General features: G+C 39.4%; 2 protein-coding genes across 7 annotated transcripts; one reads left to right on the top strand and one right to left on the bottom strand.

Annotated features, from left to right (window-relative positions):
- The first annotated feature begins 14,112 nt into the window (after positions 1 to 14,112).
- Positions 14,113 to 33,960, top strand: CCDC66 (coiled-coil domain containing 66). 4 transcript variants are annotated; one of them, XR_008841444.1, is made up of 20 exons: positions 14,113 to 14,187; positions 15,122 to 15,186; positions 16,716 to 16,738; positions 17,558 to 17,972; positions 18,790 to 18,925; positions 19,069 to 19,172; positions 20,120 to 20,238; positions 20,967 to 21,143; positions 21,910 to 22,041; positions 22,632 to 22,882; positions 23,256 to 23,340; positions 24,131 to 24,292; positions 24,753 to 24,906; positions 25,301 to 25,423; positions 25,955 to 26,433; positions 27,355 to 27,392; positions 27,634 to 27,860; positions 28,284 to 28,411; positions 31,013 to 31,154; positions 32,398 to 32,470. XR_008841444.1 is itself a non-coding variant. In XM_056501288.1 (20 exons), exons 1-19 carry the CDS (start codon positions 14,177 to 14,179, stop codon positions 32,476 to 32,478), a joined length of 2,910 nt encoding a protein of 969 aa, XP_056357263.1. In that variant the 5' UTR covers positions 14,113 to 14,176; the 3' UTR covers positions 32,479 to 32,481; positions 33,217 to 33,960. The 4 variants fall into 4 exon arrangements, 3 of the variants coding, with proteins under 3 accessions (XP_056357263.1, XP_056357262.1, XP_056357264.1); XM_056501288.1 differs by lacking the exon at positions 31,013 to 31,154 and adding an exon at positions 33,217 to 33,960 and having other exon boundaries at positions 32,398 to 32,481; XM_056501287.1 differs by lacking the exon at positions 31,013 to 31,154 and having other exon boundaries at positions 32,398 to 32,792.
- A 181-nt stretch (positions 33,961 to 34,141) lies between these two features.
- On the bottom strand, positions 34,142 to 58,535 carry TASOR (transcription activation suppressor). Of its 3 annotated transcripts, none has more exons than XM_056501286.1 (23): positions 58,001 to 58,535; positions 51,683 to 51,828; positions 50,556 to 50,648; positions 49,809 to 49,881; positions 48,813 to 48,904; positions 48,309 to 48,467; positions 47,368 to 47,495; positions 46,668 to 46,699; positions 45,900 to 46,005; positions 45,376 to 45,479; positions 45,163 to 45,266; positions 44,866 to 44,938; positions 44,684 to 44,758; positions 43,599 to 44,306; positions 41,585 to 42,000; positions 40,571 to 40,709; positions 38,326 to 39,254; positions 37,541 to 37,663; positions 36,824 to 36,983; positions 36,128 to 36,236; positions 35,795 to 35,973; positions 35,550 to 35,708; positions 34,142 to 35,190 (listed from the first exon to the last, which is right to left on the bottom strand). In XM_056501286.1, the coding sequence occupies exons 1-23, from the start codon at positions 58,389 to 58,391 to the stop codon at positions 35,135 to 35,137; spliced, it is 4,554 nt and encodes a 1,517-aa protein (XP_056357261.1). In that variant the 5' UTR covers positions 58,392 to 58,535; the 3' UTR covers positions 34,142 to 35,134. The 3 variants fall into 3 exon arrangements, with proteins under 3 accessions (XP_056357261.1, XP_056357258.1, XP_056357259.1); XM_056501283.1 differs by having other exon boundaries at positions 34,142 to 34,912; positions 58,001 to 58,528; XM_056501284.1 differs by having other exon boundaries at positions 34,142 to 34,912; positions 41,585 to 41,976; positions 58,001 to 58,528.
- Between the last annotated feature and the right edge of the window lie 1,763 nt (positions 58,536 to 60,298).

Here is a 60,298-nt window from a genome sequence, read left to right as displayed (position 1 = left end):
GGCTCTCATAATAAAGTTCTTGCAAATTCAAGGATTTTTTTTTTTTTTTTTACCACTTGATAAAGTATTGCTTAGAGGAAAAAAATATCCATGTGTGATAATTATTAATTTCCTTTGTCCATTTTTTTTAACTTTCTCACAGTTTAGTTGACTTTATTGGGAGAGTCAAATTTAAAAATGACAAACAAACAAAAATACAACAGGAAAATATCAAACTTTAAGCTTGGTAGAAATAAATAATAATTTGGGGTGTTTGTTTCCAACCAGTTCTGGTTATGGATTAAATATACCATAACAACTTTAATTTCCCTATAATTTTTTGTTCCATTTAGACATAATCTTGGGAAGAAAACTTACTTGAATTAGCTGAAAAATTATCTACCTGAAAAATCAGGAAGAAAAATGAAGCCTATTGGTACACTACCCTTCACTCACCTTACAGGGTGAAGAAATATGTATGCTCCTGCCAATGTATTGGTATCGAGGATTCTTTTGGCAGATGTGAAAAAAAAGCAGAATAAAACCATCATCTATGCTGAAGCAATATAGAAATGATGAGAAGCAGATTTAGAACTGCCAGAAAAACCTGGGCAATAGAAACAAATAGAAGTATTGGTAAAACTCTTTTGTTAAATTACAAGCTAGAGGAAGCAATGCAATGCAATGCAAAATGTTACTACATTTATCAGCCACAGAGAAGGTAAGAGAAAAGCAATGAAAAACCTCACAAATATAGCTTATTTCCATTTTTTGCTCCTTCAGGATGTCAGATACCTATATACAAGCGAACTACTGACTCCAGAGAAAAATATTTTTCATGTTGGGTAAAGTAGTATTTTGCTATGCAGTACTGAATTTATTCTGAAATCTTCAGGGCAATCAGAAAGCAAATACGTATAGCACAAGAAAGACAGGCAAACCATATGTTACAGCAGCAGCCACTGTGAAGGGAAGAATAATGCATTAATCACTTGAATACAGCTCAGTTAAAAAGATTTTCATAAACCATGAAAGATCAGACTACAATACAGACCATGATTTCTTGATCCCTGAGCAGACTGTGCAGCTACTGCTGTGTGAGTGTTACATATGACCATCTTTAACATGAATTAAGAACCAGAGAGACCTTGGGATAAAACAGAAGGCAGAAGTAAGAGCAGCAGTATTTTAAATAACATTTCTCTGCATCTTATTTACATTCACTTAAATTTCTCTGTTCCTTATTTAAATGTATTTTCAATTTTCAAATATATATTTTTATTTCCTTCATTATTTTTTTTTTAATTCCTTGACCAGGTAGCCATAAAGAGGAGTACATTTTAAAATTAGTAAAAAACATTTTGCAGCTACAGCAATTGGTCTAAGAAAACATATTACCTCAGTGCACATACCTTATCTCACTGGAAATATTTTGTCTGCTTCTTTCATGCATCTAATTGGATTCACAGTTTTGGTCTTAAGGTTCAGTTGCAATTTTAGGATCCTAAAAATTTCCATGGCCTGTGCTTGAGAGACAGAAGGGTTAATTTAGAAATAAAAGGTAATCTAAACTACTTAGTGGTTTTTAATGATAAAATATGGGAACATGGGAGCATAACTGGAGAAAATAAAGTATTTTGGAATTTGACAGTTATTTAATTTATAATAGTTTACAATGATATTGATTGAGTGAAATAGCACTTCTGTGGTATCGTTGCAGAGCAGAGATTATGGTGATTCACAATGTATTATAAGGAACACAGGTGAAGAAAGAAGATCAGGCTTAGGAAGGATTTAGTTTGGTAGAGCAGCAAGTACTCAGGAATGTAAGGTGAGTTCAGGTTGTGAGCACATAAACCCCCCAGATCTCCAAGACCTCTTATAGTGCCTGTCAAGCACACCCATTACTGAACCTTCCTGTCATACCTGCTAACACAAAAGGCTGGTAGGCAAGGAAAAATGCCTGGCAGAAATATTCTGGTTGCACTTTCTTGCAGGGCTCCTATCTGCATTCAATTTTCACGAGCTCTCTGTAAAGCAGATTAGGGTGCCTCAAGGCTCTGAATCTTGGTTTCAGGCCCTTCTCAGACTCTGGTTGCACTATAGCACAGGTCTTCTTCTCAGTCTACTTTCTTTGCTTCTTAAGAAGCTGCAGGTTGTTTTTTTAGTTGTCCTCTTCTTCCTCCCAATTTTTTTGATAAACACAATGCAGCAGCAAAGGCAGCTGTGGAACTGAAGGATGATATTTGACAGGTAGCTCCTGATGAGATGAAGCCAGCAGGGGTATAAAAGCCCAAAAGCATGCCTTTGAAAGGAGAGTCATGTTCTTAAATATTGAGAAGTGATTATCTTAAGATAATACTTGCAATCAGCACCCAGCATGTGCAGCAGCCACATTCTGGAAGACAAAATTGGCTGCTTCAGAGAGTTCAGCATAAAGCAGACGGTTGGGGTACTGCAGTTCTCCTACACTAAGTTATTAAAAGACAAATCCTGTATGCTACTGAAGCTCAAATTGAGGTATTCCAAAATCATGCAGTTCTGATATAGAACAGAAAATACTCAAGATCTGCATATTGCCATTTGAAATTTAAGCTGTGGTCACCAAACCCACCCATACAATTAGCGTGGATCTTAGAAATGCTCTTGGCAGATCAGCTTGGAATGCAGAGCACTTTCAGAAGTGTAGAAATGACTAAGACTCATACAAGTAGAGGGAAAAAAACTAAGGAAGATACGAATAAGAGAGGTGACAGAAAGATCAGAATAAACTACTGCAGTCGTTAGAATTTTTATTTGTAGGAAAAAAAATCCATGTTGCAATGGAATTATGCCTGTGGTTATGAACTAGATACAGGAAGAATGAGTGAAAGCTACTGAGTTACTGATGAAGCAATTTTCATTAGCCCAGGTCCAGCAATGGTCAGCACCTCATGTACAGGGATGATGGTGCCTACACCAATCACCCCTGGTAGTCAAGTTTTGATGGAATTAGGATACAGTATTATCCCTGAGATTGCTGTTTTCTTCTCACAGCAGAACCCAAGGTGGACCAGTATCCCTAAGGCTGCACAATTCCTGTACTCAAAAACCAGCCTACCTGTTTTCTAGCACTATTCTAAAACTATCAGTGCTACTTTTTATTGCAGAAACATAAACTAAGGATTCATTCCTTTTACTGAATTCTCAACATTATATCCCCCCTTTTCATACAAAATGGTTTTTTTCATGGTCTGATTTTGAAAGGACACTATCAAAAAAACCACAAATTGTAAAATTATTTTCATGTTTATATGCTGTTCCCTCTGTTGCTCTCCTGATTCAATCATATTTTATAGAAATACAGTAAGAATACTTCTGAGCTATTTTTACATTTCCCAAGTCATTTATTTACAGTTTTAACTTGTTTGTTGGTCATAATTTGGGTAAGCATATATCTGAATTATTGTTTATATTAAATACATATCTCTCTAGGAAAAAGGAACAATTCTTATCTATAAAGTGCTGACATACAATTGACTGTATAAATTTACAATAAATCAAATAGCATTTTTAAATCTAAAATAAATGCTTGTGTAATTTTAGTTAAAAATTCCATTTGTGTCAAATTAAAGACTCATCAAAGACTACAGAGTATCTATATGCTATATACAATAACAGACATTTGGTTATGTCATCAGATGAAAATACATCTATTTATTGATAAGCCTGAGTTATATTTCAGGAAGTATTACCATTCTGGTCACTCAGTTGTTTCCAGACATCCTTTGGACAATCTGTTATTATCAGAGGTGGTGTGTCCTAAGGACAGTAGAGTGCAATTGTGCTTTTTCTTAGTTATTTTGTGATAAGAACTAGAGACCAGAATTTTACAACTCCAAGAGCAAAAATGGCCTCTTGTAACAGGGTCCCTCCTGCCAAGGGCTGTCATCCATGGCTCCCACAGCTTCTGTCACATGCAGCCTGTTGGTTGTTTAGTTTGTAAATACAAACACTGCACAAAACAGGAACATTTTCAATCTAAACAGGGATAAAATATGACAGATGGGTGTAGAACACAGATGGAAGGAGGGAATAGAAAGTCTTCATTGCCATATCGTACTTATTAGGAAGACAGAAATAGCTCTGTTTCTGAAGCACCTGCAGAATGTATTTTGAGCTTGGAACTCTCACAAATCAGTTCCTCACAAATTGCTCAGCAGCTTCAGCCCTTTAGGCTGTCAACAGTCCCACTGCCCCTATTTTTCTCCCTTTTTAAAATTTTGCACCCATGACTAAAAGTTCCAATTGTCACAGACAATCTTCATCTTCTTTTCATTCACCAAACCAAGAGTTAAATGTGTAAGCATTTCATGAACTCCCAAGTGGCCTTAAAATTTAGTTTAATCCTATAGTGGTGTTATTTGGGTTATTCAAAATTCACAGGTATACAAAGGTCATTCAAAAAGATCTCAAGTGTTCTATGTTGTTGATTTCCTTAGCAGGAGAGAAGGAAACACAGTAACTCCTTTTTTTCAAGGAAAGAGACAGAAGTGAAAAAAGATACACAGCCAATGAGCCCGTTCTATCTATTATCTCTCTCTATATATATTTATACAGAAAGAGAGAGATCATTCAGACAACTATCCCTTCAACACTGCAGCTATCAGAGGTGATGTGTATACAGCAAGGCCGGGGTAAGGAATCCCTTTCAGAGAAGCTTTTATGCAAAGCTTCACTCCTTCAATTTGCCACTTATTTAAATCATTTATGAATTATTATATATCATACACCTGAAGAACCATGTAGCCTTTCTCATACTATTATTTTCAGTATTTTACTTCTCCCTGAGACTGAACAAAAGGATTTATTTACCTTGAAAATATCAAACTACAATTTTTCAAAAGTCGCATTGCATAACACCACGTAGCCATAGAGATGAGATGAAACTGCATTTTTCTGTGTTACTGGAAACAAGAGCAGTGTACATGCTATGAAAGGGAGATGCCACTTAGAGCATAATCTAACATATTTGAAGAAAAACCTTATAAAAGTGTTGATTAATACTGGTCTTTTCTGCAAATTGAAAAGTGGAGAAGGGAGGGAAGAGGTTACACCCAGGAATAGCAATCAATATGTTGGAGCTCCTGGCCATAGGGCAGTCTCACAGGCTATCTTTGGAAATTCCATTTGGGCATTTCTGACAGGATAGAAGTAGCACACAGTATATCTAGCTCTGTAATTTAATTCCTAAAGTATAAGTCAAAAAGCATTCACAAACATACAATTGGCTAAGAATAATCATCCAGAATTTCAGGGAAAATATTTGTAATCACTGTTAGAAACATAAATGGTCATTACTGTGTCAGTGTGCATCCTCTACACTTGCAGCTTTCCTGATACAGATTCCTTTTCTGAAACATTCATTGGTCTGGCAATAATCCTTTTAAACCGCAGTTATTTTCAACATAATGTACATAAAAGTGACAGAACTCAGCTCATTCTTATGCTTATGAACCAATAATGTATGCTTCTGAATTACCCATGCTGTGAAAGCATACTCAATTAAAAACCTATGTGTGACACAACATTATAGAACTCCCTTTCAGAAACTGGTAACTTTTTATAACCCATAAGGATTTGTGCAAGTATGAAGCAATTACTTGTAGATACTGGAATAATGGCTGGCAGATTTCATTTGTTCCAGAATATAATACAGCAGCACTATCAGATGTGCACTTGCATTACAGCAAGACAGAAAAGCCCCTGCAGAATGAACTCCAGCCTGACCTGAGCTCCAGTAAGAACGTGATGGTTCCATGTCACACTTGTCATCCCCACATTCAGACTCGTCCTGTAGTAGCCAGATAAGTGTTTTTTCTTTGAAGAGAATGTTAATTATATCTGGCAATAATTGTTTTGCAGAAGCACAGAAAAATTTTGAAAGCCATGGCACAACAGTTTTATCTCCTTTTCTTAATAAAGCTCCTTTGCCTATTCAAAAAGAATATCCTGAATTACTGGTGTCCCAATCTGTTTCTATTCAAGCTTATCTAATTCAACAGTGTGAAGCTTTCAGAATGAGCAGAAAAGAAATAAAGTAAACACTTACATTTTTGGGTAAGTATGCTTATAAGAACTCCATATATTTATATATATTTAATATATGTATGCGTGTGTACACACACCCCCACATATATAAAGCTTTCATTGTAAAAACAAAACAGTTGGCAAAGCTTACTCATGAAGTGGGACTGAATCATAAACCCTTCAAGAGATTCAGGCTGATTTCCCAATTTTCTGCAAAACTATTATTGCCAGATATAATTAACACTCTCTTCAAAGACTGATAAGGACTACAACTAAATTAATTTACATGCTTGGAAATTCTAAAGCAGTAATGAAAATGATAATACTCAGCAAGTAGCATTTGTTGAGATTTATTAAAATTATTTTGAAATATATCCAAGATCAAGCCTAACTTGGTTTAAGAAGCAAGTTACAGTTAAAGAGCTTTGCTTAGAAAACTTGACAAAATGGGACACTCATAGAAAAGATGACAGAAAGCATTACATTAGTGTAGGTCCTTTTTTTCTGTTTTGTTAAATCTCCATTATGCTGCATTTTCTCTTTCAGCTGTACCTAAGGTTTGGACAGGTTAAAAATAAAGCATATGCATAAAAGCGAAATATTTCCAATTCTAAAAGCCATTTTTTATATTTAAATTTAACAGGCAAGGGGATTCAATGTATTTGAATGTTTTTAACCAAATAAATTTCTGCAATTATTTCTTCTACTCAGACCTGAATCTGGAGTTGTTTTGGTTATCTTTTTCATGCATGATTTAGCAGTCAAAGATGTCCAAAGCATTGCATTTCTGTAGTTGCCTGCCCCCCAGTAAGAATTTTGGTGAAAAATATGCAAAATACTCAGTTTTGAAGTAAAAAAAGAATTGTTCCTATATCCTGTCAGGACTCCGTTTATTTCCAGCACAAAAACAAACACCTTTATGCCTGCTCTCACTTCCCAAGTTGAGGGAGCTCTGCAACTCAGTGCTGAGTTCACCCTAAAATACCTGGGAAATTTGGCTTTAAAAATTAAACACAAGAAGCCCCAGGAGCTCAGAACATACCTTTCACTTTTCAGATATGATCCATTACAGTGTGAACACATAGTTTTGCTTTCCCTCAGGGGCTCTTCTGAGCAGTCCCTTAGTCCAAGTTCTAACAATCAGAATGGTTCAGGCTGAATAAGTTAAATCTTATCCCAAGAAGACAAACAATATAATGCAAAGTGATGGGAATATAATTACTACCATTAATTTGCCAAAGCTGTAATTTTCTTTTTTTACTTCTGCAGCTGGTTTAAGTTTGATTGCTTCAGTGCTTTCTCCTAGAATATCCTCTGCATAATGATCTGTCCAAGCTCTGATGAGCTTGTGAATGGATATTGTTGTTTTTATATTAGGAGTTTTTAATTTATGGACATTTTAAGGTAAGTTGCACTTTAAAAGTGTATATATATAGAAGCAGAATAAAGAAGAGAGGGAAGACCTGATCTGCTTGCTCAGAAAAATTCAGTGGTTTGACCCATTTTTTTGTATGCAGAGGACTTAACTTTCTCCCCCTTTTCTCCACTCCTTTGGTCTCTTTAAGACGACATTCTTAATTTTTAAACTATAATATAGTTTTACTTTATTAGTATTTGATTTACCACAGTTTTTCCTGGTTTTATGAAAATCATTAATATTTGATAACAATAACAAAGAAATATCATTACTAGTTCAATTATTTAGTTATTTTCTGATGTTCTTGCTAAGGTTCTCATTTTTCCCTTAGCTTCCATTTTTGTATGTTCCAATCCATACTGATTAATTTCTTGTGAGGACAGTTTCTTCAGTCCTCATTTTGGACATTCATTTTATACCTGCTGTCAGATATTAATTTTATAACATTAAAAGCTTCTGCTATGTAAGGAAATCTCATCAGTTCACATGGGCCAGTTACTATGCATGAAGCTGAAGAACTCACCAGTTCCAATTTGATGTCTCTATCCAAAAGAAGGTTCCTGTAAGGAAAGTAGTAGAAGATTTGACAGCCTATTGGAATTTTATGAAGAGGAAAAATGGGAGAGGAAAAAAAATCAGGCTTATTAATCTGGAGCAAAAACTCTGAGCTGTCAAAAGCTAATCCTGAGATGCTTGCCATGTCTTAATTAAACACAACATGGGCTGATAAAATGCAAAGAACTGACCTAAACTCCCTGCTGTACAGTGAATTTCTGCCTAGACATCAAAGACTATTTTGAATTCTCTGCAGCTTGCAAATTGTACTGAGCAGTTGTCAGATTTCTGCATAATGCATTTCAGTCAAGACTGCAGAAGTGACTAATTTGTAACTATTTTGCAGGAGATGCTTTCCTGACAAAAATGAAATATTAAGTGGTAATCCTTGTTTTTATAGTGTTTAATTATAAACTACATCAAAAAATATTTTTAGGGGAACAAAGAAATTATACATTTTTCAAAGGAACACTCATCCACCCCCACTTAATAAGCTGATAATTTGTAATTTAATTTTTTTTAAATCCAAAGTTGACACTACATATTAGCATGATATAAATAGCACTCTAATCTCTCATTACCAGAAAATACTGCTATTTTGATGCAAAATTTATTATTTCCCAACACTTATTGAGAAATATATTTGTAAGGAATATGCCAAATTCCTGTTTCGACAGTCACTCTGTATTACAGCAAAGGACCATGAGTTTTTGTTTCTTTGCTAGTAAGAACGCAGAAAGAAAACTTGGTAAAAATCTGCAGCCCCTCAGGTTCTTAACTTAGACCATAATCCATTATTTTCTTTATAAACTTTTGCCTTACCATACATATGTTCTACTTCTACACTCTATGCCACTTCTCTCATAACTCTACACAGAAATTCTCTTTAGTCACAGAAATATTGAAATAATTTTTGTGATGGATTTGAGATTTTTTTTTCCAGTTAAAATTTCTGTGAGAAGAAACAGTACAGGAATTAATTGTGAGGAGAATTATGGCTATGTGGAATTTGAAAGTGCTGTGCACAAACAGATATGCAGCAACCATACCTGTCCTTTTGAAGCAGGCTTGCTTTAAAAAGTGAGTAGCCTTTTTGGGAAAGATCCAGTTATGTAATCTCTGAATAATTCCTACAAACAAAGGTGAGAACAAAGGTTACCATTCCTAGGTGTGCATGAGATACCCAAATACACCAAATCTTTTACAAATATTTATGGCAAATGCTATAGATCCCAAGCAGCCAATTGAAGGGTTTATCTCAAGAGGAAATTAAGATTTCTTGTTCTGATATGGTGCAACTCCATTGGAGCAACAGCCATTTTTACCACCCATCAATCTGACTGCAGCCCTATCAAACCCATGGACTTGCAGGCTACAAAAGACTGCAGCAGGTTTCAATTTACATAAATTTGGGTTGTTTACTCCTGAGTTTCTCCTCCCAGTTTAATTTGTTAAGTAACATATACAGTAAGAACATATTTATTTACATTCCATATGTACCTCTTGGGGGACTAAACTATGCATATTTGAGAATATAAAAGTATTAATACTCCACAGTACAGGTTATGCAAACACACTGCCCATGTACACAGTCTCAAGAACAGATATCATTTAAATACTTCTGTATGAAGGAAGGAAATGTGCAAAACCCCACACTGAGAACAAAAGTATGGTATGGGTGACCTGCACATTTCTTGGCCACAAAGGCAGGTTTCAGAAACTGAATTCCTCTGCTAGAGAGGAATATATTTTAGAAATATTCTAGTGTTTATAAACTCCTCAGTATGTAGTAATCTACATCATCAGATATAAAGACTAATTTATGAAAATCACATAAGCCCCTGTTTGGAATTATAGTTTAGAATCAGAATGTGCAGTCCTGTATCAAGTGGAGTATCAAAAAGCAAATTATTTTCTTTAAAGAACAATTTTTTTAAAAAATTTCAACACTCAGTTTATTTGTCACACAGATCACATGTTCGTTCCATTAATCATCAAGTGTGTGCTGGCTAAAGATTAACACCATCTCATGCTGGCATTTGATTGCATTCAGTTGATAGTTACTATTCATCATGTTGCTTTTGCAGGAAGCAATCAAGGAAATAAGTCTAAAAACTTCCATTTGCATTATCTAAAATGTATTGGAAGCAAGGCCAAAACTGTTTAGATTTCCCATTTAACTCCAGAAGCTCTGAAAGCTACGTATGAATTTGAAACTTTAAGGACACTCCTGATTTACTTTACTGCAATGTCTGGGTAGGAAACTACATAAAAGTATTAAGAGGAAGGATAATAATTTCTGTCCACCACTGTAGGATATAAAGATACACTTTCTGTGAAGGTCACATTATTCTGAAAAGATTTGGGAATCCCTTCCTCCAAAAGTAAATTGAAAACAAAAAATTAATGGACTCAAACCATACTAGCAGCATATTCAACAATTTTAAAACACTTGCCCATGCAGCAGCAATGCCAAACACAAATCTGGCTACATTCCAAATGCAAGCCCCATAAGAAATGTATTCTTGGGGGACTCTCTTAGCTTCATTTGCATTGTAAATACATTTGCAAACTGAATTCCAAGCCAAAGCCCCATTGTTCCAGCTTCCACAAGGCATCACTAACTGTGTTGCATTTAATCATTGCGCCAATCCATTTATCCACCTGGAAAACAAATCCAACCATTTTGAGTGGGGTTCTCATGAGTAAGTGACTGAAAAATCAATGTGACTCATTCTCTTAAGTTAATTATGACCAGATATTAATGGTATTTATGTGCCTGGAAATCAAGACAGACACCTGATGGGGCTTTCATAACACCTGCCTCCCACTGAAATCTTATCCTCTTACCTTGGTTACATGAGCTACTAAAAAGTTTAATTAATGAGTGATTAAAGTGCTTGTATAGCGTTTCATGATCCTTAGGAGAGATGCATGTAGCCTGAAAGCATTTTTATTCAGTCCTCTAGAATGATAAATCAAGGACTTAGGAATGCTGGTGATTACCAGGAAATGAAAGAGAGCCTGGTAATACTTTTCCTGCAAGCACTGCAACAGTCCCTGCATTATAGAAACAAGTATTATCTCCTCTGCTCTCCTTTCTAAAGGCATAAGCACTGTAAATATTTTTGGACAAGCAGTAAAGGAAACAGTCTTTAAATTTCTTCAGATATTTCATTTCAACTCCTATGCTGTCGATTATGTTGGATTCTAATAGCTACATAAAATTCTGCAGAGAATCAGTAACTATCAGTAATTACAACATGGAAGCGTGGCAAGTTAGAATGTAGTCCATGCAGTCAGACTTACTGTCATGAATATATTATCCATAGTTTGGAATGTGTGGTTGAAGAATCTAGTCCAAAATACCAAAATGCCCACATAAAAAATGTGTCAGTTTATAGACTGCCTTCAAATTTGTACTGTCTGCATCTGTGCACAATGTCCCCTCAGTGCAAGACAGGTAACTGGCCTGCTGAGGGACAGAGTATTCTCCTTTCCATCTTTGATAAGTACATACTTTGATGCAGTCCTTCTCCAATATGTAAACATTCCATAGGGACTCATTGTGAAACTGCAGCTCTGTGAAGGGACTTTGGATATTTTTATACTTCTGCCTCTTAATGTGGGAATGACACATGACATTCCCAAGGCAGTTTGAAAGCAAAAGTTATCTGGCCTTCATATTAACATAAAGATAAGTGTGCAGTAATGGAATCAGTTTTTTTTTTACCATGTGGAAAATCCTTTTACACAATTTACAATCTGCTTATTTGCCCAAATAATTTTATTTTGTGTAGTATTTTTTATCAAATGCCTGGAAGACTTGCCAGTTTTGAAAGGTCCAGTTCCATATATGTAGGACAGGTTTTGTAGATAGTCTTGATTTGTCTACAAGGAACACAACTAGTTTTTACCCAAGTTCTGAAACCACCAATTAGCTACTATCAGCTTTTTGAAAGAACACATCATTTGCCTAACAAAACACTAATAATTTACAATATAGTCCTTATAAGATGATTTTCTCTATGACAAAGTTTTGAAAGATGCTTGAAGGTTGCCACCTGCTGTTTCTGACAAAAAGCAGGAGCCAGGTCTACTTGGCTATATTATTTAAAATTCTGCAAGTATAATGGAAATCTATTAATTTAGAGAATCCATTGTGAAGCAGGGGATGAAATCTCACTGCTTTTATCACCCATCTTGTATGTTCTGTGCTTCACTGGACTTCATAAGTAGTGCACTGTTAGAAAAACTCCAGGCTTTCTTTTCTCTCCTTCCCTTGTTCTAGTCCCTAAATGGAAATTTCAATGGAAATTTCTTAGCTGATATATAGATAAGCACCGAACAATATGCTGCAAAGCAGTATTTGGAGGGGAAAAAAAAGTCATAATTTTGTCTGCTGAGTGATAATTTTATAGAAATACAAGCAAAGCAGTTCAGAGATTTTGTGCACACAATAAACTGCACCTCAACTATCTGTCTATTATTGCTTAGTTTCCTGTGCAAGCTCACAAGGGCAGCACTTCTGTTACCATCAGAGGATCTGCCCCTTTATCTGTGGTACCTTTGGCAAGACAAAATTAATCACATCTAGAAGCAACACTATTCCAGACAGATCTTGAGGTCTTAACTCCTTTGAAATAATGGAATTCAGTAAGTATTTGGCCTTAAGCATAAGCCTAAATGCCATCTTGAATAGTAAAATAACTCAACGGGCTCTGAAACATTTTATTGAATCTGACTATGTTTTTTAACACAACCATATCCTCCTTTGGAAAACGTAGATTCATTTAATTTGCATTTTATGGGTCCCATTATTCCAGAAGGTGTACCCACACAACAGCAGTGTTCAAACTACAGCTCCCAAAACGCTTCTCGAGCATCACAAACGAGCCAGGAACACGCACCAGCAGCTGGAAACCACCAAGCCAGTGGCGATCGCCCAGCTCAGCAGGAGCGCGGTGCAGAAAGCGCCGCCGAGGCGCAGGGCGGCGTGTCCCGCCGGGACACGGCACGGGACACGGCACGGCACAGCACGGCACGGCACGGCACGGCACGGGACACGGCACGGGACACGGCACGGCACAGCACGGCACGGGACGGGACACGGCACGGGACACGGCACGGGACACGGCACAGCACGGGACACGGCACGGCACGGCACGGACGGGACACGGCACGGCACGGGACACGGCACGGCACGGCACGGCACGGGACACGGCACGGCACGGCACGGACGGGACACGGCACAGCACGGGACACGGCACGGCACGGGACACGGCACGGCACAGCGCGGGACACGGCACGGGACACGGCACGGGACGGGACACGGCACGGCACAGCACGGGACACGGCACGGCACGGCACGGGACGGGACACGGCACGGCACAGCGCGGGACACGGCACGGGACACGGCAGCAGGGGGGACGGGACCGGACGGCTCCTGCTGCGCTGGCTCTCTGGGGAACTCCGCGCCCTCCTCTCTCGGCTGTCCCCGCTCAGTGTCCCACAGCTCTGTCCCACAGATCGCGGCTTCATTGCCGCTCTCTGCCTCCCCAGACGGAGCTGTAAGTAAGTAAATAAATAGAAAATGCGAGAGAGCAGCTGCCGCCCGCAGCGGCTGGCTCAGACCCTCCCCACACGCATCTTCTCTCCCTCCCCGCTCGTCCCTTGTTCCCCTGCTTTCCCTCCTTCCTCCGCAGGTACTTGAAGCTGGGGATAATCGCTTGGCTATTGCCTCGCACCCTCAGCGGGCCTGCGAGACCCCATCCCCCGGGACGAGGGTGTGCGGGACCGCATCCCCAGTGCTTTGGACCCGGGGTACGAGCGGGACTCCATCCCTCGGGACTCCATCCATCCCTCGGGATCCCATCCCTCAGGACTCCATCCATCCATCGGGATTCCAACCCTCGGGACTCCATCCATCCCTCGGGATCCCATCCCTCAGGACTCCATCCATCCATCGGGACTCCAACCCTCGGGACTCCATCCCCCGGCGCTCCCGGCCGCCCCGCCCCGCAGTGCTGCGGGTGCTCATTGGTGGAGGTTCCCCCGCGGTCAGCCAATCGGCGCGCGGCTCCTTCAGCGGGGCGCGGCGCTGAGGGCGGGCGATGCGCGGGGCTCCGCGGGGCTCGGTGGCCGCCGGGCAGCGCCATGAACCTGGGGTACGGAGCGAACGGGGCCGCGCCGCGCCGCGCCGGGCGGGCAGCTGGACGCGCTCCCTGCGGGATGCAGCTGTTCGGGGAGGGTCGGTCTGTGGGACAGAGCTGGGGGCTAGCGCCCCTTGCCGTGGGAGGCCTCGGTGCGGGCTGTGGGGCGCGGCGGGGGCGGCGGGGTGCCGGGCAGCGCGGGCCGGCGGCGTGAGGGCAGCGCGCACCCTCCGCGTCCCGCGGGCCCCGCCGGCTGCGGCTCTGAGCGGGACGGGCCGGGCCGGGCGGCGGCTCAGTGAAGTGATCCTTTCTAAGGTGCCCCTTAGAAAGTTGCGTGCGAGCTCGAACTGCGGTGGATTATTTCGTTAACATTTTATAATGAAATATGAAGATAAAGTATTACTTGGAGCTCATATCCTCATGTTGGATTGTCCCAGCGCACGGAAGAAAAGCGGTTGGGTACTTCACAGTGCCACGTTTTTATCTTCTTGTAAACGCTTACAAACAGCGCTTGTTGCGCTTGCAAAGGGGAATTGTGCGTGGAAGCACAACCAAAGGATGTTCCCAAAATACAGCCCTGCTTCGTGATCAGCGCTGGCGTTCGGGAGACTTGCTTAGCGATTTGTGTAGCACCCGGTTTATATTGTCGGGTTGTTAAATTCTTGAGGCGTATTGCTCTGTGTAACGGTATTGAGTGGCACCTTTGTGTTAAAGATCTGCTTTGCAACATAGCAATCCAGTTTTTTCAGTACCAGTAAAACTGTACCCTCTTCAAGACGTTGATTTCTTTGTTTTAAGTAACTTCTCAAAACATAGCTTGGGATGTGAAGGGCCGTCTGAAACAACAGTAAATACTGTGTTATAATTAAGTACAATTGTTCTTAATGTAAAAATCTTACCGTTATCAGATTACTTAATATATCAGATTCCTCTCTCTCTCCTTTTGCAGTGATGGACTGAAGCTTGAAACTGAAGTGCTGGATGGAAAGCCTAGGCTAATTTTAGCTTCTTCTGGTATTTTTAAAATTATTTATCTCAAGTAATCTTTAAAGCTTCTTGAAGTTAAACCTAACATCCAAGAGACATAAAGCCCAGCTTTCCTGAAATATTTTTCAGATTAGGAAGAGTGTGCATTGTTATTTACAAGTCCTCTCTCTCACCAGCTCGATTCTGAATAGTAGGTTGATAATAAACTCTGAATAGTGTATGCACCAGGGAACAGCTGGCAAATAGTCTCCACTGCTTAGTTGGTCATTAAAATAAAAAGTTAAGTGCTGTTGTGTATCAACTGGCATAACTTGATAAGTTCTGTAACTTTATAGCACGTTCCTTGCCAGGATGGAAGAGGCCTAATAACTGCTTCAGTTACAAAGCATGATAGTACAATCACATTTTTAAAGCCACTTCAGTATTTGCAATTAACATTTTTGACTTTTAATAAGCAGTTTATTCATACTGGAAAAACCTATGTTTGTAATTAAGTGTTAAATTCTATTTCTGTGATTTGTCAGACATATGTCTCTGCAATAAATTCCATTTTTGTGATTTGTCAGATATAAGTCTACTTTCCCAACTGTTCTACATAGTCAGGATAGAGAAATTCTCTATTAAATGCTGTTTAAATTATATTTCATTTTACTAGACAGCTGCCTCATGAGACATTATGTGGTGTTTTGAGCCAGGAAGGAATTCCAGTGCTCTTTAGCATCTTTGGCTGCATAGGGGCAGTCGGTGTTCCAGAGTGCTCCAAGATAAAGCCTTGTTGTGGACTGTGAACTAACCTTGAACAAGTACTCTTCCAGAATTATCTTCTTTATACATTGATATCAAGCATTTCCTTAAATTAAATGCTATCAAAAATTGCCTCAAATGGTATTTGTTCTGAATTTTGGTTTCTGCACTGAAAAACACTGCTCACATTCTCAGGGGCTAAAGTAGGATTCTGCAGTAGCTTAAGCTGCTACTGGAAAGTTTTTCTCTCTTGCACAGAAAAAAACCAAAGAAAATAGCTATATGTACAGGGTTGCTTGAGTACCACATTCCCTCTATTAATATTAGAACAGACTGTATTCTTAAGTATTATATTGAACATGGTACTTACTATTTTTGAGACTACTACACCTCTATGCATCCTCCAAGATGGGAGTTAAAAGACTGAACAGGTGTGGGAGTAATGGAGACAAACAGCATCACGGAACCAAAGAAGGCACAGGGTTCTCTGAGAAACAATGAATAGCAGGGGAAGGTCAGACTGGCACAATAATTTGATTAGTTGTGTTTTAAACTATACAGGGTTTTTTAATAGGAAATAGTTACTGAAATATATCTAAATTTTTTTCCAACATACTTTTGAAGTATGTATACTGAAATAAGTAAAAAAAAAAAAAGTAAAATAATCAGGACAGGTGGTATGGGAAAAGTACTTTCCAATGATTTACAAAAATTGGATAAATAAAACGTTTTACTAATTTCTCAAGATTGTTTTTCAGGAGCAAGTTGTTATTAAATACTTCTTTCATATGTTTGTGTTTGTTTCCCAAAAGATAAATCAAAGCCTGCCATGAAGGTAAGTGTAAAATTTTTAGAACACACAAATTCACTATTTGTTAAAAATATTGAGAAATTGACCTGTTAAAATACTTGCAATCAGTTATATTTATGCAAAAGAAATATATGAGTCCCCTTTAACTTGAGATATTCTGTTATTTCTCAGGTTTGCAATAGCTGTTCAAAAGGATGAATTCAAAGTTTTGTGAATTTCTTTACCTTTTCAAAATGCTTTAGTTTCCTTGACCAAGGAGTTAGAGCAGCAGAGGGAATCATCTAAATCGGAACTTTCTGAGACCTTAAAGGAATTCTGGTAAAACAGAGATCTGAAGTGTGTTTAATTTCAAGTTTGATCATTCAGGTTGTCTCTGATTAAACTGGAATGCCATGGGTTTGGGAAGGAGAAAAATGTCCTAATGAACAGGAAATAATTAGAAGTTTGCACCAAGGACCTTGGAAAGGATAAATCTTTAGTTTAGAGTGGAAAAATCAGTATTGAAATACAGCTGGCTGCATGGTGAAAACATGTACTTATTTGGGGCCAGGCTTCAGAAACACCAAAGTAATGCAGATTTAATGCTTATTAATACTTTTAAATGTAATGCTACATGAAGTTGTTACTCATATTGTCATTTTGAAATACTCAAATTCAGGTGCTGTGTCCTCTTCCAAAAGTATTCCTGGTACTTGTGAAGATATTTCATTAGTTTATATGGGGTTTCTACAGAAAAGAAAAATCACACTCATTTTCCTTGTTGCTTCAATCTTGTTTTCATTTGTTACAAATACAATTTTTTCTTCTTATTTAATAGATGGTGAAATCTTTTTGCTTTGACAGATGGGTAATAAAGCCAGAGCACCTAAACAGGCGCTGAGAATGAAGCACACTGGGCTCATCTTGAGGCCGACACAAAATGCTTGTATCAAGCAGGAAAGTTTAACAAAACCAAGGAGTGAATCAAGCTTATCAATGACAAAAGGTGAAAAACTGCAAGTTAGTAAACATTCCTCACATGAAGCCACAACTAAAGGATACTCTTTGATTTTCCAAAGAGATAAGACAAACAAACATCCTGATTCAGAGGATCCTAGTATTGTGAAAAAAACTAAACACAAACCTCAAGCCCCACATCTGTCAACTGAAGACTTAAAAAGTTTGGTATGTTTAACACAAGCACAGCTTCAACAGATTTTGAAGATTGTTAAAGAAGGAAAAAGCATCTCTGAGGCTCATGAAAAGCAAGAGGAAATGGGTAAGACCAGCCATTGGATGCATTTGTTTCATGGGAACAGTCCAAGAGTTGGTAATTTAAGCTTATTTGCACATTGTAGAGATGTCACATTTATGTTGGGTAGTCTCAGACAAAATATCATTTGCCATTATGGATGTGACATTGTTACTGTGAGGAACCAAGCATTTCAGAATTATGACAGTAAAAAAGATTGATTGATAGATTTCCAGTATACTGAAGAGTAAATCAGCAAGAAATGTCATCACTGTGTGATGCAAAATAAGACCCATTTTACACTGGGGAAAAAACAGAACTGCAGTGCACCACTGCCCAAAGAGAAGGGCCCTTCTGGTTTGTGAAGAGTTCAGGTCTTCCTCTGTGTCTCAAGAGCAGTTCTGCCATTTCCCTATGGCCAAAGATGGATATGTGTCTTTTTGCCTATATGGACTGTCAGTGCTGAATGTATTTTTCCTTTCCTCTCTCCAGTTCTTCTAATCAACAGTGTAAGAACTGGTGCTCATTTTCCTTTATGGCATCCTTCCTCCTTGGTGGATCTGTGGAGGGGGTCAGCTTTGGCACCAAGAATAAGACATCCTGCAATTTATTAGAGTCCCATACTCTGAGCCCTTAGTCAAGAATAAGTGGTAACTAAGTCTAGCATTTTAAAAATACCCTGTGAAGGTCTAAATTAAGTGCCTTAACTATACAAGCAGGGCTGAAAACACTTTTGTTAAATTGTGGGGAATCTGCAAGTTTCTGCTCTCAAAAGTATTTACTCAAAGCTGAAGAAAGTTTAGTGGTTATATATACATTTTTATATATTTATGTTCTACCACAGCTATTAATGAGGCATCGGAGGAAAATGTTATAGCATCACTCCAAAAAGATTGTTCAGTGTCCCCAGTTCCTGATGAAGCAAACACTGATTCAGGCAAGAAACAAGAAGTACAACCACAGCCAGGACAGAAAGTTATGTAGGTACATTTGTGTTAGTGTGTACAAAAATTGTGTCTGCAATAAAGGTTCATGTCATATGTTCTTAATAATATTAATTTTGTTTATAAATACTAATTTAAAAGTTACCTCTAAAATCTTCCCCCTCCTTCCTTTTCTCTAGAAAGGATTCATGGAAACCTGCTGACTTGTTTAGTACCTTGGGTGAAAGAGAAGGGGAGAAAGCCTTATTGGAATTTAAAAAGACCCAATGGAAGAAGGAATTAGGTACTTATGTTGTATAAAATACATTTTTGATCAATTTTTATTACACCCAGAATACCAAGAAATTTGATATTACTTGTGCCCTTTTACATTTACTTACATCAGTACAGTTGCTACAAATTGAAAAGTAAATAGGTCTCCGAGACAGATTAAGATTCTTGAATTTCAAGAATTTATGCAAAGATCATAAATTCTTGCAAGAAACACTTTTTTTTGCCAATTAAATTTCTCAAATAAATGTATTTTTATGCTTTGTATTTTATGTGCTACTTGCCAGCAGTTTTGTCACATTCTGACAGTAGTTGACAGCCATTATTATTTAATAATTCATTTGTTTTTTAATGGGAACAGCATAACTCCAATCTACATGCATGACTGAGTGTATGAAATTGCAATTTGAACTTGAGAGAGTTTGCAGTCCAGCCCCATCACCAATCAAGGAGAATCTCTGGAGGAAACTAAAACTTTAATACAGTAGTAAATTCCCTCTGACAAATTAAGCTTTTTATGATTCATTTGGAGGAGTGCTGTGTTTTGTTTGGAACTTGAATTTAGATCATTTGGTTTCAAGGTTTGATTCTGCATTGTCAGTAGTTTCCATTATAGCTCCATTGGTTTTAATAATATTAAGGAATTCAAGACTGGTGTAACAAAATTGAAAGAGTTTGTATATTGGTTGTTTGTTAGTTTTACGTGGGAAATTGTTTTTAAGTCTTCTCAGAGAGACTCCCCAGTTAGCTCTGCATCCCTGGGCAGACACTCACTTTGCTCTTAAGAGCAAGGTCATGACTGTTCAGACTGATTGGTGACAACTCTTGTGTCCATTTCACAGTCCAAGTGACAGGGAGACATGCATTGCTGTCTATTTCTTTTTTTTTTTCTTTTTTTTTTTTTTTTAACTGCTAAATGTTTGCAATAGGAACTCTTACTAGAGTTTGGTTTTGTTTAAGATGAACAGGTAGCACTGAAGAAGAAACTGAAAGAAACTTTGGAGGGAGAGGTGGGTTATTTCTGGGCAAAACTTGGCAGTAATAAACCCCATAAAGTGGAAACACCTGACCCAGACCAGGTAAGGCTGTCAATAAACACAAGAGCACAGTTTTCACAGCACTGTTGCAGAACAGTTTAATTCATAGATCTTCTTTTCTATACAAATCCTCTAGAGTCCAATTTTGGTGGTGTTTTAAGCCCTCTCAGGGCATGAATTGCTGCAGCTCCCTGGTCCACATTTACTTGTTGCTCCAGCTTGTAACTTCTCAGCTTAAGATCTTTATAGCAGGAAGCACCCATTCCTGTCCCTCCATTTGTATTCCTGACTAAAAAGTGTGAATCTTTTCTTGTTCTGTTTGGTGGAATAGTGTCAAATGTAATTCCTGTCTATATGATTATATAGATTGTTCATGAGCTCTCACATATATTTGATTGCTTATGTCATGAGCATAGCTAATATCACTTCTCACTTTTTTAAAAAGCTGTGTCACTGTGTTAGATAAATACATTATACTCACAAGAGACTTCTCCAATGAAGTTTATTGCTGTTAAACAGAAGTTAGGGTTTTATCTGCTATCATTTCTTACAGGAAAAGCAAATTGCACTTTTTTGTGGCACATTCAGCACTCATAGCAAAGTTTTGACTGTCCCATAAAAATTTGTTTCAATCTACATAATTGATAGTGGATAAAAGATGCTTAGTTTGGGCTGAGGTTTTAATGAACAGCAGCTTCTAAAAGTATAATTTTGTTAACAAATGAAACAGGTGAACTAAGTAAGTCTCAGAATGGTCCCTTTATTTGCAGACAGTGTTTCCAGCTGATTCAGTTCATGGCACTGAGGAAAACTCTGCCTGTACAGCTGCTTTAGCCACAGAGGCTGATGGAGTTGCACTGAACATTCCAAGAGCTCCAGCTGGGCACTCTTCTGATTTCAGTTCTTCTGACTTTCCAGCTGGCAGTTGCACAGCATTGGCTTTCAGGGTAAGATCTTAAATTGCATGCAGGGGTTTTTTACTTATTTATTAACAAAAAATGTTTGTCTCAAGAAGTTCTTTTAAACTAGAAAAATTCCTTAGACCTTTTTGCTGTGCATAAATAACTTTGTCTGAATGAATGTTTATCAAAATATCAATGCTTTGAAGATAGCACTTCCTTCAAGGCTGATGTGAAGAACAGTACTAGAGGTGTGACATGCAGTATTCATTAGTTTTTAAGTATGTGTTGAAGAAATAGAGAAGTGGTAACCTATATAAAATAAAAGATATTGATGGCAGAAGGCTCAAGAAGTAGGTCTGAAGTTATGGCTGCTAGGCAGTGATTGAAGAGAGTTTTTTGTCAGATGGCATTGGAAGTTCTCAGTGCCACTGGAGCTTGTTAAATAATTCAGAGATCTGTTAAGAAGAAAGAAGATGGTAGCTCCTTAATTTGAGAGAGATCACTGCTAATTAGGTTGTGGTGCTGAATCTTCCTGGAGCACAGACTGAGCAGTGAACCATAGGAAGAAAAAGGAATTTCTGTTCATAATACAAGTAAATAGGGTTTTCTGGAGTGAGATGCTTCAAGTAGGAATTATCTTCTTGTTAGCAGTCAGACACTTGGTACAGTTACAAACTTACATGGTCTTATGTGTTAGAGAAAGGCCCAGTTTTGCTCACCAACCAAAGGCAGAGCTTTCTGCCAAGTCTTTATTATGTGGCTAGACAAGATACTTAATTTGTTGTAGAACTAAACAGTTATCTTATTCCAGGAAGCTGTACCACAGGAGAGACCTTTTAGTGCTTTGAAGCATGAGCAACAGAAGAAGTGGCTTGAAGAGTTGAACAAGCAGAAGGAAGAAGCTAAACTACGAAAAATAGAAGAAAAACTTAATTTATCAAAGGTATCTGTGGTTTAGAGGGACTTTTTGAAATAAGAAAAATCTTTCTTTTTTATTGTTTTAAGAAGTAAAAAATGGTATTAGTGAAGTAGCAACAAAGATGGAATTTTCTGCAGCCTGTCCGGGTTTTCACCATAAGGATGAACTGAACACTGAGCCAGTGGCTGTTCAGTATTTCAGTGCCTGGTGTGTTAGAGGGCTTGCTGCAGGGATGGAGGCAGTGGTAACGTCACCAAAAATGAGGGAGAAAATAAAACCCTCTAGCTACTGACACCAGGGAGTGACCTTTCCCTTTTTTTCATGAAAATGTAGTAGCAATATGTTTGTGCTGACCAGGTATGGATCAGCATTATAATCTGTGATCTGACTTGCATTTTAAGTAACTGAGACAGTTGTCTTCTCACTTGAGGAATTAACTGCTGTCTGCATTGTAGCTTTTCAAATGTTCCTGGTATACAGAATGTGTATTGTGTGTTTTATTAACCACACTTTATAAAAACAGTGCAACTGAATGCTTTTGCTCTTTTTTTTTTTTTTTTTTTTTTTTTTTTTTTTTTTTTTGTTGTTGTTGTTGTTGTTTGATACTCATCTAGGCAGAAGAGCATGACAGATGGGAAATGCATTTTGATTCTTTTAAGAACCACTTTAATGCTAATGCACAACATCCCTTAAATGGAATGCACAGAAAGCCTGAAAGTCTTTCCCTGTCACCTGACCCCAAGGACCCGGCTGCTTTCATTCACCCTTTGTCACCTGCAGCTTTAGGCAACCTCCTGCCCTTACAGATGGGAACTGCAGAAAAAGCTGCTAAAAAGGATGCTTTGGAACAAAGTCAGAGAGTCAGGTGAGTGAGCTTTGTAAGAGTAATTATTTTCCCAACCAGTACATTTCTGGTACCTCCTCAGAAATTAAAAAAAAAAATTAAAAATCCTTTACATTTGTTTGGCTTTTGCTTTTTTCCAAATACCTGTTGTTTCACTATTGAAAGTGAAGCACAAGTGCTGCCATTATTTATTAATGAAATTTATTGCAAATAACCTTACTTTGTTCCTTAATGAAAAGGATTTAATAATCTATTAGTTAATTTATATATTAATTTATAATTAACACAACAGAATAACCTCAATATGAAAATGAAATCTAACTGATTCTAATTAAGAAAGGCTTAAGGATTATTTTCTAGTGATTAAAACATTGACATGTCCCTTTGTTCACAGTTTCCTCCGTTCCATGACAGCTCTGCTGGACCCTGCACAGATTGAGGAGAGGGACAGGAGGAGGCAGAAGCAGTTGGAACATCAGGTAGACTTTGGTTTTAAAGTCTCACACTTTTTTAATAAGAAGGAAGGATGAAAGGTAATGTCTCCTGAATAAAGCAAGAGATTAAATACCAGAACCCAGGGAGGCACTTGACTTTTATGCTTTAGATGACATGTACATTGTTTGGCAATATTTCCTTCAGTTAGACTGTACAATTCTCTTTCAATATTTGCACGAGATTATTGCATTTCTATAACTGAATTCCTGCCTCAAAAAGTGTACAGTTCAGTCTTTAGAGCTCTAGCAGGTTTATGTGCATTTTCCTTCAGTCTCCATTGTTACAAGGAGGTGAAATCTGCTATTTACAGATTCCCACTCCATGAAACATTATTTTTTTTATCTACTTCACTGACATTTATCTAACCTCTGTGGCAGCCTAACAATGTGTGTCTGTGTGCTCGTGTCTCTAGCATGGAGTGAAGAATTCTCAGTATAAATGTAGAGACTGTTCTGGTCGCACTGTTAGTCTGCAGGATCAAACTCTGGATTACTGTATGTGCATAAGATGAAAATAATCTCTTTACAAGAAAAAAAAAAAAGTATTTTCTAAAACATAAAAAGCTCCTTTTTTCTATCTGAGTATTTCAGACTGCTTGATTGGGCTGGTGGTTTTCCAGAAACAAAACCAGGAGTGTTTGAAATAAATTGTCTTCAATTTTTTTTCACTTGTCCAAATTCAATTCTACACATACACAAAAATACACAAATAAATGTCTTACAATACATTAATGTTACATATTTTACTTTACCCTTTTTGTTCTGATCCTGCCAGAAAGTAATAATGGCTCAGGTAGAAGAAAAACGGAAGAAGAAACAACTGGAGGAAGAGCAGAGAAAATGGGAAGAACAACAGGAAGAACTGCGCCTGGCACGAGAAAAAGCACAACTCCAGAAACAGTTTGAAGAAGAAATGCTGAAACAAAAACAAAAGGAGGTGTGGTTTGCATTATCTTTAGTACTAAAGATGTGATTCACTGTCTCCTTCCTGTGCAAGTAGGAGCAAGTTGGGGTTTATTACTTTTATTTAGGCTCCTTTCTTTTCAATAAACCACGTTACAGTAAGTCAGAGATGACTGACATCAGATGGCATCTAGAAAAGGAGGAATTTATTAGAAGGGAAATAAATATCCAGGTAACTTGGAGGCTCTAAATGCTTACTTTTTAATGCTAAGACTAAAGATCTTTCATTAGTACAGCAGAGGTTCTGAACTTAGAATCATAGAAATTAAAGATTACATACTGTACTTACTTAACTAGTTTTGATTTTGAAAAAAACCTTAAAAAATTCCCTAAATAAAAAGACATATAAATCTTGAGGATTATATGGTGATTAAATAATTGATTTTATTCTCTAAATAAATAATCACATATTTACCTTTTTCTTTTTTTCCAAGGAACTTGCAACTCTTAAAGCCAAAGAGCTTTATCAGACAATGGAGAAAGCTCAGGAATTAGCCCAGGGATCAAAACAAGAGCAGCACATTCCAGACTTGGCTCAGAAGGCACATGACATTTCAGAACTTCAGAACAGTCTTGGTGGTGGCAAGTGTAAGCCTCTGTTCCTTTGGTGGTTGAAAGCAAGTTGTTTCTGGGATTGGGGTGGGTTTTTTCCCTGTGTGCATTTGGGTCACAAACCAAATTTCATTACAGTTTATTTATCTTTCAAACAAATCTAAGCGTTAACTCCTATGGAGAGTATTGTGTTTTAGTAAGTTTCAAATAGTGTCTTATGTAAAGGAAGAAATGCAAAGGTATTGGCAGGAATGCACATGAATATTCAGAGCTGTGTGCTATAACATTTCCAGTGGAAAAGGGAGACTATTGGGATTTGGACCAGAGTTCTCAGTATTGCCTTGACCTCTAAACCACAACAGTCTGATAACTCTGTAGCATGTTTTAAATTGAATTGTGTTACTAAATGGAACAACTTTACCCTTTTTAGGTGATACAGAGTTTGAAAAGTGTAATTCAGGCATTTCAGCAGGAAGTACTGATTTCCCTGATGGTGTGGGGAGTCCTCCTGAGCAGCAGGCTTCCCCTCGGAAAGACACGGCCGTGCAGACAGGTACAGAGCCCACCTGAGTTACTCTGAGGGACCTCCAGACAGGCAGGGGGACCCTGCTTGTGAAACTGAGCCAGACCACTGATAGTTACAAGGAATAAAGCTAGCAAGAAATACTTGCACAGACACAGTCATGTTGGTGAATCAAAGTGTATCACTTTATTCCTCTATTTATCACTATTTATTCTTCTAAATGAATGATATTTCTGTACAGTTAGTACGTACCAGTTACAAATCCCATAGTCTGCAATATAGTGTCAACTTAGGGTCACAAGCCATGTAGGTCCACGTTTTTGAAGTTACTTGATTTGGTTCTCCAGTCTTCTGTGTTTTAGCCCTTCCTCACTGAGTTTGCTTCTACAGGTCCTTTCTGTCTTCCACAGAAAAAAATAATTTAAAAAAGCATTATAAAACTGTAGCAATCATTTTTTAAATAAAATAAGTAATGGTAGATTGATACATTATACAAAAGTCAACCAAGTAATTTGAATAACTCAGACTTGGACTTAAAATACAATCTTTTTTTTTTTTTAGATTGCTTTAATACTTCAGCATACCCTGAGTCAGCTGAGGAAAGAACTGCAGGTTGTGAATCACCTGATATTTCCATAGAATATAAAGAAACCTCTAAGAGCAAAACATACCAGAAGGAAATGCAGTATATGGATAAAAATAAACATTCAGGAAAAGAGACTGGTGGTATTTACAGTGATCTATATGAGCAGTATGCAAGAAAAGAAAGACACATTAAATCTTCAGAAAAATACAGCAAAAGACCTGACTGGAACATAAACAAGCCTGGGAAAAGATACATTCCAGCCTCAGAAAGGTACCCTAAACCACTGCAGAGACAGAGGGAGGAGAACAAAGTGCGCCGCCAAATGGAGCTGCTGCAGCTGGTGGAAAGGAACAGCCCCGGGCAGCTCAGTGCGAGGAGGGGGGGACACTCAGCCAGGTCTCTGTCACCTCGGGAAGAAACAGCTGTGAAGAGCAAGGGCCACAGAGGCAGAAAGGTGGGTCACTGTCTGCCCTTGGAGAACTATGATGTGGGCTTAAGACTCCTGTTCCTCGCAGTTTTACCTGGGTAGGAATTCAGTTTTGTAATTGGAGCACTGGAATTCTCCTATTGCTCATCCTTATGTCAGCACTCTGTTCATCAGGACCAGGAGAACATATTCAGATTTTGTGACTTGAGTTTTTACTGTTATTTCAGTCTTCTAAAGAGTTGATTCCTTTTTATTTCCTCACTAACACTGATTCATTATGTAAACAGAGTTTTACACACTGCAAGCAGTGTGCAGGACACAGTGACATCGCTGACGTCTTTTTTTTGTCCAGTCATTGTGTTGTGCTGACAGATGAGGTACAGCCAGTACCTGCTCAATGGTAATTTCTGCAAAGAACATGGATTACTGAGGATGTACTCCATTGCCACAGAAATGCATCCCCCTTAGTGGAGTCATTCTCCATTTGCAGTAAGCATTATATCAGTAGAGCTTGTGGCTGGAAAAAAGTCTTTTAAAGAAAATACTATCAAATATATTCTTGGCTTTTCTCTTGCCCTCTCTCTCACTTGCTTACTCTTCTGTATGCATACACACCTCACTTTCTCACCTTCAAATAGCAAAACTCTGGACCTTTCCTTTAACATCTTGGATTGTAGGATTATAAATTCCTATGTTCCAAGAATATTTTTGACAGTGCTTAGAGCTGCCAAAGACAGAAAATGGGAGCAAATCCTCCTGTAATTGATTTATTTCATGGGCACCGCAAGTCTCTTAAATGCAAATCTTTGATAAATACCCTTCTCCTGAACCCAGGTCAAGCAGTCCTTTTGGAATTTCAGAACAAACTTTCTCTGAAAAATCAAAGTTTTTAATATAAATACACTTAGAGTTTTTGTTTTACTTTTCACTGTTTTGGTTTTCTCCTAGGAAGAAAAATTTCATAACAATCACTTGAATGAAGAAAGGTATGTCAATTCTCAGCATTAATGAAATGTAGAAATACGTTATTACTGAAATGCAGATGCTTTTCTTTCCTGATTTTTTAAAAAGAATTTAGATGTATCTAATTGTGTACTGTTAGAAATGCATCAGATATAAATGCAGATATAAAAGCAGAGCAAATTAACAAAAATCCTGTACTCTAAAAATTCTTTGTCTCTGTAATGTAAAAAAATCACATTACTGAACTTCAGTTGTTCCATACAGATCTGAATCACCACCTGTTCCAGCAGTTAGGAACAGATTACTCCAAGAACACCAGAGGCAGCTGCAGGCCTCTCATTTGCTGGAGCCTGAGCAGCACGGGGGAGGAGAGGCCAGCCAGGCAGAGTCCCAGCCCCGGAGCGTCCCCGGGGCCGCGCGGCCGCCCTCGGCGCAGTTCGTGCCCTACGTGCGCACGCGGGAGGTTTACTGCCTGCACCCACCGCTCCACGGTACTCAACAGCTCGGGGGGATGTGCTACAGCCATCACCTGGCACTGCTGCACTTCCAGCCATTTCCCATCTGCTTTGTGCTGAATTGTGCTGTAATCACAGCAGTGCACAGAAAACCAAATTATTGTCAGTATTCAAAAAAAATAAAAAAGTAAAATTTTGAAAAATCTGAAAAGCAGCAAAAAAAATTCTATTATCAATTTGTTGTTTTTTGCCTTTCATGAAGTATGATTGCACTTCCTTGTATTATTATATAGAGATTGGGGTTTAGGAATCTAAGTGTTGTTTGATTTAAAAATAGAGATTATGATCTCAATAGCAACCAACCCCTGATTTTCACAAACTTTCAAAATCTGCTGCTTCAAAATTAAAAGAAAATTAATAAAGTTTTATTAACTGATTTGATAATGCATTTACTTTTAGATTCTTACCAAATGCCACGACAGATTTTTAGCTCAGATCACATTAGAGATCCTCTTCTAAATCCTGATGTAGTTACAATCAGAGAGAGACAACAAGCAATTCTTGAAGGATTGTCAAAGTTACGGCAGGTAAGCAAAAATTTATTGGATAACTCTGCCTGTGTATATAAATACTGAAGTAAAAATTATCACATCGTTATTTTTAATTTGATTTCCATAATTTGATTTATGTTTTGAACCCTCTCCTCTACTTTTGTTCCACTTTACTAATTTTGTTTTTCACACATTGCTTATACTTTTGGAGAATCTTTAGAGAGAGAATATGGACTCCTTAGTCCTTAAATCAGCTATGAAACAGTGAAGTGCCTAAGCAAACTTGAAACCAAGAGAAATGACTTTGTTTGGTGTCCAGGTTTCCATGGTTAGGGTTGTTTATAGGGAATGTATCAGTTTCAAAAGAACAGAGTTTTAACACAACACGAGAACCTTGTTAATGAGGTTTCCTCTGCAGTTGCCAGATCAGGACAGAACAATGGGGTTGGTGAGGTTGGGGGTTGGTGGGTGGTCTCCTGTCAGTCCTGGAAAAATAATGTAATTTGCAAACTGGAAGTGTGAACACTCAAAAAATCATTCTAAGACAGCCGATAGTTGTTAGCATGTAAAAAGAAAATTCAGGATTTGTCTATCAGCCAGGTTTTCTGAAAAGAAGATGACAATTAGCTTAATGCCACAGACACACGAGCTCCTGAGATAAAAGCCTGTGTGTGTTTGTGTACATTGTTCTCTTTGTAGTCAGGTGCTGGTAATGGCATTGGGTTACTAAAGCCCAAGTGAATTGGATACTGCACCTGTTAGCAATAAGGTGTGGCCCACAGCCACTGAAGCCACAGGTCTGGACATGCACATGAGCACTTCTCTTTTATGCTTCTAAATAGCCTGACAGGACTGCAAGACAAAAAAATATTTACTTCAGGCTTTCCTTGTCATTGTGAAGAACACTGAAAATAAACATGTATCAGTATCTTCCCTTGCTTTTAAATGGGCCCAAACTAAATGTAACTTACTGCTAGCAGCAGGATTTTTCTCTGCCTTGAGAGAGAAAATTTCATAAATAATCAAAATAAAGAAAATCTGACAGTGAAGCACAAAATAATTAACAGTAGTTGATGCTATTGATTACCTCTTGTACTTTAGAAAGACAGAAGCACTGCTATGTGCACATAGTGCTTCAGCAGGAGGTAAATTCCTTGTGCAGAAAAAGGCTCATGACTCTCCCCAGGTCAGTGAGAAAAGTTGTGACCCAAGAACACTGAAAGGCTGCCAGTTTCTAACAACTTCCACATTGGTTTCACTGGACCTGGTCTTCCCCACTGCTCATTAACATTTCTGTTAAATATCTACAGCTCTTAAGTATTTTGCCTTCTGATCCAAAGGAATCTAGTCCACAGCAGCAAACACAAGACACCTTTACTGTGCCAGGAGCATGCAGGGGTCAGCACCCCCATCTGCACATCCAACTTCTGTTCATTTCACACCAGCTTTTATACTTGTACAAATCTGACGCCAATTCCCTTATTTATCTTGGAGTCCCAGATCTGGAGGTTTGGGCCTTACATAACTTGTGGTTTTATCTTCAGCTTACAAATACAACAACACCATTCCAATCTAACTAACACAAAGAACTACATCTTCCTTTATGACACAGACATCTTCGCATTAGACTTATGGGCCACTTACACCTGTTTCACTGATTACACTCCAGTTCCATATCTGTTCTAGCACAACCTATGACTTCGGAGTTTTCCACTCATTATCACTTTCAGCTGGCCAGGGCAGGGTCAGGTCCTTATTTGGGAAGCAGTTAGCATTTTCACTCCTAGCACAGGGCTAGGTCCCTCCTTGGGAAGCAGTTACAGTTTGCAATAGCCCCTAGGTCCTTGTATTATTCACCCCCTGCAGTGATTTACCTTGTTGAGACAAGTTCATGTTCTGTGTTTCACTTCACTTGCCAGTGGCATTTTGCTTAAGAGTGAAGCCAGATTCAAGGTGCAATCTGATCCTCATGCTTGCTGAGGATACAAAAGCCAGGGTTATTTAAACAGGTTAAAGTTGGCAAGCTTAGGGAAACCAGGTGAACCTACAGTCAATTTTGCAGTGGGTAAAAAGTAACATCAAGGTTAGTCTTTCAGTGGATCTTGGTTCTGCAAGAGAGTTAACCTAAAACATGTGGAGATCCTTTTTAAATTCCCTTCTAGCTGCAGAAGGCATTTAAGACTATTCCATTTCCGTGTATCTTATATACCTAAGTATTGTGTACTCCTCCTGACACCTATTTTGCATCAGTTATTTCACTGAGAAAGTATGAATACTGCAGGATTTTTTCTGAAGTACAGAAGACTGTTTTCTGTTTCAGAAGATAATCTAGTCTTTCTCTTTTACAATTATATATAAATATATAGAGTGGATTGATAGTTGCAGACTACATACATACAATATCTATATTTACAGTATGTTTAGCCATTGTTTTCTCTGGGGGAATTCACATAATAGTCACATAGCTTTGACCAGTCTTTAGTCTGTGAACTCCACACAGCCAGTGATAAATACAGCTGGGCTGGTGCAGTAAGAGCCCAGTGGGACTGGCTGACCCAGGGAAAAGAGAGGGCAAAGGGAGGGTGAGTCTGTCACTGCATTTTGCTACAAGACAGCAAATCTCTCCCCATGTCTTAGGTCACAGCAGGAATAGGAGCTAGCAACAGACTCACTTTCCTCAATGAAATCAAAAGTCAGTGGATAAGGCCAGCAAAGTGAATTATTTGTGAGAAAGAAGGGCCAAAGTTTAAGAAAGAGGAGCACACCTCCCTCACCCCAGGTCAGTACTACAGAGCGCCCCATTGTTCCTGAGGCAGCAGCAGCAGGTGACAATGGCTGGGTGGGGACTCAGCACCTTCCCAGTACCTGTGCAACCCATGTGATAAACACTGAACTGCCAACCTTCAGGGTTACTTGTTCCTCAGCTCTTGGTTTATTTTGGGCAGTTTATTTTATAACTTGGTTTTATGACATGCTTCTAAATGCAAAAAAATGCTCTGTAAAAATAGTAGTTACTGACACAGAGACTGAAAACACTGATCCATTAATAGAAAGAACCAGCAATTAATCAAGTGATTGAAAATGGGCAGCTGCTGTCTTAGAAGGAGCCAAAGTGGAGTCTTAGAGGCTGCTTTGCTGATTTTCCTTTGGTGCCACCAGGAATCTGTGTCTAAATTGCTGTAGGAGCTGCTGCCTTGCATTAGGTCTGTACTGAGCTGTGCCAGCAGCCTGTAACTCTTTGAGAAAGGCCTTGTAACGCTGAGAAAAATAATTTACTTTATTTTCTAAAAAAGAAAACTTCCATGGTACCAAATTATTTCTGACAGGTCTAAAAGGAGAGCAAGGGGGCAGATATATCAATATATATATGATCCTGTTAATTACAGTAAAAATACTTATGTTTAATTTATACACATATTTGGCATGTATTTATGCTTTCATATGCATATCATTTAATTTATGCACGTTTTATCATGTATGACTTCATAGACAAGGATATATCTCCAGGAAATTTTTTTTGTGACAGATATTCTCTATCATCAGTACTTCCAAGAACCATTGACAGAGCAGGAACCTTGAACCTTTTGACAGTTAATCTGTGTATCCTGAGATGTCTGACTCTGGCCTGGTTCCAATGGCACTGCTGCCCCTGCTCTGTATTGTTTGTGTTAAGGCTAAAAGCCAGTGCCCATCAGGGTTTTGGGTACCCTTCATATAAGAATTCACTACAATACTGCAAATGCAGAGGCAGTGCACAAAGGGATGAGAAAGTTTCATTTCACATAGTGGAAAAGTCCTTTTTGCCTCTGCATGGTCATTCCTGGAAACTGGCCTGGCTTCCACTCCAGTCACATTTTTGAAGGCTGCTAGAAGTTCCCTCTTCCCTGAGTCTATGAGGCTGTACTGTTTCTTCTGAAGTCCTGTACTTAAAAATCATTGGGCCTTAACAAGGAAATTGTTTTTAACTATGAAACAATGACACTCGTGAGGAAAACAGAACATTGACTTTTCATTTATTTCAGGGCCTCCTGCAGAAGCAGAAGGAGTTGGAGAACACTCTGATTCCCATTGTAGCTCAAGAGAACTTCATGCCACCGTTTTGAGAGGTGCATATAAATGTTCTGAATTCTTAAAATGGAAATGCACAGCACTTTGCTACTGTAATTAATTATGAACCACCTCTAGCTTTTTTATGAAAATTAAATTATTATAATTTTGATAGACTACAGGGTCATGTTACTTTTTATATTGAAGATACTTTAAACTCATGATGGTTTGTCTGTTTAGAATGGTTTTCATGCTACCTGAAGACGTGTCAATTTAATATAAACCACCAAAAACATGGAAGTAAACTGTTACATGGGTTTTTGTAGAACTCAGTGTGTGAATTTTGATAAATAAAAAGATGTATTCTGAATGGCTTTAGCCATCTTTGTTGTATATTTTTAACTATACAAAACTGCTTGTGTTTCAATGTTCAGCCACCTTTTGGGCTTATATACTGAATATCAATTCAAGATTTAAGACCACAGTGCATCACACAATCTGGTACAATTCATTGGTAAAAGGGAGCTCTCTTTTTCAGAAAATACTACTTGTCATGTTTGGGGGGAGGGTAACAAGTGTTACACCAGTCTGGTACTGGTGCTTAACTTGAATAAATCCACTGTTTATAGAGGGAAAGAATCAACTTTAGGCAGAAGTCTATGGGTTTTGTTTGTTTTTTAAAAACTGCCCTTTTTAACCAATACTTTAGTCCCAACTAATTTTGTGAATTTCGAGTTATGTAGTTTCAAACAATCACTTGGTACCGAACAGCACTAAAATCAAATTCCGAACAGGAAATCCCCCAAACACAGGATTTGGGACAACCTGAAGATGAGCATTAAAAGCCAGCAGTGCAGCAACAAGGGTCATCTGGAGACTCCTCAGCTGCTCCCTGTGGCTGCTGCCTTCCAGAAGCCTGAGGCAGAGGACGATGAACAAAGTGAGAGAATCGCTGGGGGGAAAAGGTTGGTAACTAACTCAGCAGATGTGAAATGCAAAGGACAGGATTAAGAAACAGATAAAACTGCACTCACCCCAGTGCTAGTTCACAAAACAAATAAACAAAACAAAACAAAAAAAAAAGCCTGAAAGCCAGGAATCATTAAGCTGAAGTGGGAGAGGATTGAGGTTTTTCTGATGCAAATTGAACTCCCAGAGTCATTAAACCCAGGTTTGTCTTTCTCACAGTAATCACAGTAGCCAGACAAAAACTGGTAGGACACTGATGGTGCTGCAATGGCAAAGAGCACCAAGTGTGACACACAGATAATTGCTGTGCATGAAACCAAGCTTGGGTGTTCCTCAAGCACTTCGCAAACGATGTAAAAAACATAGACAAAGCAATGTGTTAGCAAGCCCCTTGTGCATTAAGAGTTTATTTCATTTTTTTTGTAATGGAACTGCACCATTGGTTACTCTAATTGAGGTATTTAGCCAAAATCCAGTATATACTCATGAAAATAAGTACACTGCCTTAGAGCTATGTAAAAACATTGTACAAAATTTGTGTCAATGTCAAATAAATACATTAATTTTAATATTTATGTAAAGAAACATGACTTGGTACTCTTGCAGTTAAAAAAAGAAAACAACTGGCTCTTTCACATATTTTAGGCAAACATTCAGCTTTACATTAAACAGACCTCAAACTGAAGCCTAGGTAACAGGTCAAATACAAATGTAGAAACTTAAAAGTGCCAACAAACAAGATAATTCAAGTACAGTAAACATTAAAAAATATATGTATTTATTTAAATTTTCAGATGGTTCCAACAGGGACAAGCCATCAGGAATTTAAATAGAACATGAAAACATCTGAGATAACAAGAACAAGAAACATTCTGTTCCAGAATAAAATAGAAATTGTTAATCCAACGTTTTAGAAACAGAGAAGTCCACAGCAACTTAGAAAAGGAGACTTAAGAGTTCATTTTTGTTCTGAATATGGCCTGGAAGAATCACAGCAGCTATCCCAGCCAACAGGTGATGATGACTTTTCTGTATCCATGCTCTGACTGTAGGCAGATAGAAAATAATTGCTCCCTTCTTGGCTTTGATTTGCAGGAGAAATTGGGTATGTTGTTCCCAGAAAAGTCTGATGAGTGAGTACACTAAAGTGGCTGAATTGATGGGACATGTTTAATTGTCTGCTATAAACCTGGAAGTTACTGAAGGGAGTTCGTTCAACTGCATTGTGTTTTTCTCCTTCAGCAGAGCATGTGGTAGAAACTGGAGTAATTGGCTGTTTCTCTTCTAAGTCAATTTTGTAAGTCTTTTCCACAAGGCCAGTTTGTGCTTCAGGAGATAACTCTGTAACTGATAAGCAGCTTTCTTTATCATCTACTCCATGTGGGCCCTTGGCCTCTGTCTGCAAAGCTTCCACATGAGTATCATACTTAGAGGCATCACTGCAGATTTCTATTTCTGACAATTCATCCCCTGAATCCAGAGACATGTCTTCCTCATCCTTTTCATCCTTTTCTACAAGAACTACATTAAAAGAGAGAGAAAGTCCTATTCTATTGAAATACAAACTTTGGTTAAAAAGGCCATACATTACTCACAGTGTTACACTTCAGGTCTGCCAGTCCAACAGCACTTTAAGTCTTGGTCTTCAGCCACTCGTGTTCACTTACTCAACACACACATTTAACCCTCTGTGGGAGTGTCCAGTTACTCCGTGCTAAAAGCTTCTGCACACCGTGTTCATATTTAGTGCTGGGAAATCCCAACTCCCAGCTCCAAAGGGGGCAATGTCAAAACAGCATCTAAAGTTACACAGCAGTGAGTATTTGATCAGACAATTAATGGAGGACAATTTCTGACATCCCAGTACAGTTTATCTACTCTAAGTAGATAAAGCAGGTAGAGACAAGCCTATCCTTTTCCTGAAAACAGATGCCCTGCCTCGTGCTTCCAATACCATGCTAACCTGTATTTCTGCATTTAAGGTGCTCCATCCCCATTGCTTTTCCCCCATCATTTCAAATAGAAGAAGAGTAGCTTGAGAGTTGGGTTTTCCTTGCCAACTGTAGTGGCCACTGACCACAGTCAAGGCACGCTGTCCCAGGATCTCCACCCCACACATGCAGTTTGGAAAGGAAAGTTTAAGTGTGTTTGACATTACCTGATTGTCTTTGGCCAGCACTGCAGGGAGAAAGGTGGTTCTGCTCAGAAACAGAGCTGTGATACCCAACGAGACTTTGGAAGTTACGCATAAAGTCATCAACAGCAGCAACCACTATGCCATTATCAACGTAACTCGAGAGTGCTTTGAGATTCTTCTCTGAATACACAGAAGAAGGGCTCGTATTAATATTTAGCACCTATTAGCAAAAAAGGGGGAGAGGTATTCACAAATGCAGGGCTTACCTGTTAGGAAGACAACATGTCTCTGTTGTATGTTTTGAGCCTGAAGCCTGATGAGGCAGTCAAGTTCTGGAGCATTTCGAGTTTGAGAATCACAGTTATGGTAAGACAGAATCTCGACCAAGTGCTTCTTTTGGTATGTGTTCAGAAGGGTGAGCAGGTTCAGAGCATTGGCATTCATCCTGCAGTGGGGAGAAAAGCTCACTGTTAGAAACAATTTAAGGTCAGTCTAAATATCAAAGACAAATGTAAGAGTAAGTTCTCTTTAAGTGTGTTTTGGAGGGCACAATGAAAGCTGAAGCATTTTAACAGCTAGTATTATAGAACTTTACTTACCTCCCCAGCTCTTTGAGTTTTTTTTGTATTTTGCAGTGGACTTTCCACTGCCATTTCCCATCTGGGGTACTGAGATCCTCCAGAAACATCAGGAACTGTTTTAGTTTATCTGTTATAGAGATATTGAATAAAAGTTAAATTTTGTGGTATGTAGACTGAAAATACTGCTTCAGTGTATACAAAAAGCTGTTTTCTGTTTTCATCACAGTACAGTCACACAATAACAAACAGCAGACACTCACTTCAAGTTTTATTCCAGGCAGACTGGCCAACAACAGTATCATAAAACTGAGCTGCTTTTCTGTACCGCAGGTGCCCAGCAGTGGTATTTAAAAGCTGACCACAGCACACACACTCTGCCTTGCTAAAATATTTCAAAAAATTTTAACTTCATTAACTACTCAATTTCATATAAAGAAAAAAAAAAATATATATATAGTGTATGTATATTTGGAGAAGTATGGAATAAAAGGCTCCACAAACATAACTGCATAATGTAATACTAACTGAAGACAAAATCTCCATGTGTTCTTGAAGAAGATCACTGGGCTGAGAAAGAGACTGAATTAGCTGAAGTTCTCAAAGAACATCACAAAAATTGGAAGATCTGATCCTTCGCTGTGCTGAGTACAGGACCTCTCAGGTACTGAAATGTCAGGATTTTAGTTCCAAAGCTTCCAGAAGGATCACACCTACCTGTAGTGATGGACTCTGGGTTAAGGACAGATTCATCTGACACAACAAAACCCCCAGACACAAACAGCTCATTGTAAGTGTGATTTTTGACATCATCCAAACTATCGACCCCTGCAAAGCTGACACAGGAGAGCCTCTTCAGAGTCACCAGGCCAGGGATCTGTTTAAAAACATTTGAAATCAGTGGTGTAACCACAGGTCACACAGAAAAAGGAACTACAGAACTCTTCTACCTACTAATGCCAGGCACCAAACTTCAAAACACATTTTCAGAAAATTACTGTTTCTTCTCTTGCCTGGGGAGGTGCTCTCTCAGAAGCATTACAGGAATAAGGTAAATGGATGTTGAACATTTGGAATAATTTTACTTTCTGTCCAGTACAGGGTCTTAAGCTGTCAGGAATAGCTCAGGTCACCTGAGAGTTGCCTTCACCTGCTGGTAGAGCATCACAGAACCAGAAGCACAATTACTCAGGCCTCTGTACAGCTTTACTACTAACAATAAATATGCATTAGCACATGCATGATGGTGGAAGAAGTTATGGGTACATATTGGGACAAGACCACTTTTACTACAACCATTTTGTTTCTTCAGCAGCTAAACACAGGGCACTGTTGAATGCTGTGCTGTTAGAAGGAAGCAGCCTTGCTCCAAATGAGCTCTTTCACTATTGCCAACAGCTTTCTGTAGTACACAGTTACTTACGTGGGACATACCTTATGGATGAGGTTGGCAATGTCTTCATTCTGGATAATGATCAACAGTTTATCTAAATCAGCTCTTCCTTTAAGGAACTGCTCTGGATGGCACTCTGTATTGCCTAAATTTCTAAGATATTCCTGCCACCACAGAAAGAGGAGACAAGGAAAAAGTCAATAGGTAGTTTGGTAAAAACAATGCCCAAAGACACCCACAGCAAGGTTTTCCACTTCAGTGAATCCCAGAGGGACTGGCTTCTTTACCTCTCCCATACATTAATCAGAAGGATGCAGAACACAGAGCAGCTGTTTTAGCAAGTCAGTCAGTCAGTCATTCCTATCCCACATACATGGCCTGAATTTTCAAGGAAAGCCAGAAGTTTACAACTGTCATCTTACACATTTAAGTACAGAAGCACAGTGATTTCTCAAAGTTCTCTCTATTAATTAGAGGGGGAGAGGAAAAAACCCAAAGGCACACAGAGTGACTTTTCATATATTCTTTCTAAAATGGTAGCTATCACATTTTTTCTGTTATTGCCTTTTTTCTGTAAGGCCACCCCCTGGCAGGATCTTCAGAAAGGACCAATCTACAGCCTGTTCTGTTTTCCAGCTCCAAGGAAAAGATTTTACATAAAAGCTAAATATAAGCAAGACTACCTCAAAAGCTCAAGGAAGAAAAGGCACAGGACAGGCTACTTTCACAATTCACTTTCACAGTGAAAATGAGTCCAGTTTCATATAAGTGGATTTGAAACACACTGTTCTGACACTAGACAGAGGTTGAACCGAAATAGCTTTACCTTGATTTCTCTGCAGAGAACACTTTCTTCCTCTTCATGAATATAAAATTTGACAGTGTTTTTCTGTACATCTTTCATAATTTCAACCAAACTGTTAAATACCTCAGGTCTTAACTGGCTTATAAAATCAGAAAAAGCTGGTTGAGTTGAAATGTTTAAGTTCTCAGGGGATTTCTGAGTCTTTTCTGGTGGTTCCATGAGATCAGCACCAGAAGAAGTCTGATCCTCTGGTTTAGCACTCCCATGCCCCATTTTCTCCTTCCCTAGGGGTAGGCTTGCTGAAGGCTGCTCCTGAGACTGCAGCTCTTCCCCCAGGTTATTGCACAGTGGCTCTGGGAAGGGCGCCGTGTCCCTGTCCCTGCACACGGCCAGCGTGTCGGGCACAGGCCTGGGGGCAGTGCTGCTTGGCACCTCCAGTGCCTCAGGGCCACAGTAAACTGGGGGGCTTGGCTTCATGCACGAGGAAGCCAAAATTACACTATTCAGCTTCTCACTCAGGCGCTCTACATATTCCTGGACAGAAATCTCTGATGCCTGCAAACAGATGTGTTCAGAAAGTTTCATTAGCCTCTCTTGGGCAGAAAGGACTGGTGTGGACATGCCACTGACATAAGCAATGTTCTTTTGCTGCAAAATTTCTTGAATCTTTCTTACAAAGAGCTTGTATTCTTCTAACAGTGCTGTCTCTATTACTGCACTTATGGAATGCGTAGCTGTTGAAGGGTAATCTGTTAGCTCATACTGATCTTCAAGTTTCTCCACTTGTCCTGTGTAATGTCCATCTTCTTCTGTCCCCTTCTGTGTGTCTGAACACGGAGAGCATGGCAGCTGATAATCAGAACTTCTCTGTCTATTTACTACCCGGGTGTCATTAGGAAGTACATCTGTTGGTGGCGAGTACTTCAGTGGCTCTTTTGGTGATTTCAGACCTACAGAGGAAGTTCATCATCATCATCATATCATGTTTGAAAGTCACACACAGCTGATACACCAAAACCTCCAAATCACAGCCTGAAAACAGCATTACTGCTCTGCCTGCCCCACCAATCAACTTAAATCCCAATACTCAAGTATTACAGTCTGCTGAGGTACAGAAGCACAGGACATTTAACAGCTCCTAGGACAGTAAAACAACACAGTCCAAGTCTGCTGAAAAAGCAGAATACTGTCAGAGTCGTAGCTAGGGAAGGGTCTTTACGGCGAGATGAGAAAAGACTCATCAATATGATGCAAGTCTAATTCGTTTATTAGCTGTACAGTGCTTCTTTAATACTTAAACATTGTCACAACACGCAAGGCCAGCAAACATATCATTGGTTAGTGAGCATCCTCCATATATTACTTGTTATTTATTGATTGGTTTCACGCGCTTTTACGGCAATTTCTCCACCTCTTGGCTCAAGCAATCTAGCACTCTAGGTCTGTCACTTCTCTTCTACCTATTTGCTACTTTACTATATTTTCTCTGCGCTTCTACCCTCTAACTTGCTATTTTAATGTACCTTCTCAGCCGCCTACTGTTGCTACTCTGATTCTGTCCCATCCGCTCATTGTTTTACTTTGTATCTCCTTCATGAATAGCTCAATGTCAGTATTCTCTCCGAAAAGAATTATGCAGTTCTCTTAAAGTCAGAGTCTCTCATATTCATGTAACACAGGCAGAGCCCCGACAGAATACAAGTTGTTTTCCCAGAGATAATGCAGAGTAAGCACAACAGGATATACCTCCATCACAAATTAAAACTTAAATTAGAAATCAAGGTTAAAATACTCACTTTTAAAAACCTTAGACACAAATGACCTTGGGGAGCTGGACTGCGAGTGCACCTGATCTTGCAATTGTGAACATGAGTTTTTTTTTCTTGAAAGGGGAGGATATCAGTCTGATTGATTACTGACACCTTCAGTGATGCTGCAAGGTGTGCTGAAAGCCCCTCATGACCCCAGCTCAGTTTCTTTACCATCCATATTCAAAACTATAGTTTTGTTTGTTTTTAAATCATTCACATTTCTAATCTGTGTCAATATGAAGGCAAACCAATATTCTCCATCAGTATCTGTTTTCATCCAGCAGATTTCTGTATTAATCAAATACAAGAAACAACTGCACAGACTATAGATGTGCTTGTGTACCAACTTGCTTGTGCCTGTTATCCAAAAATTGATCTATGAACCCAGATACAAACCTTTAGACTATGTTTGCATTCACTATTTGTAGGAATATAGGAGTTAAAATCCATCTTACCTGTAATTGGGATAAGTTTCCAGTGGATTCCAACTTCCCCTACATTATTTGAGCTGGGATGTTGCCTGTCATAGCTGTGTTCTATAGATGCACTAGAACAGGGACTGTAGTCTTTAAAGATACTCCCAGTGCTTGCTTCCTAAAAAACAAACAAAATGTTCATCTCAAAATAACTTCTTTTGGTTTTGCTCACTATTAAGTTTTTAATAGTGACTTATTAAAAGCAGTTCTTTCTGAGCAGTTGACAGAAAGAACACACCTGAGTTCACCAGCACACTGGCAATTCTATCAATCTAGTCCAGTCAAACCTGGAAACATTTCCATGAGGCACTTCCCTGGTCTGTCATGAAATTACTAAGGCATTAGCCTTACAGTATGGAAACTGGGGGTAGAAGAGGAAGGGAGGGGAGAACTGGCTGCTTGCTCTTTGCAGGCTGTTGTCTTGATACCTGACTAAAGCCATGAGATGTTGGCATTGCTGAGGCACTGCCTGCAACTAGTATTGGACCTGTAAACAAGCCAATTTCATCTCACATTCCAGATGGGTAGAAGTTTAACAGCATGGAGGTTACAGGCAGGATAAACTCATTCCTGCTCTATGACTTAGAAACTGGGCTTTGTGTGCAAGTACCAGTAACAGAGCTCATGGAATAATATCTTACAATACCCTATTCCTGTAGGGTAATGAGTTGGAGCAAAGAGCTGGGGCACTGTGATCCCTGAGCACAAGGGAACTCATACAGCACTGCACCAAGGAGGCACACAGAGAGCTGAGCATGCAGTGAAATGCTCAGAATTCTTCACCTCTGCTCCTTTTTTATTATAGAAAGAATAAAGACACGCTTAAGAGCAGAGAAAATTTCCATCTCTGTTCCTATCAAATAGAAAAGCTTTGCAGAAAAAGTTAGTACATATCTGTGTTTGCCTCTGTAGAAAAAATAAAATCTTTTTTTCATTTAGTTTTCTTTATGAAAATAGTACTTTCACTGTCAGCATCTTAGCAGTTTCACTTACTTGTAAATGTGGTGTGTGCTCAAGGGCTGCTTCGTTGGGTGGGAGCTGCAGATCGGCATCGGCCGGGTAGGGCAAGCAGGGCACGTCAGCTTCCAGCATGGGCGGGCTCTGCGGGTCCTTGAAGGTAACAGCGTCAGCCTGAGCAGTGTCAGGAAGCTCATGATCATCTCTGTCCTGAGCTGGAATGGATTCATATTCATTTTGTCTCATATCCTCTTCAATTTCCTCAGTGCCTAGTGCCTGACTGACAGAGTGCAGCAGGGCTGGGTCCCCACGGCCCGCAGGGGCCAGCACCTCCAGCAGCACCCTGATGATCCCCTCCGGGTCGGCAGCAGCGTGGGACACATCCGCCTGCCTGAAGTCACCCTCGTGGCCACCATGGTCAGAATTCACTGAGAACACAGAGTGGGGTGAATCTAAGGGTGAGGAGGGGAAAAGGAACCCATTACTCATATAAACAATAACAAAAAAAAACCCCAGATCTCCCCACAAACATCTGCCACATAACCACAGTCTCACTCTTTAGCATCAGTTTGTATGTACCCACATTTATTTTAACAAAAATGTAGATGTGCATTCATCACATATTCTACACTAATAAACAATGTAAAAAGACATTTGAAGGTTCACAGAATTCCAAGCAGGAACCCCAGCCATAAAGTCCACCCTTTGCCTCCTTCCTCCCTACATGCCAGTCAGTATCTTTTGTCCCCCTCAAGAGGACAACTAAGGACAACTAAAATCAGTCACTTCATCTTCCAGTGATTCATATACACAAGAGTGACTGGTGCTTGATGGAAATCCCCTCTTCTTGCTCCCATTTCCCCCTTCTGCAGGAGGCCTCTCCTCTGCAGGAGGCCTTGAGAAAAGGGTCAAGGAAACAGAAATCAAAGGTTTTCTTCTGGGAGATCTTAAGTCAAAAGGTATCTGTGATACTTTTCTGAGGTTTGGATGTAGATAATTTCATGTATAGAATAATTTAATCTTATTGAGTTGTTCCCTTTGCCCCACTACACACATTATCAGCTATTTCAAAACCTAACTATGCTTTTTCCCTTCAATCTGAACTTCTTAGGTATGACATAGGACACTGGACACAAATTACAGAAATACAGCAAAGTCAAACCCTACAAAAGACAATATCAAGTGTGTTGAGTGCCCTGTATTAGAAAGTCTTTATACAGCTCCACAAGCAAATAAACTCTTTGAAAGTCTGACTTCTTTCCAAAGACGCAAAACAAAAGCAACTTCCAGGAAAATTCCCCTTGTGTTATAAACAGAATATGTAGTAATTGGCTTCGACTACAATTTATCTGCTTTTATTAACTGAAGTTGCTTGCAAATTATTATTATTATTATAAGCTTTAATTGCTTTTAGGTATATTAAAGTTTGTAATCACTTTAGGGCAATGTAAAAGGGGAAGCAAGGCTTTAAAATATGTAAGTGGGCTTGCAAAAAATATATCACAATATATGATTACTATTGCAAAATATATATCTAAGATATACACAAGCAGAGAGGGAAAATACCAAGCCTAAAGTGGCATCAGACCCATTAGAAAACCACCCTAGACTGCTGACAGAATTGAATTTGCAACGATGTGGCAATCAGAGCAAGACTGTGGTCAACTATCTCCGGAGAAGGTGCCAAGAAATTTGAGGAAGTAATGCAATTGTAACAGTATAAAGGCCTGCTAGCTCAATCAGTGGGTATGTCTGCTGTGGCCACAGACCCAGCATGTGCTGTAACTTTTACTTGATTGATTGTTCCTCATTTTCTTTTACGAAAACTCTTAAAATTTTTAAAGAGTGGTCTTCACTTCTCACATTTGTCTCCTAGAAAGTAGAAACCTGCAAAAAATAAACTTTATTGACAGATCTCAGGCCAATGTTTAAATGAACCATCATGAATTAAACTGCTACAGCGTGCAAAAAATAATCTATAATGATTAAATGTTGAACATGCTTTGAATAACAATGTTTAAAGAAGAACACTAAATAAAGATTTTCCTACCTTCGTACTGACAAATATTCTCTGAAGAGTCACTCATTTTTAGGTATTTCTGCAAATGTTCAGATTGTTCTTCCAGCTTTCTTTTCAGACCACTTCTAATTCTGGGGTCTTCAGAATCAGAATCTCCACCTACATTTTTCTTCCTACACTGGATCAAGCTAATAAGTTCTTTGATTCTTTCAGTATCATAATCTCCAAGAGGCAGTTTTTGTTTGGCAGCAGCAGCTTCATATTTGGGATGGATTCTTTTCCTGCATTTTGCCTTGGCAAAGTTAGAGTAGTGTTCTCTAGCTTCATAATCTGAGACGGGACTGAAGCGCTGAGGCTTCCGACTTCTATCCAGCAGTTCCTTAGCTCTGGAAAGAGGGAGCTGATAGGCATCACAATAAAAAATATAGTTCTGCAAGCAGCTGACAAGGTGGCCTTTGTATCTTGGGGCAGGGAACAGAAGTTTTTTTTCATCCAGTCGTGTATCATACTCATGTAATATAAATTCTCTACCTCTTCCACTGTAGAGTTTTCTGAAGTACTCATGGATGTACTTTTCCACAACAGCATTGAAATCTGCACCGCTGTCATTACAGGATCGTTTTACAGCAAAACGCAGAGACTGAATCAACTTTGTGAATTCTGGAATGATTTCCTTTTTTTTGTGCAAAACCATGGTAGTTGAATTCTTCTGTGTTCCGTACAGAACACTTTCTTGTACTGCCATAGGAGAAAAGGGAATCCACAATTAAAATCAAACCATGAAGCCATATATAAAGGACGACTAGCTAGCAATACTCTGTGTTAATACATACTGCATGAAACACAGTTTGGAATGACCATGAAGAAGTAATTCAGAAGCCAGGGAAGCCATATCAAGAAATTTCAACAAGTTTACTTTCTCAAATATGAACAAATGAACCTACAATGTGTGATATTTGCTTTTGTGAAGAAACAAATATTTCTGAACACCAACACCATGACCATAACCAATGCAAACTGTTATTCTTTGTTCACACTGACTGAATACTACAAAATCTTCAACAGAATATCATCTCTTTTTAAATAAATCTGTACACAGCAGTGAACACACATACCTGACTTAATCACACTTCTGGACTCTGGAAACAGAAACAATGCATGAAGCACACGGGACCGTCCAGTCTGGTGGTCTAGAACACAAAAAAAAAAAAAAAAAAAAAGTTAAAAAGGAGAGGACCACCAAAAGTCAATCTGATACAACAAACTGAACCCAAACACATACCCAGAGTACACTTACCATAAGGGGACAACATTTGCCAGGGAGAAAGAAGAAAAAGAAATCCTCTGTCCACAAGTGGTTTCACAAGGACCTGTTTTCAAGCAAAAAGAGCAAACTGTTTCAAAGACATTTGCTCACTGTGAATACTTTTCCTGACTGTATGATAATTCTGTCTTGGGCAGAGAAGTGCCCTGATACTTAAGAGTATGCCAGCTAAGCAATTCCAGTAAGATTGTGGATCTCATTCTATGCCTCAAATTACTAACTAGTAAAATTATTTTTAAAAACAGGAATAGTCAAATCTGTTTCACTCACAAGTTTTTCTTTCTCTAGTTTTTGAAGTAAACCCTCTAAGTGACTCCCAGAACGGGACTTCTCCACAACTTCATACAGGGTACAGTGCAAGCCACACCTCGACGCTGACACAATAGAAGGGGAGAAAGAGAAGGTAAGAAAAAATGAAACAAAATTGTAATTCAGAAAACTTGAAAATCCTGAATTTAAGGAAATTAAGCAAGAACAATTTACCTTCTTTTCCTTCTGGGTAAGATTCTTTTAAGAAAAACGCTGATGAAATTTTTGTCTTCAACAGATCAATGCTTATAACTTTTTCAACCTCAAGCTTCTCAGGACTGGAGAAGAAGGGTGGGGAGGAGAAAAAAAATAAAGACCTTTTTTTTTTACCTTCTATATTCCTATGCTCACTGACAAAATAAGAACTAGTAAATACATGCTCTTAAGAATAATTTCTTTGCACTAGCTCATGAGCCAGGGGTTTTTATTCTGCAGAGGAGTGTGAGTCACTTCAATGGAAAAAAAACCCAACAAACCCACAAACAACAAAACACCAAACAGCAAAGAGATGTTGACAGTTGTGTGCCTGAACTGAAGAAAGTTCTGGACACACAACTGGAGTCTTGTTCGATGTATTTAGGGCACTTAGTCAGTGTTTTAGATTTTCATCTGAATTTATCCAAAACTCACCAGTCTCTACTCAAAAGAGTTTTAATAGAGCAGTATTTTAAACTTATTGTCTAAATGGCAATACTCACAGATTGCATGGAAGGAAACGTAGTGCTGCTGATTTTAGGGAAACGTGGCACACAAGTTTGCCTTTATTCCAAAGCTGTCCCCTCCACAATGTAATGTTAGATTTCTCTAAAGTAAGATGGAGAAAGGAAGACTAAGCAAAACCACTTGCCAGCTGTGACTGAAAGAAGAGGTTGCTGAATCTCCAAAACCAGTTCAGGGAAAATTTCATACTAATACCAGACCAGACAATAATGGTAAAAGGTAACAGAAAGGATATTATCAACCCTGTTATGTTTTGACCTGCTCTGACCAGAGTAAAGAAGGTTGCTACAGGTTTGTTACCTACACCTGTCAGTATAAGCACACCTTAAATGCCAATTTCTGAGGAATTATATCCTCTTTCCTTACCTTAACTGTCAACCATCTTCATACACGTTAATTTTGCTTGAACCAGGTGCAAAACAAAGCATGACAGAGAACCATATTATCTGAAGTGCCATGGAACAGGAGACTCAGGAACTGAAGATTAGTTCTTATTACACTTTAAGTAGGAAAGGAGGGAAAAAAGACTTTTGATTTTGCTCCCTTGTGGTTTGTTCTAATAAAAGAAGATACACAACAAGGTGTCTGTTTGATCATCCAGTATTAGCAACCAGTATGGTTCAGGATAAAATTCAGGTATACACACTCAGCATCACTGAGTGTGGTCAAACATAAAACTACGTGGGAAAAACATCAAAACCTTCCCTGTCTGTATCATAAAACCCAAAAATGGAATTCATTCTTACCTGTACTTCTATCTGTGTGGAAGGTGTTTGCTCTAAACAAAAGAAGACACACAGAATGACTAGGCTGGAACAGAGAATTCTGGCCACTGAATTTTATATTAAGCATAGTTTATCAGTCTAACAAAATAGCAAGACTGGTAATTCCCTCTCTAACCTACATCTATCACTGCTGCAGCATCTTGCACTATTTCGGACACCCTGATAATGTTTTTAAGCATTTCACAGTATAGTCCCCACACCTGGACATCTTCCTATCAGGACAGGTATCACACATAGTGGATCTCTGATCAACTGGCCATCTACACATTCTCTCCACAAGCAGTCAGACAGCAGTGAAGGATTCAGAGATAAAATATATAGAATATTATTTTAGAGTGCCAAGCAAGATAATGATGTGAACATTTTTATGTCCACAAATTTCCTCAGTTAGGTAAAACCCCCCACTATTTGTGGATTCCATCCAGGCAAAAGGCAAGCAGGTAAGAAGAGCAGCAGAACTGTTTCCCACAGGGGCCACCCTGCTGCATAAAATCAAATTTGCCACCTAATGCTTTGCATTAGAAGTATTTATTATGCCAAGTCCCTGTGACACATCCATTCATTTCAGCACTGCTCATTTAAATCAATTCTAAGCTACTGCCAAGAACTATGAATTCTTCATGCAACATGCAGATTTTCCAAAGCTCATTTCCTAGCTTACCTTGATGGGGGCACAAATTTTGGTCCTTGTACCACGTCATCTTTATAAGTAAATGAAACAACAGCATAAGGACAAACATGTCTTGGTCTTGGCCTGATCTCATCAAAGCCGTATTCATAAAAGTAGTACTGGGAAAAAGAAGTGACAGTGCTAAATCAGAAGCCTGGAGGAACAGTCAATTTCTTTAAAAGCTGGTATTTAAAATAAAGAAGTTTTTAAATGCTCCTCTCATATAGAACATAATCAATTAAGGTAGTTTTTTTATCTTCTCCCTCCTTCATCAACCACTTAGATATAGAAAGTACTTCAGGAGCGAATAAAGAATGAGACATTTTTGAAATGCAACATTTACTTAGAAGTATTCCTGGTGAGAGAAGGGATAACTAATAAAAACAAAAAAAATTAGAGTTAAGTAAATATTGCAATGACTTTTGGAGTCTATCCATAGTTCAGTCACAAAGTTCTAATATAAAAATCTTAATTTAAGCAAATTTGTAACAATAAATGAAAAAATACATTCGTTCTTTAGCCATCTGATTCAGTGTCCAGCTCAGTGATTTACAAAAGACAAAGTCGTTAATACTGAAGAGACCACAAATCAGTTGTACTTTTACACTTTAAACTCCACATTTTATTAAGTCCTCTCTTCCAGCCTCTATTCCAGTCCCATGTACATTGCCATTATTTTCTATTCTAACTCTACCCTAACCTGAGGGAGAACTTCACCAGAGGTTCAGGATCACACAATGGCAACAGGAGAGGCTGCCATGCTCTGCTGGGATTTCTAATGCAGGTACACCTGTGGGCTGCTATACACACACAGCTGCAGCTTCACAGGGAAGCTCAGGGTTTGTTGTACCTCCAGTGATTTTCCCTCCATTGTTTCAGAAGTTCTATTTATGAAGGTTTCATGCAAGAAGGTAACACAGGCCAAGCTTTACCTGAGTAAGTTCATAGGCACGGTAAGCCAACAAGGAGTTGACTTTACTTGCATTCTTTGAAACATGACACTCGTGCTTAGGGGTGGGATCCAACACACTCTTCACAGAGGACTCCACTGCTTTCACACCAGTGTGGTCATACACGCTTTTCATTTTTCCCTGTAATAAAGCAGAATTGTCAGCACGAGCTTTTTCCTGGAAACTGCCAAATTGCTCCAAGTACCAAAGAAAGTAAAAGCAGAGAAAATAAAACAGGCCATTAAGAAAGTCACTTCTAGAAGTGTATTATTTTTATACTTTCAAAAAAAAAAAACCCAATAGATTTTTGCCTTTTATAATAACTTATTGTGCTTTATTTAAGCTTAATACTAACACCGGAATTTAAATCTAGTAGAAGTCTAGTTTCTCTATACACAGATTATTCTGCAAATTAAGTTAGGTTAAAACCACCTATGTGCTATCAGTAAGCAATGTAATCCTTCAAGAGTAGCAAGATCAAATTACCTTTATTATTTTAAAAACAATCACATCTCCAGTTGCTCCAGGTTCTAGAGGATTAGGCTGCAATAAATCAGCATACTTGGAGATATATACACCTGAGAAGAGGATAAAAATAAACCAAAATACATTATGCTGAATGTTAAAACATTATTAGAGGTTTAAAAAAAGCATTACATGGGATTAAAGCACAATGGCTACACAATCAACACTCAAGTGCAAAGATAAAATAGTTTTGTGCTTTTCCGTACTTAGTTATTTCATAGATTTTAAGGCCTCAAACTGTCTGCCATTTGTTGGTCTGGCTGACTACCTCAGACCAAAAAACTGTAACTGAATTCAGATACTCTGATAAGCATCCATTTTGCTTAGGCTCCTCTCGTTCCCAGTCTGTATTTTTCTGCTTTCAATACTCGTGTCCATATGCATTCATATTCATATGTCTGCTTTTAATATTCATTATACCTCTGTACCATGTTCCTCTTACACTGGATAACAAATCAGTTCCTAATTTTTTATTTGAAAAGCTTCCCAAAAGGAACTTACTGTTTTGCACTATCAAAACTCTTAAACACCTTGTGACTCTTTTAAGTCTCCAATTTATGTATGCTCTTCTTGGATTTGTGGATTCAAGAATTTTAGTTCTATCTACATCAAAACTGAGCTACTGTGTCCATGAGGTACCTCTGAATGTGCACACCTACAAACAAACCCAGAGGCAGCCAGCCACACACTGCATTAGCTCCTTGGCCCCCCAGGTTTACTGAAAAGACCAGTAATGGGATATTTGTTTGACTTAAAGCCAAAATGAGAATAAGGGAATTTAACTGAATTACTCAAAAACAGAGCTATGAAATAATGTTCTGATGTCCATTTCCTTTGCTAATAACATCTTGCTGCGATATTGCTGCAGTCACTAATAGAAAAAGGACTGAAAATTCACACAGCTGCATCACTTTATCTGTCAACTGCTACCAGTAGTTATAATCTAAAGATAGTTACCCATGGAAGGGTCGCCGAGAGTTGAGATTTTGGAGTGGCCAACCTGCAGGCCCTTTTCACATATGCTCTGGATCTAAAGAGAACAGAGTTTTTTAAGCAAGTCTGTTAGGAAAGCCAGGATATGAACAGAAGAAACAGTGAGAAATTAGAATTACAGATTTTAAGTGGAGATTTAAACATAACCCCAACTCTTACAAACTAAGAGACAAGACTAGTCTGAATTCTCTATAAAACTATTAAACTGTGCAAGTTGAACTATGATATGAAGCAGCTGCATAGACTCACCTGTATCTTAAAAAGTAGAGCCTCCCCGTACCTTAAACACCATTTATGAACATTATTTGGCTTTTAATACAGAAAAGTTTAATGCTTAAAACAGAAGTATACCTGTAAAATGATTGCATGCTTAAGGAATCCTGACTCTATAATAGCAGTCAAAACAGAGAAATCACCTTTCCATCACTTTGATTAACACAAAAAAAAAAAAAAAAAAAGCCCAGAGCCTAAACCAGAGAAGACAGAGAGACATGAGAGACATGTAAATGGAGTACCTTAAGTAGCAGGGAATAGAGGATTTAAATGGTGACATATTAGATCCCTTTCCCATCCTTCTACACCCTCCAGTGCTGAATTTTGCAAAAGCAACTTTAAGATTGTGTCAATAAGAACACTCTGAAAAAAAACCAAAGGCCCAAAACCTCTTAATAGCTGAAGAAAGCCCTTCCCCTGCAGCGTTTCATTGCTTACCTGGCACCGATCCACCATGAGGAATGCGTAACTTTCCGAGAGCTCCTTCTCTGGGCGCCCATCGAATTTCAGCTCTCTGCGTTTCTCTGTGAACTGTTCACACAGAAAGCTCTTAACAGAGGTACACACTGCTGCTGGCACAGTCAAGTGTCAATGTTTTAAGGCCCCATCTATGTTAGCAGATCCAAGTATACAAAAATAATCAAAAGATAATCCAAATTAAATCACTGGATGCTACAATTACATTTCAAAAACATTATACCTGTGGGAAACCTAACTGGCTTAATCTGTGCAAGTATTTGTTTTTGTAAGAGACACTCTTCAAACAAACCTGTGCAGTAACACTTCAGTTTGATCTTTGTAGCAGAACTGGCTAGAACCATCCAGCCCAATGCCTTCCATATCATCTTTGAAACTCCAGAAACAAGACTTTTTCTCTTTCTAGGAGGCAGATATCTTACACTGTGCAAATATTTCTGCAGATGCACCTCAGTGCTGCTGAGGTGGTTTTTACTACTATTTCTTAGCTGTAACTATGAATAATTAATGTAATAGCAGCAAATGCTTCAATTTACTTTATAACTTCAAGATGATAACCACAGCAAACGAATTATATATTCAATTACTTAATATGTGAAGCTTTTTGGCACTGGGAATAAAAACTTAATATTTGAGACCACAAAAGGCACAACAGAAGGGCTTCAACCAAGCTGCTCCAGTTACTAGAAGAACAGTAATCAACTTTAGTTGAAGTACTTCTTGGAAAACAACAAAACTAAAGAGATTATGTAATCTTGCATCAAGCACATATCTTGATATCTTAATTTTCACAAGAAACATCAAACGTGTAAAGAAGACATTAAAACATCTTTCCAGATTTTCCTTAATAAAGAAAATTTTTGAAATCTAAAAACACAGAGACTTAAGCAGTGCCAAATACAACTTTTCTTTTAGTCTTCTTGGAGTATCTGGCAGGCAAGAGTTTAAAATTATGCAGTAATAAACTTGCCCAAAAAACAACTGCTTACATTTCTGGAGATGTGAGTTTGCAATTAAAGACCAACCACATAACTGAAAATAATCCCCAGGTCTGCCTCTACATTGAAAAGAAGCACTGTCATACTCACTTCCTTTTCCAATAGCTCACTATGAACTAAGCTGGCTCTCTTGTATTTGAAATTGGACACTGAACTTAGATCCATGTAGGAAGAATGCAGAATCTTCAAAATATCATCAAATTCTCGAGAACCTGGAGGTACTGGCTGAAAGAGTGCTATAAAAGAGAAGAAATAAAATAATTAGCAACAATATACACGTGAAAACATTCAAAATTCTCCAGTTTACTGACAGTTAATGCATGAATGGTTTGTGATTAAATTTGAAATACAAAACACCTAGAATACTTGGCAAATATGGATTTTAGAAAGTTTATCTTAAAATTTCCTATAGCGATAGCATCTTTAAAAAATCACATTTATGTTTTTTCAATATTACTCTTGAACAGCTACTAGTTCTCAGAGGTTTGTAAGGGAAGCACCTCAAGTCTGAATTTACTCCTTGAAAAGCATCTCTGCAAAACACTGTAATTAAATTTTCAAAACTGTAATTTACAAATTAACTCCTCCAATTAAGAAGCAGGAACAAATTGTCTAATAAAAACCTCAACAACAGTTTCATAGCTTGGCCTTACTTCAGAACTATTATGAGGTATTGTGTTTATTTGCTTATGGCAAATTAATCTAAATATGAAGAAATCCAGTCCTATTTAAAGAAGACAAAGAAGCTTCTATTATTCAGAAACGCCACTGCCTGTGCTCGTGCTTGACGATGTTATCCCTTACTACACCTGCTTTAAAAGGAATGCTCTTAATGTGTTGTACAAATTTCTTCCTGGGCAAACCTTTGCCCAGTTCCCACAGGGAAGCAGTCATGAGTCAAGTCCCTGAGCTTATCTGTGTTTGGGTGCCGAGGTGATAAACAGATCAGAGGACCAATCCCAGAGTAAGCCAGTAGAGGATGGCAGTGCAGATCTTGAGTAGTGGCCAGGAAAATAACTTCTCTGGGGGAACTGAACTGACACAAGGCAAAAAGTGTTTTTTATCCTCAGAGTAACTTCCAAAATACACACCAAAAGTGCAGGATTTTTTACTGCCACAACAGTTAGGAAGAACAACAACAGTACCAGTCTCATAAAAAAAAAAAAAAAAAACGAACACCCAAACAATCTCCCATTACTCTAACAACAAATTAAATTTAATTACATCTTCAGAGTATATTCTCCAAATTCATTAAATAATACAGCAGTAGATTTAGGCAGCCATCTTTCCCTCACTTGCAGAAAATATTCACTGCATAAGCCTCAGTATCAAACAAAGGTTCCTAATGAAAACCGAACTATTCTGTGTTATTTAGTAAAAGCTGCACACTTCAGAAGGCAACACTGCACCTGCAAACTGAACTCAAACAAGGATTCCAATACCACCAACAATGAGAATGTGACCTTTTAAGAGCAGAAGTTACGGAAGTGATTTAGAAACCATACTCATCTAATATCCTTTTTAGTAACTATACCTTAATTCTCAAAAAGCTGACAGCAATATGGGAGGAGACAGAATTGAGAGTGAATGGAATTCTCAATATTACTGGCCCTGAATGCTCTGGTACTGAAGAGATAAATGCGAGAGGAGAGAGCGGAGAGAGGAGAGGGGAGAGAGGAGCCTGCCGCAGGTATCCACGCCCTGGGAAAGCACTCCCTGTTCCACCCCAGCTCCAAACATCCCCTGGGCACTACACTAACTCCCTGTCAGAAAGATCTGGTGCTCACGCGCTGCCAGCTCCTAAAAAGGATCAGTTAGGCAGGAGGTTATCTGTGCCAGCTGCTTGACAGAATTTCCTGTTTTCTTACCAGTGTTTACTGTACCTTATCCCTTCTCCCTCCTTCCCCCAGGACACAAGCTCAGTAAAAATCAGTCTCGCACTCCATCTGGAGCCCAAACAAGTGGAAAGCATTGCAGGGTGAACTAGAAAGAGCCATCACAAACCACGTATCAAGTCTCACCTACTTTCCCAGATGCAAATCTAGGAACAGGAACATCATTACCTGAATTTAAGAGCCTGTCATACACACAAATATTATCAACCATGTTCCTATTTGTGTTTAAACATCTTCTGCTCTGTGGAAAGCTCTACGGAGCAAGCTGATACAGACTTGCCCTAAACCAGCAAGTCCCCCTATTCTCCTGGTAAGGAGAACCTGAATAAACTAGTACACACTTAGTTCTCAACACAGTTATGGAAAAGCCTTACCTAACCATTAAATTATGGAAAACAGAAAATAACTTTATTTTTAAGACTGATTCAGTTTTTTCTTCCAGGATTTAAGGCACTGCAGACTTCATTTTCTCATGAAACTTCATGAAACACTACCCCAGTGAGGTGAGTAGCCAGGCAATATTTTTCAGTTTATCACTTGAGCTGTGCTGTTCAAGGACAGTGATTGTCAAAATTGTTCATGTCACCATAGCAGGGCCTTTTCCTCACTTCAAGGAAGGAGTGCAGAAATAAGACAAAGCTAAAATAAAACCAAGAAGTACTAAAAACTAGACCTTGTACAGCAGTCAGCAAGGCCTGTGCTCCCAGGCAAACCATAAAATTACTGAGCTCATCTCCAGTCCTCCATCACTTCAAAGACCAGCCACGTGCACATGCACATCTTCCAGGCTTGCTGTACAAAGCTGATGGGGGTACACTGCACCTTTACTGCCCTGTGTTAATTAAACAGTAATTAAAGTAAGGACTAACCTGCAGCATCCTTATAATACAAGTCAATTGTTGTGGGGTTTGCTGGCTTGTTCTGCACAGGTAAAAATAAGCAAATATTGGGCTTGTTCAGCTTCTACGCAGGGCACTGAAACACGTGTAATTATTTTTAGGGGGAAATTTAGTTTAGCTAATAAGCACTAGTCAAGGGACAAGGATTGGACTGGATGTACGTCATGCCTGAGAGGTTCTACTTTTCTTTCACAGCTGCCTGATGTTTCAACTTGAGAAAACTGAGATTGGAGTTACTGGGTTTGGTTGCTTTAAGTCAGAATGTGAAGACAGAGCCATCCTCCTTGAGCAATCCTGAACAAAGTTTGAAGTGAAGATAAGTAAATTACTGATTTTCTTATCAGCTAAGTTGGCAGAATGCTAGCATTCTTCACACAGAACTGCTCTTGCTACAAAAGCTCCACTGAGGGTGAGAAACACCCTTTTAAGACTTTTCTTCTCAGTCTTCATTTTCTAAGACTAAGACAAAAAAATCTGTGGTGTTCATGAACTGTGACATTTTTACCTTTAGGACTTCTTCAGCCCAAAATGTCTTGTGCTCTCAAAATGCCTAAATAGCTACTAAGTTCAGGGACTGACAGAGTTCTCCACCTAGAAATAGTGTGTAGCAAAGAGGAGATGCATATCTCTACCAGAGAAAAGGAAAATTAGAAGACAAAAGTAGAAAAGGGACAACTGGACCTCCATGCAAGTACTGCTGAGAGTTTCATGGGTAAAAGCAGGACCTTTTTCCCCCACTCAGCCTGAGAAACAGCAGTCATTTGCTGCTTTGACAGACTCCAGAAATAAACATTCAGTTTTAATCAACAAGCAACCCCTTAAAGGCACTGATTACAATGTCAGCATCATGGGTGGAATTATTCTTTGGTAAGGCCAAATAGATAGCTCATAGATAATTCAGCAAATTAAAAAGTGCTCTTACACTGCTTTATCCTTAAAATTTGCTTTTGCAAAGGACCTCTCCAGTTTCAAGCAAACTTGGAAACCTCTGCAGATCTGACAACTGAATTAGAAGAGGCCAGGTCAAGCCTAAAGACAAATTATAGATAAGCTGCTCAAGAGGGTGTAACACCAAGAAAATAAACCTTCAAAAGACTTCTATGGAGGAAGACAAATGCAGGCACACCTTAAAAAAATAATGTTGCAGCCAACTTTTCATTTGTTTCCTGAATCCCTATGCTGGGAAAAAGAATGAGGAAATCAGAAGTATTCTCTGTGCCAACTGATCACAGTTGTTTTTTAAGAGGTATCTTTCCTCCAGATGCATTTCTCCAGATTACAAAGGATTTCTGTTGACTTTCAGTCCCTACTTAAGTCTCCAAGAGGGGAGATAAATTCTGAACAAGATAAGTAAGCAGCTAAAGCCTAAATTTTCTAGGATATTTCTCTTACATTTTGGAAGCTAAAGCTTAAATTTTCTCTTACATTTGTGCATTCCAATTCAATTTTTAATTGCTTCACTGAAAGAGAATTCTTTGCTCCTGAAAGAGATTTTGGTGTTAAAAAAAAAAAAAAATTAAAATCCACCAAAAAAACCCACCTCCAAACAAACTCAAACACCTCTACCAAATCCATCCTGTACATAGTTTGTACATAGCAGCTACACTTTCACAAACAAGGCAGCAGCTACCTCTCAGGATGGTATGTTCAGGAAAGAAATGGTGGTTTAAAAAGCAAAACATGGAAAAAAATTCCAAGGCAAGGAATGATGGAGGAAGCTTCCCTGTGTACTGCTTCATGCTGGGCTTCAGGACCAAGCCAAGAGAGCTCTTTTGAGAGGGACTGGTAACATTCAGATTATTCCACAATTTAACAAGATCTATTTAAGCACTAGCAATAAAGATGCTGCAAGCATGTGCCACTCTACAGCAGATGTTCCATGCAGTGTTGATCTTCCAGTTCAGTTCCAGAACCAACTGAATTGCATCATTTTTCAAATGACAGTACAAATCCCAATAGCAATTTGGTTGTCCTCAAACTGCACGTTTGGCAGTCCATGGTGTGAGAACATCTAGCAGCTGTAAGCCCACAAGCACCACGGGCTGAATGCAGCAGGGTCTGCTTTGAGCGCTTTGGAAGGTCTAAGTCATCAGAATCATCAAAACACCTGAAAGCCTTTCTGCAGGCTGAAAGGAAATAAGATAAGAATGGGTCAAATGACCCTGACATAAGCAAGTCAGTTTTAGAAGTAAAGCAAGAATGGCTTCGTCTTCTACCTTAGAGGCCACAGAAGCCTGAGGTTTGAACTACACAACCCAAAACTTTTTCACACTGTAGACGGCTCTGCATAGGCAAATGATGAATTAGATGACCTGAAAAGGTATTCTGCAGGACTTCATTCACTTTGGAACCAAATACTAAAGAGGAACTTCAAATATTGCTGGTTAAGTACTAAACATTTCTGAAATACATTTAAAAGTATTCACATGTAACCACACTGGGGTGTGACAAAGGACACTTCAGTTGTTCATGAGACACCATGCTTTACGTCCAGGTACTTTTCTGTCAGATGAATTATAAAAAAACGTTTTTCTCCAAATCAACCCAGCTCTTTTTACAGTGAATTTCTGCCAGACTTGTATCACCCCAGAGCGGGATGGCAATGGGAAAGACCAAGAAGAAAAAAGGGTCATTACTGCTAAAAGAAATTATTCTATTACTGGAAAGACTGGATAATGAAATAAACGTACCTTCATCTCTTCCTTACAGAAGAAAGCATTTCAAGAAGTTAAGATGTTACTCTCTTCTCTGAAGAACAAGAAGCCTATTCAAACAAGTATTTTTGTGATATGGACTAAGTTACTGACTCCATATTGAAAAAGGACAGGAACTGAGATAAATTTCAGGGAAGAAATCAAACATGCCTTCAACTTCACTTAAAAGTAAGCAGAAACCAGTGTAGTCTTGTGAAAAGCAAGAAATGATATAGGCTTTTGGAAGAAGAATTACTCAGAAACAAAAAAAAAACAAAAAACAAAACAAAAAAAAAAAAAAAAAAAAAAAAAAAAAAAAAAACAACCAAACCCTGGACACTTGGAAGCAGAACGCTTCCCAAGCGAGGCACGAGAACGTGGGATGCTCCCTTCCTCCCTGCAAAGAACTTTGACCAGAGAAGAAGTCTTCTGCATATCATCAATGAAGGACAACTCTGCTATGTTTGTTCAGTGTATCCTAACCAGATTACACCCCTCTCCTGCAAGGAGCAGGTCAGGGGGAAGAGAAAAGCGAAACATCTTCGCTGATGTCGATGTCCCAAAGAAACATCTTCTCCACATGCGAATGCATCTCCAGAAGCAGAGCTGAGATCAACTCAAACCCACCCTGATCGCCTCCAGCTTCTCCTCCTTTTAAAACAGAGGTCTCAAATTCAAGCCGAGTTTTTGTTTCGTTTCCTCCTCGTGACAAAATAAAAGTGAGAAAGGAAAAAGGGTAGGGAAATAATGTAAAGCCTGACACTAAAATCGGCTCGCCAGCAGCCTCGCCAGTGCGAGCCAGCAGAGCCTCCTCCACACCGCAGGGTTTGCATGCAGCCGTGTGAGGTGTCTGAGAGCTGCCTGATGAATCGGATGGAGAGGGGAGCGAGGTAGAAAAGGGAGAGGAAGGGAAGGAACCACCTTTCTTTTCTTTGCTCTTCCTGGGGATCTGAAAGTTCCTTCTAAGAGGCTGCTGGTCTTCTGGGGGCTTAGAGAGAGGGGGCGGCCCCCCGAGAACACCGCTGGGCGGCTGCTGCTGCTGTTGATCATTTGCCGTCGAGATGCTGCTCCTGCGCTGGCTGCTGCTACTGATGCTGAGGTTTGTGGGGACCTTGTCCTCTGCAGCAGCAGCAGCCACCAGCAGCGCCTCCCCAGCGCTACCGCTCTCAGAGCGTCCGCCATTTTGTGTGGTGTCCTCAGCGGCTCCTGCTCTGTTACTCTCCACTCCGAGGACGCCCGCGCTGGTCTTCTCCGTCCGCTGATGCTGCTCCGGCTCCTTCTCGCCGCCACTGCGGATCACGGCATCCGCCATTCCCTCCGGAGAAGCGAGCCCGGCAGCCCGCGTTTCTCTTCTCCCCAGCACAGCGCCCCTGCCCAGCGCCAGCAGCGCCCGCGCCGCCTCGACTCCCCCTCCGCCCGCCTCACGGCAGCCCCCGGGCCGCCCCCGCCCCGCCACACAACATGGCGGCGGCAGGGGGCGGGGCTGCGGCCAGCGGGCCCAGCCAATCCATTCGCGCTACACGTTATAAATAAGGGCGCGGCCGGGGCGCGTGCAGTGCCCACGCGATGGGGCGGGGCGGGCCCGCGCGGGACCCGCTGCTCCCGCCCCCGGGCACCGCTGGGGGTTCACTGCTCCAGCCCCCAGGCACTGCTGGGGATTCCGTTCTGCACCGCCCGAGCACCGCTCGAGTCCCGCTGCTCCCGCCCCCGGGCACCGCTGGGGATTCCGTTCTGCACCGCCCGAGCACCGCTCGGGTCCCGCTGCTCCCGCCAAGCGGCGGCGCCTCCTCCGGGGCCGGGCGCTGCCCTGAGGGGACGCCGCTCCCCCGGGAAGGCCGCAGCTGGCACAAGGCTCCTGCCCTGCAGCCGGGGCACGGCGCTCGGGAGCGGGGACGGGAACGGGCTCCCCCGCAGCGAGCCGTCCCTTGGGCACGAACCTGCCCCGGCATTTCGGGTCCGCGAACGCTCCGGCTCCAGGGCTGGCACAGCCTTCTGTGCGAGCTCCCTAACTCCATAACTAGAAGTTCACTGCACTGAGTGCCAGATTCAAAGGGTTACTTAGATTCAAGAAGTTTTTCCAAGATATTGGACAAAATGACAACATTTCACCTTTGAAGAATAAAAATACATTTGCATGGTTATGAAGGGCAGGCAAAAAAAAAATAAAATCTTAATTTACTTCAGCAGGATTCTTTCATAGTTGCATAGTGAGTTAGAACAGCAGTAAATAACCTATATTGGAGGCCAGAAGGTTAACATACATTGTCCCTGTAAGGCTCACAACTTCAGGTACAAGAGGGATGTGAAAATGCGAAAGCCAAAGCAGAGATCTGTCTTTGGCAGCTCCCAGGAATGCATTTAAGTGAACAGCAGCTGCTGAAAATAACCATTCTTGCAGTGCCTAGGAAATTCAAATTCAGATTTTAGTTTTACAAGTAACTAGTTTGATAAATGTGATTCGTGCTAACTAAATTGTAATTATATTAGCAAAACTGTACTCGTAGCAATAGAAAATAATTGTTACAAAGCAAAAAAAAAAAAGAAATGGTGAGACAAAGTGGATGGAATCCTCCAGATGTTAGATGGGAGTAGTGGAAGGATGTAGGTTTGATAAACAGCATCTAGAAATAAAAAGTTTTGACCTTGGACTGGGCCAAATTGTGATGATTCCAGGCATGGAACTTGAGTAAGGTTTATTGTGGGAACACATGCTTAGTTACATAACTCTGAGCTTAGGTGCCTGCACTACCTGCAAGGTTACATAGTGGACACTGATGAATACAAGGAGCCTTCATCGGAAATAAGAGCCCCAAAAGGAGGAGAGACCCCCGACTACTGGTGAAACGTGCAACACAACATAGTGACGTGGATTTTAGGAACAGAAACTAGGAGGAGCTTATTAACATGTACCAGCAGATAGTATATAAGTGGAATTCTTGGCATGATTGCTTGGTATGTGAGGAAGGGCGGGCCCCTCCCGTACCCCTGGTCAGTTTTGCTTATGCTTTATACAAACCTCAATTATACTAAATTACTCACTGCCAAATTTTGTATATACTCAAATATATGTATCTAATATACTTTGGTTGTATTCATACACATACAATTGTTGCTATTAAAAAAACTGCTGCTAAATTTAATCTTGTTTGATCATTTGGACAAATAGAATGTCAATTATAACACTAGCAAAACAGTAAAAGCCCATCATTTGTTTTCTTT

The sequence above is a fragment of the Oenanthe melanoleuca genome, chromosome 12 (genome assembly GCF_029582105.1).
Source record: "Oenanthe melanoleuca isolate GR-GAL-2019-014 chromosome 12, OMel1.0, whole genome shotgun sequence".
NCBI lineage: Eukaryota > Metazoa > Chordata > Aves > Passeriformes > Muscicapidae > Oenanthe > Oenanthe melanoleuca.
This window is presented reverse-complemented; position numbering and strand designations above follow the sequence as displayed.

Excerpts from the sequence above, each read along its gene's own strand:
- CCDC66 (XM_056501288.1), top strand. Across the intron at positions 17,973-18,789 it reads TGAAAAGCAAGAGGAAATGG|CTATTAATGAGGCATCGGAG; the intron begins GTAAGACCAGCC and ends GTTCTACCACAG. Across the intron at positions 27,861-28,283 it reads CCTGCACCCACCGCTCCACG|ATTCTTACCAAATGCCACGA; the intron begins GTACTCAACAGC and ends ATTTACTTTTAG.
- TASOR (XM_056501283.1), bottom strand. The coding sequence starts at position 58,391 with ATGGCGGATGCCGTGATCCGCAGTGGCGGCGAGAAGGAGCCGGAGCAG. Across the intron at positions 36,984-37,540 it reads TTGCCAACCTCATCCATAAG|ATCCCTGGCCTGGTGACTCT; the intron begins GTATGTCCCACG and ends GTTTTTAAACAG. Across the intron at positions 34,913-35,549 it reads TGCTGGCCAAAGACAATCAG|TTCTTGTAGAAAAGGATGAA; the intron begins GTAATGTCAAAC and ends CTTTTAATGTAG.